The following is a 71786-nucleotide window of genomic DNA, read 5'->3' as shown; positions in this document are numbered from 1 at the left end:
ATTGTCGGTGGCTTTGATCATCACTGGTTTAATTGTGTTTCTGGTTTCTGACGATGGGTTATTAAACAGCCAAACAAACAGCTGAAGGAAGAAATATTTTTGATCAAACTTCAGCATGAAACCTTTTCACAGACACTAACCTTTATTTTGCTTGTTTCTGAAGAGAAAACCCAGAGCTGATGCATGTTATGTCCCATGCTGTTATACAAAGCAGACAATCTGCTATCAGTTCCTGCAAATCCATAAGATTACGCTCTCTGCTGCAGCCAAGATATAAGTGATAACAGTGACTTAGCTCTTTTGAAGACATGATGATGGCATTTGTTCAGAACAGACTGTCTTTTATGTTTACATGGAGTCATTTACAGAAATGAATATTTATGATTCATCATTTTGTCTAGTACTGTTGCATGTTTTATTGATGAAGCTGGTAATGATGTGTTGAGATGATGAACTGCAGTGAAAGATCTTTTTCTTTTATTGCTTATATAAGTAAGTGCAACACAGAAAAGTTTAAATGCCAAAATGAGTCCAAAACATAAAACCATAAGGATTCTGTTGCATTGCTGTCAAGTTATTTAAAGTTTGTTTATTCAGACAGATTGCTTTGATTAAATGTTTGGATGTTTTGTCTTTTATTTAAACTTGTTAGGGTTGCTTAAAAAAACCCCATCATGCTCATGCTGATGACAACCAAGTTTTGCAAAACAAGTTTTGAACACAAATTTGTTGATGGAAATAAAAAAACAAGCAATAATGAAAGTAGCATTCCTTGAAAGAATGCTTACCGCCCCTGGCTTCCATGCCAAAGTTTTAACCCTCCTGAAGCCCTTGTAACTTCAGGTCCATTTGACCCGAAGGCCACAGGAGGGTTAAACAATGATTTTACACAATCTGTTAATGCTCAAGTTATGTGATGGGGATGACTCTCAGCTTTGACCACATCCAAATTTAGTTCAATATCTGGAAAACCGACCTGGTTATAGTGTTAAAACTGATTATCCATGGCCACTACCCTGAACTGACTTGAAATTGACTCTAAAGGTTAATCAGATGTAGAGATACCTCATTTTCTGAGTGTTTTATTAAAGTCAGTTCATTGGTTTTTTAAGCTATTTCGCTAAAGGACAAACAAACAAATACAGGCATGTGCAATTGCATGATCACCTGCCTTTCATGGCAGCAGCTGATAACAAGTTCCTCCACTAAACTGAGGTATCATATGAGCCCACTTCTGCCTTTACATTTTATTTAACACTGCCGTGGTGACATCTCAACCTAAAATACTAAAATTCAAGCATTTTGCCTTTTTTAAATATTTTGAATTACCTGCAGAGATTGTTGCATGTGGTTCTAGTTGAAAATCTGTTCATTTTATACATAACCTCGGCTGTTCATATCTGCATGACAAGCAAACAAAACAGAATGAATAAACTCACTGTAGGTAAGATTAATGTTTATGATGTCATTTTACACACAGACAGTATTTATCATTGTTGGGATAGTAACTAATGTCAAATACAGGGAGATGGGATGCAGACTTTTTTTTCATATTTTCAGAAAGCTGCTTGTTTGTGTTCATACATGGAATAGTTAACTTTTGTTTATTTTCTCAGGTCTGACAGCTTTATGAGTAAAACAAGTCTGTTAGCTCATGTAAACACTGGTAACAAAGAGAAATATTAGGTTTGCCTCTTTCCAAAGTAAAAAGAAAAAAACAAAAAAATCTACCCACTTCCATCTCTAAGCAGACTGAACAAACTAATCATGATGTGTTAATTGCGTAGCTTTAGAAGTTTGGCAGTCGGGCTTTTTCTCTCCCAGCGGGCAAACTGTTTCCCCTTTCTAAGCTTCGCTAACCGGCTGTTTCATCAGGAGGTTTGGGGCTCATTTTCCCTCTCAACATGCAGGGGATGAACTTCTAAATGCACTGCACTTTGTGGGTTACGTATTGACCACTCTGCAGGCACACAGACATTGTGCAGATTGTTACGAGCAGGATGAACTCAGCCACATTAGGCCCAGAGGGGAAAACACATGTCAGCCTCCACCTGCGCTACATGCAACAAGCTACACTTTGTTACACAATACTCAAGTGAGTTTTTAACACCATTTAAAGTTGTGCATGCTTCCACTTATCCAGACGGTTGTGGCATAAAAGCAAGACTCACTTACAGTTTGAGCAATAGTGCTTTTGTTATGTTGTACTTTCAAGCATATGGCTTTTTCCTGGTAGCACAAACAAGTGTTATTTAATTTTCTAATGCATTTTGTGAAAAAAATAATAAACTTTAGCTTGTAATTTGTTTTCTTTTTCTTTAGTTAGTTTTGCAGATATGTGGAAAACTTAGGTTTAAGTTGTCATTATCATGTGCTTAGTTTATAAAAGTAAGGGGAGCAGAGTTTTGTTTTGGATCTATAAAGATTCAGTTTTTGTGATTTAGATTAGTTTATATTTTTTTATTTCACTTTTGTTATATTTGTATCTGTTTTTGTTGTTTGTTTTTGTCACTTGGTTTTGCTTCCTGTATTTTTAATACATTTAGTTTATTGAGGCTATAAAAAGTGCCAAGTAACACTGTGACTGACAGTGTGACAGAGAGGTAGGAGGGTGTGTAGACCAGACTGTCTCAAAAAAACATGAGACACAACACCCAAAAGATGAACACTTTGGCTTCAGTTTTAGGCAATGAAATATAACGGAGTCGCTTCATCTGTTTTTTTTATGTTGATGGCTGCAACTTTATTTATGCTGCTTGTATTAATTAACTAATTTCAGTCAAAGCTAGAAACAAATAAGCTTATTTCCAACAAAAACAGAGCAAAAACGTATACATTTTTTTGAAATGCTCTGATGTAAACTTTAGTGTCACGATTTGAGTTTTTGAGTAATTTTTCTGTTGGTAAACCTTCTGTTTAGTTTGTTGTTTTCTAGTTTTTATGTTCTCATAGGAAGCCTGTTTTCATGTTGTACCTGTTGTGTTCTTGTTGTCTTAATGATTCTGTCTTCTTGTTATGTCTGATAAGTTTTTCTCGTGTGTTCCCTGAGCCACTATTCACCTGCCCTCAGCTCAGTAATTCTCCAGTCAGCTTGCCATGCCCACCTACACCTGTCCCGAGTTACTATTCAGTCACCTGTGTCCACTTCCTCGTCAGCCTCTGTCTGTATAATCTGTTCTTTAGCGTCCATTAATCACTGGTTCATTTCATTCAGTTAGTTTCTGCTTAGTGTTTATCCCTGTCTTTTTGTGTCTCTGTTACATCTGTTCATGTCATGGTCTAGCCCTGCTCTTTGTGTCTTCCTCCTTGTATTCCTCAGCAAGTTTTTATTTTGTTTGCTGCCACTTCAGCTTTTTCTTATGTTAATAAATCAGGTTTTGTTCGACTCGAGATGAGTCTGCATCCTGGGTTCATTTCGCAAAAAAACCTAACAATTAAAGTTAACATTTGAGGTTGATTTTCAATACGATCGTTCAGAAGGAAGAAAACACTGCAAGCTGTTCAGCTTGCCGAAGAGTTCGAACCAAGAATGAGAGAAAGTCGAGGCCACCTGTTTCTCCCTCACTGCTGCTGCACTCTTGGCATAATGCTGGCTTGTTCGTGGCAGATTAACACCAGGACATATGAGGGGGCAGTGCCAGCTCTGAATTTTAAAACACGAGGGGGGCTGCTGTTACCACGGTGTGCCACAGTCCGTGCCATCCTGTGCATTTAAATCACATGATCCCTTTTGTGTAAACGGTGATTTCCCACTTTGTCGAGAGAAGTGCTTTGTCACGACTCTCAGCCAGCGTGGGCACACAGATTCCCAGCTGGCTGGGTAAGAAATTCTTACACTGCATTAGTGGCGTGTTATGTTCAGGCAACAGCATGCCTACACTGTGCCGTTCTGCTCGAACCGCGATGTAGCACCATGGATCTGTCACAGGGCTGTTTCACAGTCTGGCCTCTGCCCAAACCAGTCACACAACATGAAAATCTGTAGTCCATTCCTTATTTTGAGTTACATTAATTATACAGTGACTTTCTGGGACACATTAGGGCTTTGCTGACTTCTAAAACTCCACAGAGTTCAAAAACCGTCCAGAAACTGCAGGCTGTCCGTGGTCCCTCAGGATACCGCAGTGGTTTCACACAGCAAGGATAAACCACTTTTTCAAAACAAAAGCATCATTTAAATATGTCGCTACTTTATTTTGATTTTATGTCAGGAGAAAAACTGCTCTTTTGAAACGTTTTACAGTGCCATCAGTTTTGCGTAGAGTTCAGTGGTTGTTTTCAAATACCACCAGCAGTAGCAACTAGCTGGAGCAGGTTTGGTGATGACAGTGATGCAAAGATTTATTAAATAATGTTCCTAATTTGCAATAAACATTTTGAGATTGGAGTTGTTTAAAGATGGGAGCAATCCTCTTTGGTCTTGGCCCCATTCTGATTAGCCATCAGCTTGTCAGTCTGGTCAAAATTAAACTTTATTTCTCTAAACTGAAGCTGTTCAAAGATATTACCTGTTCATAATAATTCCACAAAAGCCCAATTTGAAAGATCTAACTTTGAGCTGATGAAGTTATTTGGAAATTGCACAAATGAGGAATTGTTGTGAGCAGCATTAATGCTTTTCCAAGTGTCTTTGAAATGCTCCTCAGTTGCCCCAAAAAATGTGATAGAGACATGTCTGAAGTATAGAAAAGTTATGTGGTATGGAGAACAGTCATCCCCCCTCATGACTCCCCGAGGCCTTTTCAGGGGCCCTCACTTTATTCTTTTAATATTTGATAATGAGAGAACTTTTGAGCCTCTTTTAAAAATCCTCCCTGTAGCAGTTCTCTTTTAGACTACATATTACTTCAGCTGTCAGACTGGTAATACGTTCCATCATACAAAGTGTTGAACGCAACTGGGTTAAATGATTTATTAGAATTGTTTTTTAGAAATTGCAGGTTTGATTGCTTGGTAAAGATTTAGAATATTTGATGTTCCACTCGGACCATTATTTCTGTGTCTCTGTGGTTCCCCGAGGGCTGCTTTCCAAGTTAAACCCTTGCTGTGATATACTGTAAGGCTGTGGTTAAAGCCACAAATGGCAACATTACAGAAGATCTTAACTGGAACTCAAAGCAGTATTTTGCCATGAACTCAGATGAGAAATCCTAAATAATGAGTCCTGAGAGCACCATTTTGCTTCGCGTTCAGGCAACACACACGCGTCCTGCCCAGCTAGCAGCAGAGTGGCAGGTTTGCTTTTTATGGGCTCTGCTTTTGGGCCGTGTGAGGGAGGAAGGCGTGTAAAAAAACACCCGGTTAGAGGAATCAAAGGAAAGAGACGGCGTCCCGGGGACACAGAGCCCTTCTGATGGGACTCTCACAAACGGGAGGGTCCAGGTTTGTCCCTCGTTGAAGGAGCCCTGTCTCTGAGCCACTGTGCTTCCTCAGCATCACCTATCAGATGAGTCAATCAGTGGGGGGAGATAAAGCAACCACTCAAGTTGCAGGGCTTTTGAACACGGCAGGAGGAGAACTCCCCCGGGCCTCTTATCTCATTAAACTTGAAGAGGTTATTAATCCTTAAAAAGCAAAGATGACGATATGGACGACACCGGACAGACAGTTATATGAATGTTATTAGTGTGGTGAGAGCAATGTTTCATCTCAGGAGACAATAAGGAAAGAAATGGAATTCCTACAGAATAATTTATCACTCGCCAGAAGATAAATGGCAGGTGATAATGTTTTTGCCTCTGTCTGTGCTCATATCTTATTAACCAATGCACGGATTTTAACAAATCCCTCAGAAAGTAATCAGTGGATGTACATCTACAGTTGATTAATTTATGAAATCAGCCTGATTTAAAATGGCCACCACAGCTGACTGACCATAGCCAACACAAAAATGGATAAAAGTCAATCAATTTTAGAGATATTGACCTAGAATTTGATGTGGTGGTAGCGAAGAGTCATCCTCAACACATAATCTGAGCACTGCACATTGTTCAAGATCTTTGTTGAAAACTTTGGCATCAACCCTGTCTGTCTGTTAGCAAAATATCTCACAAATCACTGAACAGTTATTAATGAAACTCTCAGAAGATCATCATTGTATATTCGCCTACAGCTGATTACTTTTGGAGTCACACAATTCAAGATGGCCACCACAGCCAACGGACTTTATAAAACACAAAAATGGCTACAATTCTGTTGATTTCAAAGATACTGAGCTGAAATTTGATGTGGTAGTAGCCAAGAGTCATTCACAACACACACATAAAGCATTAACAGGTCACACAAAGCGTTACTTTTTAGGTCTGACCAAAATGGTTTTAACTGTATGATCTTAGTTGAAAACTGTGGCGTAAAAGGCAATCAGACGATATGCACTTCTTCAAGCAATGCTAGACCTTAAATTAAAAACCAAGACTGTTTGCAGAGCAGTGTTTACATGAATGCACGGTCAAGACAAACCCTATCACTGCGTTGTTGATATGATTTAATGCTAAATGACAGGCATGTATGACTTCAAAGAAAGAAATCTGGCTGCGCAAACGTCACAAACTAGAAAAGACAACAAAAACACATCTACTGCATGTCCATCTGACATTGTGCATTTTTTTATTATTTTCTTTCTTTCACACAAGCTGACAAAAACGTCCTCCCATTTACTGGCCGCGCCGCACAGCCCCACACCTCGAGTGTGGTTAGCACATGGAAAGAAAAACACCACACGCTGCAGCTAAAAGCCAGATTCATACAGATCTTGACAGGCACGAAAGAGGGCTGGAAAATTTCCTAAATGTTCTCTGTCATCCTCAACTCTGGTGGGCAACATTTAGAAAAGTTCACCTGACAAATCACTTCCTCGTTTGGCTGAAATTAGGAGGTTGGTGCGCATTTATACGTGTCAAACTCTTACATAAAATAATGATCATTTAAACTAAACTGACTGAAAAAGCTATGGTACATTAAAGGAAAAAATGTATTTAGATTCGGGTAAAAATGTTACTCCGACATACAGCTGGAGGGAAACTACGTCATGCTGCATCTTATCAATTACTTCTGATGTCAGGTGGACCAAAAACATAAAATCAAACATAATTTATCAAACATTTTTTAGCCCCTCTAAATAGAATTGCCAATTTTTTTCTGATTTAACACTCCAGAAATACTCATGTCCACCTTCAGAACTGTAACACTGTAAATGAAGTGATTTTAAACTGCTGACAAACCAAAGTAAGTCAAAATAGAAGAATTCATGGAGCTATGTGTCAGGATTTGAGCTTTTTTATTCAGTTTATTGTTTTTATTGTCTTCGTGTTTCAGTTTGAGTTTATTTTGTTTAGTTATCTTTGTTAGTCTGGTCTTTGTTCAGTTCTCCTTGTGTCTTTGTTTCCTGTCATTATTCACCTGTCCTCAGTCAGTCACTTGTTTTCCTGCCACGCCCATCTCCACCTGCTCCTCATTATAACTCACCTGTGCCCACTTCACCTAATTACCCTTCTGTCTTTAAAACCCAGTCATCTCCTCCACTTACTCGCTGCTTCGTTTGTCTTTTTCCCCTGATGTCTGGTTCTGCTCGTCTCCAGCCCATGTCCGTTCAGTTTTTGGATTTAGTTTGTTTTGTATTTAGTTTTCTTCTTGCTGCCTCGTCAGCCTTTGTTTTTGATTCTTTTATTTTAATGAATTAGTTTTCCCTTTTTTTTATCATGAGTCTGCGCTCTGGGTTTGCCTCCTTCTCCACCCACCATGACACTATGTAGTCATCAGAAATGTGACAGGCGGCTGTGGTGCCACGTTTATACCCGTCCACCTGAAGTGTTTTACTGCAGGACATTGGGTTATAATTATGAACATATTAACAAAGAGTGTATCGCAAATGGCTGGAGAAACTTCAACTGTAGATGATTAAAGCTCAGCGAGTCCATCAGCAGGTGTCTGCGACTCACCACCTGACTTAAAGAAGCAGCTGAAGTGTTTCCTCAGCTGGTCAGAGAAAAACTAGGGATCTATGGTTTTGCAGGGTCAGGAGGACCACAGCTGTGTGAGGTTAACATGTTCTGCTGAATCGGTCGACCAGCTTAGAATTACATCAGAACCTACAGATTTATATCGTTCTGCTGTACCTGATGGACTTTAGGCTGGATCAGAGATGAGGGGAACATAATTTTGCACATTTTGAAGGGATGCCATTTCAAAACAGCAAAGCTAAAACCATAAAGAAACCCAACTTGGTTTAGAAAGTCTGGGTTTTTTTTGGCTGCACTGTGAAGGTGAGCACACCTTCTCTGATCATATCTGATTGACAAAACAAAAATAATCTAGAAAGTTGTGCAAGACAATGTCACTGTAGTTTTAAGGTAATTTCAAACAGTAATATGACTTTTTTTCTTTTAAGAAAAGATACTGTTTCAGGTAAAGCTGTAATCATTGCCCCATATGTTGTTCAGGACTGAAAACTGTTGGGGAAGAAAGTATGTAGGTGTGCTGCTTTCTATCTTTGCTGCTGGAGACAGGTGATCTGTTACTTTTTGGACCATATTTCTGGACATTATCAGTTGCTGTGGTCAGGTGAGAGGAAGCAGAGCCTTTTGGTGACCTGCTCACAAAGCTCTGCTGACAAACTGCAGAGATTCTTTAGATGAGATGCACTTAGGTTTTAGAGTTCATTGGCTCTGAGGATTGGGGATATTCACCTAAATTATGTATAGAGCGCACTTTATCTTCAATACCCAGCAATTAATCACATCAGACTCATCATGCTGAATTAATTTATCTTCTTCTTGTTATTTTAGCTTATAAAAGTCCAACTAAAATTATATTGAATCATGAAACTAACTGTGACAAACCTTTATGACCTGTTACTGATGTCACACAGAGCAGGATTTTGTGCAGCCATTTGTAAGAATCTTAAGCTTATATTTTTAACTTTTTGACATTAACAAGCCAAGATATTAAAATTTAAAAATGGTTGGGTTTTTTGACTTTTTTTTTCTGTGAGAGAAATGTCCCTTGTGTGATCAAAAAGTGTTTATTTCCTTGTTTCTTCTGACTGTAGAGCAGAGTGGGTTCATATAATGAATCATAAAAGTATGTTTTCATCAGTTATGCAGTGTTGTCTTTAAAAAGTTCAGAAACTTAGGTAGAGCGTTCGTCAGCAGCTGACCAAAAACATAATAAAAATACATAACTTTTTTTTCCCCCAAAGTTCTCACATGCATATGAAAGAGGTGAATCAGAGAAGGAGAGGATGAGTCACAAAATGTCAAAGATTTGTCATTTAAAAGTGACAGACTTATTGTCCTGGTGTACCATCTTTCCAAACAAGTAGGAGCTTTGTGTCAAATGCAAACAAAAAACAACGATCAGTCAAAGCAAATGTTTCTAAACTTCTTCTGTAATTAAACAATAAAATAAAAATAAGAAATGCTTCAAAAATTATTCAAACCAAGATTTTCTTTGGAAAGTTTATTCTAATTTTACGTTTGATAAATTTCCAGAACTGTTGGGACAGAATGACAATAGAGTAAAGAAGCTGTGAAAAAGCTGCGGTGGAACATTTTTTTAACTAACAAGGTTTATTGAGGTTAGAGACATGACTGTTTAAAAAAAAACAGAAAAACTGAACATACTGGGCTTTTAGAAGTAAAGACGCTGAGAAGCTCACCCGTCTGTGCTGACAAAGGGGTAAAAATTCTAATTTAATGTTTTTAAATGCAAATATGAAAAAGGAAAACGATGGCAGATTTTATAAGTCATGCTGAACAAAAGACATGATTGAGTGAATTTAGAGAAAACTAAACACAAGGAACAAAATCAGACATGATTTTGTAGAAAAAGTCACGATACTGGGTGATAAAATGACTTTTGCCACTATTCTACAGTTGTGAGACAACTCATGAGGAAGAATTAAATGCTCAAATTATTTCAAAATGGATTGAGGCAAAGTGAGTTTGTTTCATTTTTTTTATTATGGACACTGTTTCTACCAGAGTATAAACGGTAGAATAATGGTACACATTGAGAAATCTCTGTCTGAATTGTAGCCATTTTTGTTTTTTTTGTTAAGACTGCTTTGCTGTGGCAGCCATCTTAAAGTAGACTGACTCCACCCAGTGATCACTTTTCGGAAGCTTCATTAAAATCCAATCTGTGTTTCGTGAAATATTTTGCTAACAGCACAGCATCCAATTTGCACAGTGTTTTATAAAGAAGCTTTAAACTGAAGGTGGTTTGATTCTGAGTACTTTTTGGAGCTATATAACATTTAGTCAAGTTCCACACATTGTTTTATGATTTTTTTTAGGGCAATGTGGTTTTGCAAAGCTTCATTACCATGCATTCCTGTATGTGTGAATGCATAAAAATACCCATTTTATAGCACTGTAGGTGATAAAACTCAGGTCTCACTAAGATTTTTTTTTTTTCATTTGGAGTGAGTGAGTTGGCTTACGTCCTCCTTACTTCCTTACAAACTGCTTGTTTGCTTTTACAACTGGCTCTGTGGGCAGCTGGGGAGGGGCAGCGCAGATGGATTTGGGCTTCGTTATTTTTTTTTTCTCCCTTTTGTAACAGCTCATTTAAAATCACAAGAGCCTGAACCCTGAGACAGATGGAACCTACTTAAGAAAGAAGCAGAGTCTAATTCAAGTAAAATGCTTCCTAATGTGAGGTAACTTTACACCTTTGCGAAGAGGCTTGAGGTGTAATCATGAAAGTTTCAAGAACTGTTGAGCATTTTAGGATTTAATGTGTTTTTGTCTGCAGCTTAAAGTCCATTAAAGTCGTCCATGAGCAGTTGTGAGGTTACCAAGTGCAGATCTCCAAACCTAAACATCAGTGTTGCTTAAAAACTTGAGTTTGCAGAAACTTTAGATGATGAGTGAACTCTCCAAGTCTCATCTTTGAATGCGTAGGAAACTCCCATGAACTAATCGTACTGTGAAATTGCTTAAGCGCACTTTGAAAGTATTCATGCAAGTCATATATCACCCACTCACAGCTCACCTGATCCTGAGTGCTCTGGTACTTTCACATGAAGCCTGGCTTGTTCACATCAAAGCGATGGTTTAAAGTCCCCTAAGCTCGCCTTTAGAGGCTTACGTATATTTCTCCTGAAAACAAAACAGCTGGCTCGCAGCAACTGTTGTGGGAAAAGCAAGTACGTGTGATGATTTAAACAGTACCACTTGAGGTGTTTGTTTGTGTAATAAGAAGGGAGGGGGGAGAGAAAAAGTCAAAGAACGTCAGAGGTAAATTAACTTTATTTTAAAAAAAAAAGAAAAAAGATTTATCACGCAAGGCAACAAAGAAAAGAAATGCAAACTGCGAACAAACCACAGCATAAAAATACCCCTCCCCATCTCCCCTCCCCTCCACTGGCAGCAAAGGGCTTCTCATTATAACCAAATCAAAGGAGCAAGAGAACAAGACTCGCATTGTTCCGATGGGGTTTACTTACACTAAAAACAGTAAAACTGGACAATCTGACTGTACAGTAGAAGACAGACATGAATCCAAACACGAAACCTTACAACAGAATTTTGTTGGGTTTGTTTTTTTGGGGGTTTTTTTACACTTAGTTGACGGTACAAACAGGAAGGTTTAGGACTATGTAATACATTTGACTGATCACTTTAAGACAGACTATACATGTCGCAACGGGCACTTCTTTTAAGGGAAAAACGGGATCACAAAACAAGGTCCCATCTAGGGTTTTTTTTTCTTTTTCCTTAAGTAACATCAAACCTGCGTGTTGAGGTAAGCATGCCACCAGGGAATACAAAGGAAGCAATTCCCTTTAAAAAAAAAAAAAAAAAAGGAGTCCCTTAACCATATCCCCACTCACTTTGTAATTCGCCTTGACAGTAAATCAATTCTCAAGCCTGGCCCCTTGGACTCCTCCAACACTAGGTCCTCCTCTCTCAGCATTCCTGCACACATGAATCACTCCAACTCCTGGCTTGGAGAAGGCATTTCCTGCCCGACCCTCTCTCTTTCTCTCTGTCTGACTCCTCTGCTGAAAGCTCCATCGAGCTTTGATTCAGACCCAGAGGGTGAGAGGAGAGACGCTTAATGCTCTGGGTTTGCTCCGAGAGAGAGAGGGAGAGAGAGAGCGAGAGAGTGGGATGGATTCATGAGGTGCGTGTTGGAAGATGCCAGCACACCTAAGCAGGGATTTTAGTCCTTCAACATCCCTCACAAATTTCAGTATGAGCATCGGACCATAGTCAAGTGGTAATATCACTCCTAGCACAAATCACTGCCCTCTCTTCGAATTTAAGTATGTGTACTCCCTAAGACAGATGTTTGTTCCTCCGACTCTGAGACCAGTGAACAGTAAATATTGTCACAGATTTTCAAAAAAAAAGAAAGTAAAAACCTAATAAAATTAAGTACATATAGTGTTTTAATTTCCTTATCAAACAACAAAGATTGATCATTCTCAATCATGAGTTAGATACAGGAGCAAAAATGTACAAAGTGGGAACATGAGGAGGATCATCAAAGCTGTACACCTGCTAAAGCTTCCCTCTAGAAATCTTTTTTGATGCTAAAGTCACAGAATATGTACATACATGTCTTTTTTTTGTTTGTTTGTTTGTTTCAGTTCAGCAGACTCAAAGTAACCAAAGCAGCTCCTAAAAAGAATGACCTAAAGTTTTTTTTTTTGTTTTTTTTTTAATATATATTTACACAAAAGAAACATTTTTTTTACAGAGATCACTACACAAAGATCACAAACAGAGAGTCTGAAGAGATGAGTTGAGGGTGTTAGCTGGCCTAATGTGTGAGTTCTGTTGCTTGTGTGTGTGTGGCTGAGTGTGTGTGTGTAGATGTGAGCGTTTGAGATGTTTGACCCCCTCCTCAGATCATGGCTCTTATCACCAGTCTCCCTTTGACCTGGTGCAGATAGGTGCTCGGCTCAGACTCCAGGCGCTGATTGGTCGCAGCCTCGTCCTCGCTATCAGCCGGCTCTTCTTTCACCTTGATGACCCCATAGTGAGCGTCTGGGAGCTCGCCGCTCGAGCTGCTGCTGCTGCTGCTGCTGAGCGTGTGCTTCCGAATGACCCCTGCAGGGGGCAGCCTGTCCTCCTGCATGCTCTCCATCTCCTCCTTCTGCTGCTCCTCCTGCTCCTCCTCTGACTCTTGCAGGTGCGCGTTGGGCTGACGTAGCTGCTCAATGGACTTGGATAACAGCTGCAAAACACATCGGCACCACATTAATGACAATATCCTGCACATAATCTTCTTCAACATTATTACTGGACAGGAAAATAACCTGTTGATCAATTTAGGACACGCAGAACCTTTCTGTGTTGCTGACGCAAGGTTATCCAAATAAAAGGTTTCTGATGCATTAAAAAACTAGTAGCTGAAAAAAATGCATAAACATTAATTATATTATTATAGTAATATTGTTCCTGCCAGGTGGCTTTTGTAAATCATTTATGAAGTGATCCAATTTTTTTTGTCAGTATTGTTGACTGTGCCAGGTAAGCAGATTAGTGTTCGTACTTTGCGTAATAAATCACAGACCTCACTTGTGCAAGTATTGTCAAAGCTAAATAAAGTTGTTTCCAAGAAATTTAAGATTACATTTCAGAATAACAGGGGCTATTGTTCTCATGCATGGAAAATGTTATTTATAAGTTTGAAAAAGAGGATTTTTAAAAGCACATTTTCCATCAAAGTGCACCATTGTTCAGCTGGGACATGTGCAGTACTGTGCAAAATTCATTCTTCATTATTTACCATAAAAGGTGTCAACAATGTAACAATGTGTCTGTGTGAATATGTGTGTGATTTTGTTAGCAAAATATCTCATGAACTGCTGGACTGATTCTAGTGAAACTCTCAGAAAGTAACCATTGGATGCAAATCTACTACTGATTGCTAACAAATCATGCAACATCTTTCTTTAAAACTTTGGCATGCAAAGCATCAGGCGATACACATCCCTTTAAAGATCACTAGTTATAGTTTGTTATATTGTCTTTAACAAGTCAGGCTTTCTTGAAACCCATTTATTGCAGTTTAAAAGCATGGAACTCCACACTTTTCATTTGAATTAAAAATCAGACATAAGAAGGATCCTAAACTCAAAGAAATTAACCACTGATTTCCTTAAAGTGAAGTTTAAAGAAATTAGGAGTGGTTCAAAACCTTTGCACAGCACCGCATGTACCTAATATGCAGCAGTACTTTCACAGTTTTTTTATGAGCAACTTATCACAACATCATTGGTTATGCAATAATCAGTTAAAGTCATGGACGTGCCAAAGATTTTGTTTTAAAGTACAAGTTTCTATGATCAAAAACCATTTTTTCATTAAAGAAAAACCAGGAGAGAAAAATATTTGTTTCCCTGAAGCATAGAAAATTCAGCCTGACTAAAGAACTCCGTAGGGAGAGAAATATTTTATCATTTTGCTTTTTTCGCTAAACCCGAATAGAGTATTTGCCCACAAGAGGGCTCCAAAACAGGCTTGGTCCTGTCAGCTGGTAAACAACATTACCATCTACTGAATGTAGGCCTTATATAAAAATATCCTTTCAGCTATAAGAATTAGCCTCTATAGCATGGCATTAGTAAACACTGCTAAAATCCCTAAGCCCTTGTAGATTGTCATTAGTACCCCCCACACCACCCCCACCCCTACTTTTGGAAGCAATGGAAAAAAAAAGGAATCAAAGGGTGTTTAAAAACAACCGTAGAAAAGCCACTGCTTGGAAAATAATTAGGGCAATGTTTCAGAGCTCCCTCTCAATAAACACTTAAGGCTCATCCCTGATTAGTGGCCATTTATAACCTCCACTTAAAGAGGCTTTACTCACAATCTCATTGGCCTGAGTGATCAGAGCAAGGCCTGTTAAAATGTTTCCAAAGAACTTGTTGCTGTTATTTCCCAACTATTCAGCCTCACAAAGTCTCTCTCTCTTGATAATTACAGCTAATCATATTGCAAATGATGCAGAAACGGTCCAAAAAGAACATTGCACATCTGCACTGTACATCCTGCTCATGAATGCTTGTGGTGCTTTGTGCTTTTTATGACTTCTGGGTCTGACTCGCTCAGCGGTTCCCCTGGCCCTGTTAGGACCCAACGCTGGGACACATCCGTGTGTGAGCTCACAATGCTGCCTTTCAGCGAGTCCACCACTTCACACACGTCGCTCGCCAGAATAATGACAGCCTGTGCACAGCCAGGTCACCTCGGCCAGCTTACAGAAACACAAATATTGCCACAAAGGGAACAAAATGCATTCTGGGCACTTTTTTTTTTTTCATTTAAGCTAAGATGAATTAAATTTCACAGCGTTAGCATGTGAACAGCACTGATGCCTCTAGCTACGATAACAGAATTAGAGCAGGGGAAGGATTTCGTTCCTATTTGAAGTCAGGCAGAAGTTCTTTGGTTAGCAGAAATAACACCGGGATTTGAGGGGAGGGACAGACTGCAGGTCTGTAAACTTGAGCTGCCACAGATGCTTTTACAAAGGGGTATAAATAGAACTACATTTGTGTGCCTAAAACGATAACTTCCTGCAGTAAAATCCAATCTCGTGAGACCAAAAAAATGGAATACAGAATGTTGTGCAAAGCAATTTGAAAGTCAAAATCCTGCAAAGCCCAGCAATATACCTTATTTATGTGGACCTGCTGCTGGTACTGTTTCTGTTTCTCCAGGAAGTGCTGGTGTTGCTGCTGGATGACAAGTTGGGCCAGCGTGTTCTGGGGCAGAGGCGCCGATTGGGTTCTGTTCAAGGGTCTGTGTTTTGGTAGCTTAGGGCGACTGCTGATGGAACGATCCTTCATGGCCAGCGGAGAATGAGGGTGGGATGACATGGAGCCTTGACCTTTGAAGAGAAAAATAAACTCTTGTCAAGTTTTCAGAGAAAAAGGGTAAAACAGTTGCTTTCGCAGATAATAATAATAATTAAAAAAAAAGAACATGAGTCTATCTTACCAGAGGAGATCATCTTCTGCTGCCTTATTTGCTCCTTTTGAAGGAGGTGTTGGAGGAGAGCCTGATGACTGGGGCTCACCTTGGACTCCAGGCTGGTTGGAAGGGGCACAGGGCCCAGCAGGTGCCCAGGCAACCCATGTTTGATTTCTGTTGATCTGTCTTTCAACCCCATGGCAGCCTAAAAGACAAGAAAAACGGTGAGAATTACTACATCTTATAATGATTTCTTCAAAACACTAAAACTAAAAAAAATCCATTTTAATTACTGAATAAAACCATTCTCATAGCTTTAAAAAGTTAACATACAGTGACAGATACCATAAGTGGTTAAAAGCTGATGAAACAGGCTTCTGTGGAATGCGCCAGCGAGCTAAAAGATGATATATCACGTGCAATGTTATCAGGGCTTGCACTTGAGAGCACTTGGACTTTTTAAAAGCTGTGATAAATGAGGTAAAAGGGGGGAGGATAAGAACAAGGCTGACACAAGACACTGCAGAACAATATTTATCTAAGCCCAATAAAATCATTTGGGGCCACAGGTCAGTGACCTGTGCTCATACAGAGAATCCAGACAGCCACTGAGGGCAAGTTTTGCTGCTCACACACTGAGATGAAAACCCTACATCCACTGAATGACCACACTGTTGGGCATAGTGAGATTTTGTGTATGAAAGTCTGCAGAAGTTGTACTCACACTAATTGGTGTGGATGCAGTCGAAAGTCCGAGGGAGATGTTGGGTAAAGATGGCGACGTGTATAAGCTCAGCATGGACATGGAGCCCTCGGGTCGAAATAATCTTGGCTGGGAAGGCCATCTCTACATCAAACATGCAGGACAGAGCAGGAGAGACAGATTTAAGAGGGAGTGGCAGATTTAAGACTGTTTTTAAAGGCAGCATGATTAGTGGCATGAGTATAAATACATTGTGATGATAAAGGACAGGCTCTTTCCCTCTCGAAACAGAAAGGTACAAGCTTTTTTGATGGAAGCAAGATGTTCATAGAGTGGTAACTATGTGGTTAAAACGTAATTTAAAAAAAACACTGAAAATGTCCTAATCTACAGCTCCTTCCACAGCTCTTTGACTCCTAGTTGGCTTACTGCCTCCCCCCGGACCCCACCCTCAGGCTAACTCTCTCAGAGAACATCAGCACTGGGGCATACTTCCTGTACCCAGCAGAGCAGCGGAGCAGCATGTGGTTTTGGAACAGCCATGTTTATCCTTCCAACCCCTACCAGTACTCAGTGACCTGTACGGGGATATCCGGCCCATATTTGACCTGAGGGACCAGTTCCCTCTGAAAAAGGATACCTAATGTAACGGTACACAAACATGCCTTGCTTTTGGAACAGGCATGGGGTCCACGAGCAGCCCCGCAGTCAACCAATGACTTTCATGAGAGTCTCAGCTTGGGCTGACACAATAGCAATCCTGTGTGTTTATGTTGTTAGCATGTGGGTGTCTTTGGCTACCAGTGCCTGGGATATCAATTAAAATCCACATTTCTTCTGTCTCCCTAAGCATCAACCCTCAGCCCGGTGTCAGGGCGTCTCTCCCTTCTCTGTGTCACTGGAGGTCCCTGGGAGAGTAAACAGCAATGGTTAAGGCAAACACAGCTGCTCTGCTAAGAATGTTCGGAGATGTGTCATATCAGCCACATTCTGTAACGGCCTGCTTTGTGAGCTCAGTCTAAAGGGAGTTCTGGTCAGCAACTCAGCCATGAACCCATTGAGAAACGCCTCAGAACAAGCAGCCAGGCAAATAACAGAAATACAACCTTGTAGTCAAGCTACAGATTTGTTTTTCTTGCTTAAAATACATCTCTTAGCATCTGATATAATCTTTGCAGCTGTGTCTTTCAACATTTGGATGCTGGAGACTTTAATTTTAGATATAGGCCCGATTTTATAATGGTAAACAGTAATTATAAAGACATTTGGGTTGAGTTGTAGAAAGTCAGTTTTAGTAATGTGTAAAGCTGAGACCATGCTTGAGTGTTGGTCATGGTGCAATTGAGTTGTGATGTCAATATAGCTGGAACTGCACTCGCTGCAGTTCTCCTACACAGTAGGCGTCACTGCTGAGGGGAAAAATACCACTACACATCAGGCATGTCACCACAAGAAGAGCCATACACAAAGTGCATTCTTCATACACAAACACAACTAAACTGTTTGAAATTATCCACTTTACTTTTAGGTGTTTTTAAATGTTTATGTGAGTTTTGCAACAATGGTCTGCTTTCAGATTCTAACCCTGATGCTCTTTCTGTTTTAAACGGGCCACTCGCAACAAGTTACAAAAACCTAGATGCACACAACCAGCAGAAATAACACAAAACCCCCGGTTATTTTGGTGTCAGTTTCTGTGCGCTGCGTTCATTAGGCCAAGAACCGTAAGCATAAAGTTTGAACACCAGTCAAAAAATAACTTTTTTTATACCTTTTTTGGTTTGTTTTTAGTTTTGCTTGCAATTTATACACTTACCTCAGTTTTTGTAGTGGTGGGCAGAGAGGAGGGTCCATTTTCAGTCCCCAAGGCACTAGAGGCCCCAATGGGGGAGCTGGGGCCGGAGCCAGGGGCACTGTTGGTTGGAGCAGAATCTGTGGAACAACAAGGAGTTCGATCATTTATATGCTTACTTTTCTTTTTTCACAAGGCTAAAATGAAACTACACAAAAGAGATGACAGGAATGTAGCTGTGCAGTTACGCTGTTATATATGAAATATTCTGATGTGCACAAAAAGTGAAGAAAAGCTTTGATTTGTTAAAACTGATGTTACAGACCCATCAGCTCCAGAGCCCGCTTCTTGTATGGAGTCATAATGTTTCCCTCTCTTCTCTTCAGCATTGGGCTGCTTCTCCTTTCTGCCACTTTCTGCTTCAGTCGGGATCGTACCTTCAGGTTGGGCTCAGATGCTAAAAAAGTCAAGGGCATACATGTTTATGTAAGTTTCAGCTCAAACTATGTAGAAAACGTACAACTTCCCAATAACAATTTGTACAATCATATATAAATCCAATGAACATTTTAGGAATTAAACAATACATTTCTTTGGAGCCCCTCGGCTAAAATAAAAAAAAAAAAACAGAAAATGAAAGCAAACATAAAGTGTATTAAATAATATATTACTTAAAAAATTAACTGTTATGATACACTTTCAGTTGCATATAAATTTCAAGCTGGTTTCAGATGATATAAATGAATGAGGACTGGGCCCATTTCCACATCATCTGGACCAAATTAGGTCGAGCAGCGCACAGGCTCTAAGTGGAGCGGTCCGCTACCTGCCGCCCTGGTGACCACAGTCTGATACAGTAGCAACAGTTAAACTAACACAAAAACATGGCAGATGTTCCGGGCTTTCTCCACACCCACTCCCCCCTAATCCAAACCAGAGGTACCCAAATCCACGGCCTGAGTGTAATGTTGACGCACGGCCTGGTCTGAACCCGAGTTACACATGAAGTCCATCAACACTGACATAAGGATAATATATTCGTAAAAAGGCGTATTCATTAAAAAAAATTTCATCTGGCTTTCATGATAAACTTAAAATTTTTAGTAAATATTGGCATGTTGTCTCATTGTCAGTAACATAATCAGTTTTAAACCTCATTTTAATTTCACTCTGTATATTCTTGCATCCAAAACCACCTGTTTAGTTTTGTTACACAACAGTGATAACCCACGTCTCATAAAATTTTCCATCAGTTTTTAAAAAAACGATGACAATATGTAGTAATATGTATGTTTCACATCAGGACCAAATTTTGTTCAGGGAAAAACAGATCATAACATTAATTTCCTATGAAAGCGGACAACTAAATTTGATGAACTGAAATAGATTTGTGGCTTTAAATCAAAATCTAAGAGAATCTTAAAATATTTGAGTCTCTTGTGAAAAAGAAAAATCACCTTTGAATAAACACACAACCACACAAATTACAAAGTTACCTTTAACAGATCAATAGAAAAAATAATTTCACTAAGTAGGAAGCGATGAAAGTGCAATAAACATGCATGGCACATACGTCATTAAAAATGTTGAGAAAAGTCTGAGCGTCGGATTAAAACAGGAAATTCAGTTTGAATGATGTAACTATAAGTTATATGAATAAGACTGACTGGTGAAGTGTGTTCTAGTCTAGTCATTGTGACCTCCCTGTCTCATTTATAGCAAACGTCCTTTCAGTCTTTAACAGTCGCACAGTTCCCTTGACACGCTAAAATTTAAAAAAAGCTCTTTTTTTCACTAAAAGCCAGATCACAAAGCTCTATTGAAGTTACATAAGCCCTTGTTACACAATAGTAAACCAGTTTCAATTATTTAATTCCAATCAATAATTTAAAAGGCGTTTCACCATTTGTACATGTATACACAGGAAAGTGAGGCCATGACACGTGGGAACACTGTAGGGAAGAGAAGGATCAGTGATGGGGGCACAGCTAAAAAGAGTGGGCCAGATGCTGCTATTTCTGGCTTTTGTCAAAAGCAGCAGAACCTTCTTCCCTAATACGTGGCACAGACCTCTAATCCTGTGGGTGTGAGGTAGAATAAAAACGAGCGAGGGAGGAAGAAAACCAGGCAGGAGAGATAAATGGAGAAAAAAACGCTGTTGGGAGTCGTATGATTTTTTTTTTCCTCTCTTTTGCTTCACGCCCTGCTGCCTTGATTGCTTTCTATTTTTACACACTGCTGCCACCAAGCTACGCATCCCAATTGGTCGCCACGGGAACGCCAGACAGCAGCCCGGGAACAAACACTTTCTCACATGTCTCTATGGAACAAAAAAATGTATAAAAATAAGTGTGCAGTGCAACAGGCGGCAGAGCACCTGGGTCACTTCTGCTCTGACGTCTCATTTGTCATTAATGCACACCAAAGACGACAATGTGCTACAATCATCGGCGTTATGGGTTTTTGTTGTCTCTGGTTGATTAGAAATGTAACTCTGGCATCACAGTTAGTGTTTGTGTTCGTTAGAGCCTCGAGTTGGACAGATGGCTGTGTAAAAAGCTGAGGTGTGTTCTCTAGAAATCAGGACACCTGCTGGGTATTTTGCTGACATTATTGTTTAAACTAATGCTGAATAGTAGAAATTGTTTGTTTTCCCAAAAACAACCTTAAAAACAAAGTTACAGTCCAATACCTTTAAAATATTTTGAGTTGTAACAATTAGCATTTTTGTTATGATAATGTTCCTTGGTGGTGGTAGATATAATGTAGATATACAGAGAAAAAAATCTCCTCATTTCTTTGCCTTTTGATTGCCTTTTGATTGCTATAAACCAATCTACTGTGAAATTAATTCCTAGAGGACCAGAGCCAATCACTCCAGTTAAAGTTTTTTTTCTTTTTCATTTTGAATAATGACTGCTTTTTTTCTCATTTTCTGTCCTGTATTTCTACCTACCCATTTTCGAGTTTTTAAAAAAAGTCTTTGTTAAGCAGATGAACACCCATCTATGAGTCATTCAAGCATGAAAAAGTCACCTAACTCAAGGGATGAACCAGTTCTGTGTCCAGACATCGCAGACAACTTAGCAAACAGCCTATTTTGAATGGGCTCTTTAGATAGTATTAATGTTTTATTAACAACCTGATGCAAAAACAGTACCCAGTTTGTTCCTAATTCTTTTATTTGCATGCCAAAGAAAGCAGTTTGACAACCATAAAATAGTATTTTCCATGCCTGGAAGACAAATTAGCAGAAAACTTGGCATATCGTTGAGTGGATATGCCAATACAGGATTGAGGGAAATTGGAAAAATGAAAGAAGTGGTGTCAGCCCTAAAAAACTAACCACAGCAGATGAACAGTAGCTAAAAGTTGTGTCTTTAAGAAACAAGAAAAATAAATTTTAAAATCCAGCAAAGACCCGACACAGGACCTTAGAGATGTGTCACCTAATAGCCCCGTTGTGAATCTTTGTGTTGATTCAAACATTTAATATTACGGCTGTCGGTCTGTTATCATTGGCATTTTTAAAAAAAATTAGAACAGGTTGGTCTTTTTGCTGTTAGTATTAAAATGCCTTAAAACAATCACTAAGTTGTGTAGAAACAGTAAGTGAAGCTATAAGGTATTTGCGAGTGTCTTTGCAAGATCTCACTGTATAATATTTTTAACACCTTTACAGTTTTACCTTTGCAGTATTATTTTTGAAAATCTCTCCTGCACCTGCTGAATATACACTTTCAGTAACTGGGTCAAGACCAGAGTCTGTGTATGTAAGAGGAGGGTGGAGGGTGGGGGTGGTGGGGGGAGTTGGTTGCAGTTCTTACTGCTCAGCCACAACTATTCCTGCCGCAGACTATCACGTGCCTTCAGCCGAGTCTATTCTAATTCCCGGAATCGAAACACAGAGGATATAAACCAAGTAAACATGTTAATCATGGCAGAGTCTTTAAACTACTTTTAAGGTGATTGGGTTAAAGTAAAGTGCGTTGCAGATACTTTGTGTTTTTGAGGATTACGTGTCTATTAATAGGACCTCTAACTGAAAGATTAAACCACAGATTGCTTCATTAGCGTGTAACCAACAGCACTTATACACTTTCAGGACCTGATATTTATTCATGCCAACCAGTGCGCTCAACTGAATCTGGATTTCTATTAAAAACTAAAAACAAATCTTAGTTTCATGTTTTCAAGTTTCAAAAAACACTTACCGACCATCATTTAGGAGCTTTAATGTTTTAGATGCATCAAATAAGCCTCATTATGTGTCTCAAAGTCAAACAGGAAGGGATTGTGCTCAGGGCTCTGGCCAAATGAAGCAGCGGGGAGTCGGACTCGGAGCATTCAAGCCACCTCGACTTTGTTTTCAGAGAGCTATCTTTGCTTAAACAAACAGTCCTGTCGAGGTTCATCCTGCCTGTGCCAGTTCTGAGCCTGCAACACCTGCCAATCAGTTATCGGTGACAGCCAGCGGCTCGGGGAACAGAACCACCTTTGTGAGTCCCCCCCTCGCGTGCCGAACTCTCTGAGGACTTTAATAAAGATAGGCAGGAAGTGGGGGAGGAAGGCCTGGGCAGGAAATGACCACATATAGATTCAGAAATTCAAAGAGTGAGAAATAGTTTGATCGGTGCACAAGAATTCGGCAGACGATTGTGAAGCGTTTGTAAATATAGTTGAAAACAGGAAATACTATTTTTTTCTCATATATATATTTTTTCATTTTGAAACCTGTTTATGAGAGCTGAGCATTGCTATTTAAATCTGTAGTTTAACTTATTACGTTCCTTTTTTAATGCCATAAATGTACTTTGTAGAGCAGATGCTCCTCTCTGAAGGATGTGTTCTAAATATGGGAAGGATCAAAGCAAAGACAAAAAAAAACCCTCCCAAAGTTTTCTTTTACCTGTCTAAGCTTTGTTCTTGCCATGCTGTGACATTATTTTACAAGGCATAATTCTTCAGCTTGATCTCTAAATTGCGTATGCACACAAAACGACAGGCCTGCAGGTTACCGGCTCAACAAGTATCATATTGTTTTCCAATATAATTAATAGAGACAGAGAAGGGGAAGGAGCATAATATAATTTGGTGACCTCATGGCCAAACTATGAAGCTTTCTTTTACCTTGGCAAGTCTTTGTGCTCGTGCAAAGAAAGAGAAACAAGAATTAATCTTTTTTACACAGCCATCCCCAGAGGAATAAACAAACTTTAAACCAACAAACCTGAGCTGCTTTTTTTGTGGGGACCCTTTTTTCTAGTTTCAAAAGAGTTTTTAAAACCCATAACTAAAGAAAAACTAATCTACCTAAACTCTCTAATTTACTGTACCATGACACAGTTTAAAAAAAAGCAGTAGAACAAGATTTATTGTTATAGCATAGGGACAAATGTGAACAATTTTAAATAACTGCAAGGGGATTTTAGATTAAATGATACAAAATTATAAAAGAAGTGCATTTAGTTCCTATATTAAAATAAAACTATAGTATTCCTTGAAGGAATGCATATCACCCCCTGCCTTTCATGCCAGAGTTTTAAACTAAGATCCTCCTATTTTAGAGCCATTTTGGTCAAACCTTGAAAATGACATTATATGCAGTCTCGTGCAACATTTTGATATCTCGTATGATCTGTGTTGAGAATGACTTTGTTAAGAATCATGCAATGTTCTTAAAGAACTCTGAGGGGGAAGACTAATAAGTGACATTGTTCGCAGGTCATCCACTTCCTGGTGGTGAAAAGGACATTTAATGTATCATCGACCGAGTTTAGTGAATAAAACATGAGTAATGCGTGGAAAAAGTCACAACTCTTTTACAACTTTCACATCTGTGTGCCCGAAGAATTTTTGTATACCTGTGCACATACATGTTTTGGTATTTTATCTCCGTTCTGGTCATGTGTAAATTCACAAACCTGTCTTCCTCAAGGGGAAGTCGTCCTTGCTCTCTATGGGCGATGGCAGAGTGTACTGGCAGGTGGGCGATGTTCCTCCCAGAGGTGGAGAGCTTTGATCTAATGATGTGTGGTGAGAGGACCTGGTAACACAACGACGACGAGTCGAGGTTTTCAAAAGGAAAGGAATGGAGTGGAACAACGCCAGTATTTTTCATTCTTCTTGAAGAAAGCAACAGAAAACACTCACGTGTACCAGAGTTTCGGGTGGTGCATAAAAGAATGATTAGCTCCGTTGCTGATAGGATCCTTAGCGGACTTGTTCAGCAGAAACTCTTGGAGTTTCTGCTTCACCTCTGTGCTGGCCACCGCACCTGTGAAACCAAAAGGCAAGAACCAAAGGGATTGGGGTTACCCTAAAATGCAGTGACTCCTTTTCAACATGGAACATTTATAAAATACCTTTTAATATTACATGCAACTGAAAACTGGAACTCAAAACCGCTTTGAAAAAGCTAAATAAATTATTTTTCTTTTTAATCTCAGAAACTGTTTGCTCTTCTTTTCTAAGCGTGCGACTTATGTAGGAAGATCTCCCCCAAGTGGTGAAAAAGCAACACATCAGTTGCTGCACACTGCAGAGAACATCTCTCCCATCAGTTGGTACAATTGCAGGGAACAGCTTCATATTACCTGACTTGACAAAGTCATGAATCTTGTCTATTATTAGGTATAAGGTAAAAACAGAAATGAAATATTATATCTGACGCTATTTTCGTCGTGCTCCTGAAAGACGTTTCTCCTAAACTCAAGTGTCAGATGTCTCTGGACAGCTTTATGTCATGTCCTGGTTAAAAGTACCATCATCATAATATTTTTTTTTTATCAGAGGTCTAAAGAAAATTCAAGCTTTGCAGTTTACTCTCTCCCCAAGCATCCTTCAGGACAGTTTATTATTCAGAAATGTTTAGCTGGAGTCATGAAAAATCCTGTCCTTCTTATGAATGGCAGTAAAATTACCCCAATTTTTCTTATTGCTCATTCACTCTTTGCTGAGATGTTTGTGGAGGAAAGAAATGATGCAAAGTAGATTCATTTTCAACATTGCTGCTGGTTCCAAATGTGATGCACTTGAAAACGCCATTAATCCTGTATAACAAAGTGGTCTTAAAATGCAGCTTTTTGAAGCACAATAGAAACACTGCCTTCTTAAAGTATTTGCAGATAGTTGCTTTTATTTGTGCAGCTTCTGAGAGATCTTCAGTTAATATCACCCAAGAATGAAACAGCTTTAGAGTTCAAATTCTCACATGCTAAATATCTCCAACATTCATGAGACTGGGTACAACAAATGGTAAGAGAAATGAATAACTGTACTTGTTTTTAAGTTAGTATTTTGTGAGCAAATATGAGTTATTCTAATATACTGTTGGAATATAAATAAGTTTTTGCAGCTTAAATGCAAATATTTATCACAGCAAAGGTTGAAATAAACAAGTTGACACGACTTGAAAACTATTACTAATAATAATACCACTACTACTAATAATAATATTAGAATATGTGCATTCCCCAAAGGGAAAACTGGGTATTTTCTCAGCCAGTGGAACACTTAACTAAAACAAAGCTCTCCTGTTCAGTAGTTTTCACATATTTTGCTTAGGGCTCTCTGATATCCAAAAAAAAAAAGATTGAAAAGGTTGAACGTCATGCTTGTTTTTGCCTGAGGCCCTTAATTTTTCTAAAAAAATTCAGCTCCTGACAGTGAGGAGCTGACGATGATGACGGTGGCGAGCTCTTACTCTCTCGGGAGCGCTCCTTGGCCCTGAGGCTCAGGCTGGAGACGTGCTGCTCTCGTCGATGCCTCTCCTGCTCTTTCTCCTGCTGGTTCTGTTGTTGCTGCTGCTGTTCCAAACGGCGCTCCTTCTCTGCGAGTTCCTGCTGCTGCTTCATGGCCTGCAGCTCCTGCTGAAGCTGAGAAACACAACGGGCTCGCGTCAGCACGAAGGAAGCGCGCAGAATTCTAAAATCACACCAGCTTTCGAGAAACGTTCTTGTTTTTGCTGCAGTGAAAACCTCTGCATCTAACTTTGATTTAATATGATGCAATGCATTTTTCAGCCCTGCTGAGTTGTTTCTCTGTTTTCTTTTAAATCTGCACTATGCCATGCTGTGGCTGATGTCCGTACAGCTGTTTCAGTCCTGTGCTAACCTTGAGATGCTCCTGGAGCTGAGCCTGGTGCTGACGGGTCAACTTCTCGTGCTGCTTTTGGAACTCGCTGATCAGTAACTGCTTCTGGATTTGCTGCTGTTTCTGAATGAGGAGCAGCTCCTGCTGCAGCTGCCTCTCCCACAGCACGGGGTCCGAGCCTGACCCCAGCATCCTCAAATCTGTGCGCAGGTCTAAAGGGGATAAGGGCTCCGCAGCCAAGGGCACGTCTGGCTTAATATCCACTGTGACACAGAAACAGAAAAGAATAAAAAGAGAAGATTAGATCTGTCAGTCCTTCATCACACTTGTATGTAGCTCCGGACTTTAGCTGTAAATTGTTTAGGACAAAATATGGTAAAGGAACAGTTCAGATCTTATGTAGTAGGCCTGTTAGAAATGTTATGAACAATTAATATCTTACCTTCTTGATAACTTCCTGAACAGCCTCAGTTTTAAGAAATAGAGTTTAATTCAGACCAGATTACTGAGCTTAAGGTTAGATGGAGCAGGGGAAAAGACCAAAGTAGATTACAGTTGTCTCTATTATCAAAAAGATTCATAGCCGTTCATGCAAACACCATTTATAAATGTTTACACCACCTACTACTGCTTTAGCTCAGGCTAGACATTAGCTTGGTAATTTGGTCAGAATTAAAACAAAAACAGTTCAAAGAGCTATCTACAGCAGGTAATAGATAAATTGTTAATAGCCTTTCCTCATAATCTCACTTCAAAATATTAAAAGTATCACTTTAAGGGTTAACAACGACAGAATATGTGCACATTAAGAGTACGTCTTTCTCATGATCCTAGAAAGGGTGCAGTTCTTGCAGCATCTATAAACTAACACTATCACATTCGTCATTTTAGAGTCGGCTGGGAACCGCTGTCTGCGCCGCAGGACTCAGCGGACATGTGGCACGAAATGCTGAAGTGGTCATTTAAAGTATTTACATGAAATCTGCCTTCCCGCTCTTTGATAAATAAATAAAGAGAGTCCTTCTCCCTGTCCGTATGGCAGAACATTGTGCAGATGTTCTTTCCTCTCATAAGTAATTCAAGACACAGTAGGCCGTGAACCTGCATGTGTTTGTGTACCTGTGATCTTTCCATCTCTGCCCTTGAGCGCAGATGCCGCCTCTATTATAAGTAATTTCCTGATACAAAGTGAGAGGGTATCCCTTTGGTCTCCAAGCTCTATATATAAACTGTTCCTCAGAGAAAATCAATCGCCAGTTCCTAACATGGGACGAAAGGTTTATTCCATAAGGGACGATCCGTGATTATCACCTGCTGCCACATCATGAAATCGCCTGTGTGCACACTTATTCGTCTGCCTGTTAGCAAAATATTTCATGAACCACTGAATGAATTTTAATGAAACTCTTAAAATGTAATCATTGGATGTACATTTACAACTGGCCAGCTTTTGGAGTCAGCCCAAATCAAGATGGTTGTCACAGCTGATCGACCTTAGCAAACACAAAAATGACTATAATTCAGTCAATTTACTAGGTAGTGGTCTAAAATATGGTGTGGTAGTAGCTGAGAGTCATTCCCAACACATACTTGAAGTGCTAACAGATTGCGCAAGATCTTAAAATATTGGAATCAATGGCGGCAGATGTAATGCATTCCTTTAAGAAATGCTACTTTCATCATTTTCACATTTTTTAGTTACACTACTGCCCCCGACTGACTTTATCAGCCTGCTGCAGTGTGAGTCTGTTAAGAATGACATCTATCTATCAAGTTTAAAGAAGAAAGACGTTTCTCTCCTCAAACAAAAAAGTTGATTCCAACGTGGCACCCTGAGAAGAATATTCATTTGTTCAGGCTGTATACTAACTCTTTTATGTAAGGCTGGACAAATATTGCAGCCTACTTAAAATTCCAGAGGCTAAAGGAGGATTTATTGGGTCCTTTCATTGCCTTAATCTTCTCCAGGGGTCACATCTGAGAGAACAAATGTCAGCAATGTTCCCATACCACCTGTTAGCAACAAAAAAACACACTGACCTGTTCCAGATACATATGAATACATATATGAATAATTCTGTGATGTATGTCCTGTCATAAAGTTATAAACTGTAGTAAAATGACAATAAAAAAAAAGTTTAGCCTGCCAAAAAGAACTGAGCTCATGGCGAGAGCAGTGCAGCAGTGCCCTATGTTCACTGAGGCCCATTTGTTTATGCCATACAGCCTGCTTTCTTTTTTTTTTTGCCACCATTCCATGTGCATGCGGCGGCGATGATTAAAAATAGAAACATAAAAGCAAGTGGCGCAATCCTGGTCTGTGACAACCCCCACACCCTAGTATCCACCACCCTAACTTGCCGCTGCCATGGCAACGCTGGCGACGTAATTATGTCTCCCCTCATTCTGCGGATATCAAGTCTCCCTGCGTGTCATCTCCTGCCTACTGTGCCAATGTGACATGTTGACTATTATATCAGCTTTTCAGCTCTTATATAAGAAAAAGGAGTCCCTCCCCTCCCCAGTAGAGAGGGATTGAGAGAAGATGTTACAAAAGCCTCCGACACACCAACACTCGCTGCAAAAATCCGTGCTTCATAAGTGATAAGTTGTTCAAAAAGTAAAGGCAAACAGAGGGGACTCCAGTGCTGTCATTTTCCCTCTCTGTGTTCTAAAAACAACTTCAATCAAATGACAGAGGAGGGCAACAACGCGGCAGGCACAGCGAACAGGCACCTGTAGAACAGGCACTTCTCTCCTGACAGGGAATATTAATCTTAGCTTGGAAGTACTTGACAAAGGACCCTTTTTGTAACAAGTGCTGTTCCAGGAGCAGCCGTGAACCTGTGAACCAATGAAGGGCTCAGAAAGTCAGACAGCCTCAGTGCTACTTTTGTTTAATGGGTCCAAATATAGCTCCCCCCCCCACACACACACACACACACACACACATATAAAAAGAAAAATGCTGCCTGAGAGAATTCACCACTGTGATGTCTAATTAAACTCATTTTTCACTGAGACTGGCGTTAAGAATCTCCTCTTTGATCAACAAGCGAAGCCTCTATCAGACTATCTGAGACAGGCAGCTCGGTGCAAGAGGAGTGTGAGAGCTTCAGCTCTTTTGAAGTGGGGTTCTGTGAAAAGGTTAGGAATAAATAATATCTTACCTGTTGCAGATAGCTTCTTGAACTACCTCAGTTTAGAGAAATAGAGTTAAATCTTGACTGGATTGACACGCCAAAGGCTAAAAGTGGATAGCTTCTGTCTTAAAACGACTCCAACCTCAAATATTTTATGGTGGTACATTTGAAAGCTGTTTTATGAAACTTTCATCATTCACAATTTTACAGTACAGCATTTTTACTTATAATTTTATAATTATTTACAAGCACAATTAGCAGCAAAACCATCTCGCTGTCGCCCATCTTGCAACATGGTACCATTTGTCCTCGTAGAGTTACTATAGCTTCCTGTAGTAGAAACATGTCACAATGAAGCTGTGCATTTTCACATCTTTTTCATCTTTTCTTTGCTGACTCTGAAGAATATATGTCTGTAAATAATAGTTGAAGCTTTATTAATGCCTTTGAAACATTCATTTTCTGTATGAATTTCAGTGATGAACAAGTTAATCGTGTTAGCTTTTTTGTGACGTTTTCAGTATTAAGTGAGCATCTACGCTATTAGTTGGTTAGCAGCCTGTAACTATTTGGGACGACATAAATGCATAAAGAATGACTTTCACATTTCACTTGTGAGAAGTTTCAAAATGGCAGAAATTCACTTTAGTCTTGGCCCCTCCTTAGACTAGCTGTTAGCTTGTCAATCTTCACGCACTGTTATCTTGTTGTTATGTATTCTGTAACATGATTCTCTGTGTGTGTAATTAAACTGAATCTGGTCAGAATTAAACACTATTTCTCCAAACTGAGGCCATTCAAAGATCTACCTACGACAGGTAAGATATTAATTGTTCATAGCTTTTCCTTAGAACCCCACTTCAAAAATTCTGAACTCGCTCTTCAGGCTCTCTTTGATAACGCAGGGCTTTATGAAACGGCCCTTCAGCAAACCACAACAGCCTCATGTGCATGTTCTATTCTTGTCCGCTCGCCATTCACCGTGTCGACAAGAATAAAACTGAACTGAATAACAATGAGGGAACAGAATAAGGCCCTAAAGGTAAGCAGGCTCTGTTCTGGCAACAATAAAGCCTCTTTCTGCATTATATGTGATTTTCAGTTTTCTTCCTCGTGACTGACAACATTCTCTTTGTCTCCTCAAACACAAAAGAAGACATTACATTGCTTTTGTCTGCTTTGTTCACCAACACGGCACGTTAGACCTATGCTGTTTCAAACTAACAGTTGATTTATGAATGTGAACAGCGGCATGAAACTACCCCAAATGAAATCTGGTGTTCTTTTATCATAAAAATACTCCCCAGGCAGGGGAGAATGGGGAACTAGCAGTAACTAGGGCTAAATTTAAATGCTTTTCTGAGCAGGGTCTTAATATAGACAATGTGCAAAAGACTGTCACAGTTGTGAGGCCGCCTGCTCAATTTAACACAGGCTAAAATAAAAGCGCTGTGTCACATTTATGTAACTTTCGAGTGTTTTTTTTAAAATCATCACTCAAAAATGAAGCCTGCCTTTCTACCTCTTCTGGATCAGTGCTGCTGGTGATCCAAGAGGAATGCTTCATATCGGGTGAACGTGAGGTGCCTCTCGATTCGTGGAAAGTGCACTGAAGGGTCTGGAGGCACTGGTAAACAAGAGATTTATGAATGACAGGTCCCAAATTTGTTTTTAGCACAAGGGAGCAACAAGCACCCTGTACCATGCCCAGATTTCTCCCTGCGGAGGTCCTGCCGGGGGGGGGGTAGTGTGACTCATTGCCTGTGACCACACTCCCACTGCAGCGTCACACCGTCAGAGTCCCCAATGTGTTTATTTCTATAACTGATCTGCCTCTCATTAGCCCCGGTGGTTGAAGTGACAATCACAGCCATAATTTGAGATGTTTGATGGCCGTGTTTTTATTTTTTCTGCCTCAGGCCACATTAGCAGGCTTCCCATCCCAAAACGAGACACACATCACTGGAGATTTTATCCTACCACTGCACGTGAGCGGACTGAAATACATACCAGAACTTTACCAAAAGGATTCACACAGCATTACAGTTTTAGTACAATAGGATTACCACAAACAAATCTAAGCATTTCATTTTTTTTTTATTTGTCTCCTTATAAAATGCCAACTTCAATAAGAAGGGAATGGTTAACATTCTCAAAATGACATGGGTAATTAAAAAACATAGCATGCAGGGATTTTTACATCTTAAAGGTAGTTCAGATTTTTTTGAAGTGGGGTTTAGCGGGCAGATTATGAATATTTAATATCTTACCTGTTGAGGATATATTTTTGAATGAGAAATAGAGTTTAATTCTGATTAAAATGACGAGCTAACAGCTAATGTGAGTGAGGGCAACACTAAAGATGATTGCTGCTGTATTAAAATTACTCTAAAATTACTTCATAGTTCATGACTGGTATTTTATGAGCTTTTACACCTCTCTCAGTTTCACATTATATGGTTATTCTGGCAGAAATATTATGATAACCAGATAGTGGTTGTCCCAGGCTGCACCAGAAGTGCTACATCAAGCTGCTGCTGCTATTTGTGCTCGCAAGCAACCACAGAATTCTACATAAGTATTCATGTAACGCCAGCGTTCGCACAAACCACTTCAAAAACTCTGAAACTTGAGTTGTTTTGAGACATGACAAAACTTCCTTGGTCTTGTTCCGACTCAAACAACCTGTTAGCTCATCAGTTCAGCCAGAATTAAACTCTGAGAGCTATTTACAACAGGTAAGATATTAATTATTCACGACCTCGCCACAAGACCCCACTTCAAAAAGATCGGAACTTTAACTTTAACAAGTTTGGTGCCACCTTAAAGCAACTTTAGATGTCACTGAACAGTAAACTTTTGTAACAATGTCACTTCTTAACTACCAATAATTTAAATTCTTAGTTGAGAGCAAATGTTTTTTTTTCTGTTAGATGATAATTAAATTAAAAACATGAAACTCATACAATGAGATTACCGCTGTCACAGTTTATCTTAGCAAAAGAGCAACATTAATGCCAAATCTTTGGCACAATCCCACAAGGAGTTAAATACATGTAAATATCATGTCGTGGGCTGTTAGGTAACCAGTTTTATTAATAACTATAGCTTAATAATACAACCCCAAAATAGTACAGACATTTAAATGCTCATTTGTATTTGAGTATTTTAAGAACATCCTTTAAATATTACTATCATCTTGAGAGCATTTTAGATCTAATTTGTCAATTTTTATTAAAAAAATACATAACAAAAACACTGTTACACTTTAAACATGTGTGTTGTAAGTATTTGAGTTTCAAATAGAGTGTTGCTTATCTAAATTCCCCATCTGCTTGTATAAATAGAAACAGAGATACAGAAGATGTTTGAGGGCAAAAAATAAGCCGATGCTTGGGACTGCAATGTGGTGCTGGATCTCTCATTAAGTGCCTTGTTATTTTGAGCAGCTGGTATGTCTAAAGCAGGAAACGGGTCTTTATTTTTAAGACTCGGGCTCGTCCTTGCAGCTGAGCCAGAGCTGCGGTTTGGAGTCTGTCTGCTAACAAAAAGAGAAATGAGCTGAGCTATCACGGGGTCTTTCGCTGGCCGAAGCCAGGAGTCCAGTCGTCTCCTGTCCCGCTGTAACCTCTGACCTCTGACAAAACAATAAGTGGACCAAAACAAAAGCAAATCCAGTTATGAAAAGTTAATAAGTGGGAGGTTCTTCGTCAAAGACTTTTTCTTACAAAAAGTGCAACATTGACAACTATTCTATAAAAATCCTTAGCATGCACGCACAAGTTTTGAGAAACAAAAAAAAACAAACTAATTTAAATTTATTTTTAGTTGCCATTCTTTGCTTGTCCTTTGATAATCTTTGATAAGGCTCTCTATTCCTGAAATACACCGTTTCTAGGAAGTGCTGACACTAAAACCCCACACCCTTTGTGTTTTTCTGCACAATCCCTTCAGCCGTAAACACTTCAGATATACGTGGCGAGGCGGCCTGAATAGACACAGGACACAGACGAGTGGACCTAAAAGGTGCTGCATTGTTCCTGCCTGAAAGGTCCCGTTTTGATATTTGCATGATATTTTGCTCTCAGGGGAAACTCATTAGTCTCTCACTGTTTGAAAGCCCACCTGAGGATTGCTTTTTTTTTTTAGAACTTTGATGGTGCTGACACTAATCAAAGTAAAATTATGACTGAGCCCTTTCATTTGATGATCCACTTGGAACAGAAGAGAAGCATTAAAAATAAGTTGAAAGCTGTGCTATAGAGGAAGAAAAAAAAATCATAAAGAACCTAGAGCTGACACGGAAAATCCTCTCAGTTTTAAAGATTAAAACTAAATGCTAGCCTTATTCTGAACAAACAACTCATGTAACCTTTTAAACTGAATGAAAGCCTTTGTGGAGTAACATTTTCAGACAGATAATTTCAGTCACTATCAGGTGATTTATGCTAAAGTGGAAAGAACAAATTAAACAGGCAAATGAGAGAATTCTCTATTAATATCTGTTCCAAACCGCTGTTATATCAGGAGCATGCAAGATGGAATGATAACGCACAGACGCCTAATCTTAGCAGGCTAATGCCATAAGCTGAAAATAACTCACCTAAGAATAGCTGACCCACAGAATAAGCAAGGAGCCTGGATTCAGGCGCTCACTATACATCTTATTTGGTTCACAAGCTGCAAGACAAAAGACCCAGACCCCCTGCTCTTTAAATCACCTGATCTGTTGCCATCCATGTTTTCAGTTGTTTATATGAACTCTTTTGCCACCACCATCAGAGCAACAAAAAAAAAAAAAAAAAGCTCCCATCATTGGACTGTTTCTTTCATGTTGCACACATTTCAAAGGAAATCAAAACACTTGTAGGATTGTCATCACTTCCTTTGCGTTTACCCGGAGCACAGTGTTTACAGTTCGGTGCCATTTACCAAAAAGCTATTTTTGGACTTTTATCAATAGCCACACAAAGGGGAAAGAAGAGCACAAACAATGTGACTCATTTTTGAGTCAATACAGAGAATGGATGTTACTCATTCTGATGTCAGCCACGTATACAATTCAGTTCAGCTCTCAGATTCAAAATAGAGCAGTCAGTGTTTGCGGTAAATGTCCTGAGAGAGAAACCTTTCAGATGCCCCCCCACGCCCCCTCCCTCTTTTCAGTATTTTTTGCTACAGTTCTTCCTGTTCCCTGAAAAGTGCACGGTGACATGGAAGCTCGCAAAACACCACACCCCTCTCATGTTCACACACACACACAGAAAGAGCAAGTTCATTTTCTTATTTTAATCAGCTTAAAGTCCAATTTTTTTTACAAGAGACAATTTGCGAGGAGTTGAAGTGATTCAGGAAGAGGTGCTTGGTCCTACCTGGGTGCCGTGACGTCGCCTCGTTTCGCACAGAAATCAGAGCGCAAAGAGTTGAGTGTGAGAATAAACGAGACAGGGTGGAAATGTAAGAGATGATGGAAGAGCGTCAAAGACCCGGGAGAGGGGAAATAATAGAAGAAGAAAAAAGCAGGAAAAATAATAATAATAAAGAAAGGGATCCCCCCCCTCAGTAGGAGAAGCAGCAGCAGCGGAGCATGAGATCACCTGAGTTGTTCACGTTGTGCATCTTGCTCTGGTTGGGGAGCTGCTGGTGTCCAATGCGCCCCTCTGTTGTGGAGAAACTTGACTCGCCCTCGTAAATCGTCTGCAGCATACTCCACTCAGCGCTCGGGTCTCATCGCAAGCCCTGTGTTTCCTGTCACCAAAAGAGCCAGCCCTCAGCCACTCAGGGGAGGGAGAGACCACGACAACAGGCAGCGCTCTCGCTCTCTCTCTCTCTCTCCCTCTCGCTCTCTCCCTTCCTCTGCCTCCTCCTCTGACGAACTAAAAACTGCGCACACACACACTGTCTCTCCCTCTCTCTCTCTCCCTCTCTGCAGGGCTCCTCAGTCTGGTCCCAAACACTAAAGATGATAGCAGCTTCTCTCTCCAACTCTGTTAAAGCTCTCCTCGTCTCTGCCCCTCGCCCCGGCGCAGAGTCTGAGCGGCAGCGCAGAGGGAAGCTGGAGTTGCCAGGAAAGCCGCGCGCTCACTGAGCATCTCGCAGAGGCAGCAGCGCGAAGACGGGGAGGGAGCGAGCTTCATTTGCATGTGAATCAACAACTGCGGGGCCCACAGGTGACAGAAATAGAACAATGGCCAGCCCTGGCTAAAAATAGGTCAGGCGAGGCGCGGGGATTGGAGCAGCATTGATGCGTTTAAAAATACCACACCAAACACAGCTGTCTTCTTCAGCTCCTGCCAGAAGGCATGTCTCCTGACTCCCTCTCTGCAGATGGAGGCTTGAATCCTCTCTCTGTCTCTCTTCTTCTCCCTCCCTGATTTGTTGAACCAGTGTCTCTCGCTCTATTTATGTCTCCGTTTTGTTCTCCCAGGTAGCCTGCATGGATGGAATGCGCCCTTTCTGCTTCTAAAAAAGAGGCACACAAACTTTCAGTGCTTTTTTGTTTTTAGTTCTTACATGATTCACGAAGGAGAGACGCTGGTTCTCTGTGTTTGAGTATAAACTGCATTTTATCTAAAATAAAACCCAGCAATATGTGTTAAAGTGATAATTCAGATCTGATGAAGCTGTGTTCGGTGGAAAGATTACAAACAATTACTATCTGCTTACCTGTTTTAGATCAACCCCAGCTTAGAAAAAGTGCTTTTAATTTTGACCAATTTGAAGTGGGGCAAATACCACAGTAGATTGTGCGCTTTTCAGGCGTTGTAGAGGAAGTCTTTCATCATGAAAAAGTCTTAAGAAAGTCTGTGCATGTGAGCTTGAACTGGTGCTCTGTGGTCGTTCAGTGTGACAGGATCACCAGCAGCCAATTAAGAACTCCTTCAACCAAATATCAAACACTGTCAGAAATTTTCTGGGAAAGTCATGTCATGTGAGTGCTGCTGTGACCAACATCTTTTTCCCCACTCGTGAGCACATCCACAGCTGTCTCTGTCTCTCCCTCCCTCTTTTTAGCATCTAAATGTAATAATTAAAGCATTGATATCAGCTTAATTTCTTTCTTTTTCATTGTTGGACTGATATCTCCGGTAGATCTTGGTGACGTACTCGATTCTTCTGCAGCAAGAAGTCAAACAGTCCGGCACCTATTAAATCGTGCATCCTAAATGTGACAGGAGTTACTATCAAGATTTTATCATCACGAGCTCACGAAGTGTGACATGTAGGCTACAAGTCCTTTACGATTTTAAAAAGCGCACAGGTTAAGCTGGCCTTTAGAACATTTCTAAAGCTCAAAAGTTTGATAGCAGTCATATAAAAGCTATTTTATAAACCTTTGTGTTGACTTGGTCTCACATTACATAATTACATACATAATTACATTACATAAGTATTTAAAATAATTATGTGGTAATTAGCAAGTGCAAATAGCAGAGGCAGCAGCTAGCTACTTGCTGCAAAAAATCATAGTGTTTCTGCCAGAATAACACAGTAAAGCAAAATAGCATTTGCATGAAGCGCTCTGCAATTTTTGACTTTGGAGTTGTTTCAGAACAGCAACAATTCACTAGCTATGCTTGTACTCGCCATTTGCTAGTTTCCCTTTGCCTTTGCTCCTTGAAACTGAGGTTGTTCAAAGAGCTACCCACAACAGGTAAGATGTTTACTGTTCATAGCCTTCCCACAGAACTCCACCTCGAAAGATTTGAACTAGTCCTTAAAGATAAATGAGACACTGAGTGAGCATGATGTTTACTTGAGAGGAACAGTAAAACACTCAGTGTATTAGTCGGTTTTTGTTGGAGGTTCAGTGTGTAACCAGGGCAGGACTCAGGAAGCATGCTTTCAGCTCACCAAAGAAGCCAGCTGTAAGACGGCATTACAACATGATTGTAATTACGTAAACCCCTCACACTGGGTCAAGAGCACCTCTCCAGGACATAAAATGTGTTTATTTAGTATATTTAATTGAAGAAAATGTTAACATATACAAAACAAAGCCTAAATTCTGAATATGAATTATTATTATGCAAGTAGCCCTTCACCAGGGCTCATTTGATTGACATCACAAGATCAGGTTCCGCAGTTAAAACAATCTGATTCAATCCCATAAGTCAAATGTTGCATCTGACCACTGATGCAGGGCTGGGTTTGTGTCCAAAGCAGCCTGTGCCTTTAAATTTTTCATCTTCCTTCATTATTTGACCTGTCCCCCTGCCAGGGGCGTGGAGCCAGCGTCGTCTATTTTTAGGTCCTGAGCTCTGATGACTGGCCTACAAGAGACACGGAGAAGGAGTTTTACTGTGTTGTTTCAGCTGGACAAACGTTTAACCCCCTCGATCCTTTTATCACAGGCACAACCAACAAGCCAAGACGGAAATGCACAGCTTGGAGGCTCTCCCCAGGCACAAAACAAATCTGAGACTTATGTATGATTTGTGTTGTGTGACTGCTGTGATTATACAAACAGAGACTGAGTATACATTTATGTTTAGTGTATATGTTCCCATTTATTGCTGCTAAACATGGAAAAAAAAATCTTTCCTTTTAAACTTTAATTTATCAAAAGTTATGTTTTTGGAAAAAAAAATCAAATGAATCAGTAACAGAATACTGCAATAAAGCATTGTGAAGAAAAAACTGAACGAGCATTTAATACAGTGATAATAATTACTTTAGTAATACATTACAGGTAAAGAGCTCTGTCAAACTCCTGATTACTCCTGATTACATGAATTACTTTTGGCTTTCCACTTTAGATAAGATGGTGAGAGTGATAACAAGCCCTCAAGTCCACGGTAATGATTGCTAAAGACCCGGAGCTCCATCTGTCACGGTATCTGACAGAGCAGGCGGCTTTGACCCTGTGGGCTGCCCTCATCACGGACTGAGGCATAACTGTTAAAAGAAGAAGTGCCTTTGTCTCATAAAAAAACAGCAAAGAATATCTATCACTGATGACACATGTCTAGTTTTTGACAAAATGCTAAAATTAAAAGCAGTTTCACTGTGGTTTTTTTTCAATATTGTGCAATAAAATGCAGACTATTTTTGCCATTTATTTCTTATGATTCTCATGTGATTTAGATCATTTTTTTATCCCTCTATTTAGACTTGTGTTTTTACTATAATATGTATGGAAAGCATTCTTTGCTGAACTTTTGCAAGGAACAGAAGTTTAGCACCAACTTAAAGTATATTCTTGAAAAGCCTTAGACCCCTATGCCCTTACTACATGTTCCTAAAAAACAGCACTGAGGCATTTCTCTTAGCTGCGATTAACCTACACTTTTTATTTATAACTAACTTCCTGAGGCTGATGAGGGATTGTAGGATTGGAAATCGCACTGCCCAATAAGCAGGGTCCAGTAAACCTGCAATGTGGCAGGCCCATTATAGCTCCTACTGCGTCACTGGCGGCCTTTGTCTGCTTTAGTCCTATTAAAGCATTGAACGTCAGCATCCCTGCTGGAGAGCCACTCTGCTTTGCACTCCAAGGCCAGGGCTTCACTGTCTGTCACCTCCCTCATATCAAAGATAAACTCAGTGAGTGGGAGAGTGTCTGCATATGTATGTCTGTTTTCTAACCAGGGTGCAAACATGGAGAAAAATCCCAGAAATTTAAAAGGAGATGCTTCCCATTATAAGGCTTCTGCAGTGCTATTTTCAGAAACTTTGGTCATAAACTGAATAAATTGTTTTTTCCTGACAAATGAGCCTACACTCGTTACAGCAATTACTACAAACTCAACTCCCAAAGTTCTCCGGCTTAATCACCGTAGAACTGCTGCCTTGTGACACATTGTGCATGATGAAACCCAGCAGGGAGGGAAAGCAGAACTTAAGTGTTGCAACAGATATGAGAAGTGGACAAACGCCACACCTTCTATCTTACTTGATCTGGCTAGAAAGTGTTTTGTTCCTCTTAAAAGAGCACGACCCATGTGCATGTGTGTGTGTGGGAGGGGAATGAGTCAGGAGTGTTTTGTTGTTCCATGTTCTCTGAACTTCAGAGCTGCTCGTCTCTCTGCCTGTAATTATGCAGATTTCATCATGCCACCTTTGGGAGGACAGTGGCGGATGTGATCCTTGTTAGGAGCTGGTTTCTCCATTTGTTCCCAAGAGAGTGAGTGTGTACTAATGGTAGTTTCTCACATGACACCATGCATCTCAGCAGCACCTCCCTGTCCCCTGAGTTTGTCTCTCTAGTGCCCACCTCACAGCTCTGAGAGCATCCCAGGTACAGGAGGGGAAATTACCTTTCTGCTCCAATTACCTCAGCCTTCTTCCTTACATCAGCCCCTGATGAGTCATCGTCATTAACTGCAGTGAAGATCTTAGATCAATTTATAGAGTGAAGCCATACTCTGTACCTTACTAAAAGCTCCAGTTGAATTTTTGTCACTTCAAACAGCCCATTTTTTTCCTTTTACCTTGTGGTTAGGGCTCATAAAAGCACAAAGGCACCATAATTGTTGATTTAATGGTAAAATCCAATTAGGCTGTACATCTGGCTGAGTTATGTGAGCATGTTTCCCCCCACTAATGATTTAGGTGCTCTTGCTTTTATTGGGTTATTCTGTCTGGCATCCTGTGGAATTTCCTGTTGGACGTTCAGGGTGATATGGGTTGCACTTAACAGGTTAGATCAAATAACATGAAAAGCATTCAAATGCAGCCATGTTTAGAATTTAATCTAGAAACATTAAACAAAAAAAAAGAAGAAAAAAACACAGCTCAGACACAGCCAATGTTGCTTTATGTGATGGTAAAACAGTGAGATAAGTTTAATTTATGAAAATTAAAACAAAAACCTTTCAGAAAACCGCTGATTTATTGGGTTTGTTTTTGTTTTGTTTTTTAGATGAGAGAGATGAATTAAACACTAAAAAAAAAAGCTTTAAAGGCAAAAACAATTTCAAAGCATCCACTTATTGTGAGCTGACCTTGAGGTCAGTTTACTTTCTAACTTTGAATAGGTCCTCGATGAAATGCCTTTATCCACTGTTATAGACTTTCTAAAAATAAATGCGTCACACAAAGGCACACTGGAAACAGAGGGCAGCTCTCAGTAATTTTACTGATCAATGCACTCATCTCTGCAGGAAACCATTGATTCACTGTTTGCGGCAAATTGACCATGTCACTGTTGTACAACGTCCACTAGATTCGTTATGTTCCACTTCATCCTTGCTATCCTTCATTGTCTCTCAAAGCAACAAAAATCATTGCTGTAAGAAAATTCTCAACTCAAAAGGCTTAGAATTGATTCAAACCTCTTCAAAGGTCATTTTTAACAACAGCTGGCATTTTAGCGAGCTTTGGGACATGGACATTAAGCAGGGCTTTCTACCTGAAGCTGCAACAAGCAGAAGCTCTTAGACCAAAAATCACTAAAAAAGCCTGTAGGAATGGAACAAAGTATCAGTCGCAAGGCCCAAATAGCTACATGTGACTTTGATGGACTCCAGCCAAGCTGATCTTAGAAACTCTTTCAGGGATTGAAAACAAACAATGGTGGTCTGTTCAGAGTCGTTTTTCCAATTTATTCTCAAGCTCATTTAAAAGTAGATAATCACAGCATCATCTTAAAATGATTACAGCACATATACTGTATAGTTTTGTTATCACAACAGCTTTCCAGGAAAATAAATGTTATTAGGTTTCATTATCCATCCATCCACTTTCTTCTGCTTATCTAAGGATGGGTCATAAAGATTATAGGTCCAAGAGGGAAACTCAGACATCTATTGACCCAGCAGCACTCTCCAGCTCCTCCTGGGGGATCTCCAGGTGTTTCCAAGCCAGAGATGATACATAGTCCCTTCAGCAAGTTCTGGGTCTGCCCTGGATTCTCCTCTCAGAGGGACATGCCCAGAAACCCCCCAGAGAGATGCATCCGGGAGGCATCCTAATCAGATGACTGAACCACCTTAACTGACTACTTTCAATGCAGAGGAGAAGCAGCTATACTTCAATCTCTTCATTCTATAAGGTTGAGCCTTGCTAGCCTAAAGTGGAAGATCATCAGCAGATTGTATCCAAGATCTCATACTTTTCGTTGTGATCCATATCTCTTGACCATAGCTGAAAGCTAGAACATAGATGGACCAGTAAATTGAGAGCTTTGCCTTTTGGTTCAGCTTTATCGCAACAATGCTGCAGATGTAACTCTTATCCATCTATCTTCTGATCCATCTTGCCATTACTAGTTAACAAGACTCCAAGATGCTTGAACCCTTTCGCTTAAGAGACTGACCCCTAACCCAGAATGTGTGTCTGTGTGTGTGTGTGTGTGTGGTGGGGTGGGGGTGGGGGTTTCCAGTTGAGAATCATCAGCTCAGATTTAGAGAAGCTGACTGTAAGCTGATTGTTTCATAATCAGCTGTGAACTGCAGCTTGCTGAAAGTCTTGTCTTGAAGATGCAACACAACCACATCATCTGCAAAAAGCAAAGAAGGAACCCTGAGTTCTCCAAACCAGATATCCAGCTCTGGTTGTACAGGGACCAGATAACCCTTAAAATTATACTCAAGACCCCCNCTGCCCCCTACCTGCAACCCCCTCACCCCCCAATTCAATGCCTTAGGAATACCAAAAAAGCCTTCCCCAGGTCCACAAATCACATGTGGGCTGGGTAAACAAATTTCCATGACCCATTATTGATATTACTGTTTCAGTCACAAAACATGAGACTGTTTTCAACCAGTTCTAGACTTTCCTTCATGTGGATACATCTCACTGAAGAGACCCAAAGCATCAACTCAACAGCTTTACATGATGAAATGTGTAGTTGTTTAATAAAAGGCTACATATTGTTGGAATTTGTCAATGACATTAAAGACTCAAACTAAATTCATTCATAGATTTTAAAGAGCCACCTAGAAAAGTTCAACAGGAAATCAAGCTTACTACATGGGAAGGGGTGGGTTGACGCTTATTGTCCAAGCCACTTCCACCTACGCCATCACTTCTTTACTTGACCACAGAACAGTAACAGTGATCTCCTCCTGTGGTGCTTCAAAGGTCTCCGAAACAACAATACCTCTAAAAAATAGCTCTTCCTCTGATTATAAGGGAGCATAATGCATGCTGGGAAATGTCCCACAGTGTACCCAGCACCTCTGTTGCAATGATAATGTCTGGACTGCTCCACATGCACACAAGCTGCAGGGACTCTGGATGTATTTTTAAACTCTTTGCTGTGTTGACCTTGACTTTCTGTATTTTATGACAGCATCATATATTTTCCAACTGTAAACAGACAAATTTGCTATGACTAGCTTTCATCTTTCTGTGCAGTTGAAGATAAAAGCTTATGATTCACAATCTCTGAAATGCACTGGTCTATTCTTAACCTAGTCACAAAAGCCCCCATTTCCTGTCTATAAATGTTTCAGGGGGTCATCTCACCTCTCTGGTGGGAAAACATTTGTAGCGTTATAGCTGGTTTATAACTGAATTATGTGTTAGTAGTTTCAATCTGCTTTTACATTTTACTTTTATATTATTTATTCGCAAACTGGCACAACAGTCTTGTGTTGAGGTTTGTGTCATTAAACGGGTTAATGATGAAGACATTACAAATTCCCTATTCCTGCTCGAACTATCACTTCAGCTACTTGTGAGTTTTATCAGTTCAGTTGTGCCAGGAAAATGGAGCTGTAAATAAGGCAGTAGGACTTGTCCAAGTGGAGTAAAAATCCTGCTGGATCCTTCACCAACAGTGCACCCTACAGGATGATGAAGAACAGAAACATGAACAGCAGGAAGCAAGAACAGCTAGAGATGACAGGTATAATACTGCGAATCTTCCTTGGTACATACTGCAAGAAACAGAACAATCAATAATGTGACAACTCGTAGTCTTTGTAGTGATAATCTCACGATGAGAGGTTCTGAAAGCACAGAAGAAATACATACCAGAACACTCACGATGCAAATACTCAATCACAAAACTACAAATATGCATCCTCCGTGCACATGTACACAGTCATTCCCATCCTGCTGATAGTGACCCACCAAACCAATAAAAGGAACTCACTTTTAAATCCAGCTGAGTCAGTAACACAAATCTTAACAAGTCTTGGCTTTCTCTTTTATAAAACACGTGGAAAGAACCAACACAGAAACAAAAACTGTTACAACTCCATGGCCTCTTTGAATATGTGTGTGTGAAAACTTAGGGATGTTGTGATGTTTCCATCTGTTGAGCAAAGTGTGGAGATTCCCACAAATGTAAAACCAAAATAGACCTGATAAACATTAAAAAGTTAAAAAAAAGGGTTCAAGCATTCGTAGCACATTTATTCTTTCTTTGATCAGCTTTCTTGCAAAGTCATTGATGTTGTTTGTGGCTTTGCAATAGATCTAAGAGATATGAATGAAAACACCATTTGTGGATGAATGTTTCTTTCATGCAACCAATAGTAAATTTTTATGGGTTTTGTGGAAAAGTTAGTATCTCCCCTGTTGCAGAAAATGCTTTAAACAACCTCAGTTTGGAAAAACAGAGTTTAATACTAACCAAATTGATGAGCAAATGGCTAGTTTGAGCAGGGCCAAACTGCTATTTTAAAACAACTACAATCTCAAACATTTCACAGCTCTTCGTGCAAACACTATTTTTTAAACATTTACACCACTGCAGTCATTCAAGGATCAATCTGCAATATATAAGATATTAATTATGTATAACTTTTCCACAAAATCCCCTTTGAAAAGGTCTTAATTATTGATTTAAATAGTCATTATTTTATAGATGTCAAAGTCAAAACAGAGAATTTAAAGTTTGTTCTAAGCTTCTTCCCTAAAAGCGGAAGACTTTCTCAAATCTAAGAACAGATGGACTTGTAACCCTTTTGCACCTATTTGGCAGCTGAGACCTTAACGTGGGCTCTACTCTCAGATATACAGCCAGTGTATCCAATCTCTGTGTAATTCATGGATCCGTTTGTTCTGCACATTTCACGCTGAATGGGGAGAGGTTGCGGCCATGACCTGCTGCTGCCCCGTACTTTTCAGGATGGGCCGAGAGAAGAGGCAAGAACCCACAGATGAAAGGCAACAACAAAGGGTTTTGGCGTGACGCATAGCAGCGCAGTTAGGGTCTCTGAGGATGATGAGATGGCAAGGAGTGATAACTAAGGGGCTTGTGAAGTCTGAGGTTGGTCTGTTTCTGCCATCAAGGTAAAAGACCCTGCCTCATCACAGCTAAGTGACAGTCTGTCAGACAAGCTGGCCATATCAGCATCTCATCTATCACTTTCACTGATTTCATCTAGCAGATTTCACAGATTTGGCCTCCAAGCCACCTGTCAGTGGGCGTACTGACCAACAGCACAGAGAAAACAGCACATAAAAGACTATAAAAATGTGAAAAATAGCAAGCCCTAATAATAACTGACTTGATCTAAAGAATAAAAAATGTGTGCGCCTGGAAAAAAAAAAAGTAGTACACTGACAAAAATCATTAATCTATCTTAAGTACTCGAAGCTGGGGCTTTGAATCTTCTCATTTTTCATTCACATAAGAGACCTCTCAAAGACATGAATGATTCATCTTTCCAACTCCATTTGGACAGGGAGTGAAAACAAATGGAGGTGGGATCCCCCCAGAGGATCCAGGGGTCTACAGTGGATGAACAACAGTGAGAGAACCCACCAAGCTCTGTCTCTCAGATGCAACAGGAGCCAGATTCTCTCCCCTCTAGCCACAATTCTCCTCTTACTATCTAAAATATTCCTCACACATACATCACTGCCTACACATTATTCACCAACAGCCCAGCTCTCGCTGTTCACGAGGGCTGGATGGTTTGTTTGATCAAACACGAGTTAGGGCTGAAATTGAGTGCACTTGGTTCATCGTGATACAAAGCAACTGAATACATTCTGTCTGTACGTTTCAGCTGCCAAAATAATTGAACGGAAACAACAAACTCTTAGGTTTTTAAAGGAGGAAAAGGACCCCTAAGTTCAAATTGATTTGTAGCATCTGTGCTACATTCAGTTTGTCTGCACAGTGTCTGCTGTCCAGCAACACTCTCGCCTTCAGAGGAGCGCAGCCAAGAGCAGCAAAATAAATAAAGGTGTGAACAAGACTCTCCATTTCATTTTTATGACAACACGCAGAGATGAAGCCCAGAACCAGTCTTCACATGACTCTGTTTAGCCTCCGAACAGATACACACTCGGAAAAGCTTACTTTGAAACAGGGCTCCAGGCAACGTAATGTAAACATGAGGTTCTTTACATTGTCAAACAAAAAAAAAAATCAGTTTAGACATTTGCTAATGCAGGTGATTTGTGAGTTTAGAAGACTGTGGAACAATGTCATAAAGTAGGATTGTAGCTGCTAGACATGAAAAGAGGAACCTGTCTTATCACATGGTAAGTGCATTTATTGAGCCCTCACAGATAAAAGAGGAATTCTTGGAAATAATTGCATAAATATTACTAAGCTTCTCATTTGCTCTCCAATATGTTATTGTTTCAATAACCAAGGAAATTACTTTTGAACACTTTGAAAATGCGAAAGAAAAAATCCCCACAAAAATTAGTAAAAGTTTGTACAGCAGAAAGGTTTCACCAGATAAAAACAATTTGTCTTTTTCCTCATAAGAACCTTGTAGTAATTATAAAAACATCAATCTTTAGGCAAAAACGCTTTTGTGCATCCAACAGCTTTGACCAAACAATGTGACTGCAGAAAAGAGACTGTGCATCAACAACACTCCTCCTTCCACAAAAAAACCCTCACTGACCCAAACCTATATTTTCCAGCCTAAGAGAAATGCCAAGTCCAGACCTAGAAGTCATCTCTTTGAAGGAAATATAGCAGCCAAATATAGCCTCCACGCCTCCTGACACACATCAAGCTCTACAGGCTCTGCTAACAGTGGTTAAATTTGGAAGACTGCCATGCAGTCACTTACTATTAAACATCATAACTACACAAAGAAAATTATAACCAAGCAGTGGAGTGTACACTGTTGCCTGGTAACTTAATGTCATGTTGGGGATTCATCTTGTTTTGACACTGAAAACACTTACAGCCGGAGCCAATAATAGACCATGGACCCCATGAAGAATAGTTCAAGGGTGTCAACAAGCATGGCCAACATAAAGCAGAGAAACACAACATGAAAAATGTGTGTTTGAAGAAAAAAAATCCCCACCCCCAGACACACACACACACGTTTAATGTTTCTACTACTGAAACCACAGTGTCATATTGTGGATATTTAATTTATTATAATGAAACAATAATTTGAATGAGACTGTTTTATTATTATTATTATTATTATTATTATTATTATTATTATTATTAAGTACACTTCTATGTGCAGTTTGTCAAAGCTTGAGAAGTCTGTCAACATTTTAAACTTAAACTATTAATATTTAAGTAAAATGCCATCACACAGCTTTACAATTTAGCCCCATGGAAGTTTTTGCCTAGAGCCATGATGAACTTTTTTTTAACAAACCATAATTATCTGTGAAACATTTACTATTTTAATTTATTTATTCTACCATACAGGTTACAAAGGTTTTAAATGACTGTTATGAACTAAAACTGCAAACCTGTTTGATAAAAGTGTCACAGCTACTAAATCCACATGGTGAAAAGAACTGGCTGATGCAATGCTATTTTCTAATTATTGTATTTTTTTTATTCAATGCAAGGTTTTCATTTATTACTTATAAGCCAAGGAATAATCAACCAAAACTCACAACTATGAGACAAATAAAACAAATTTAAAAATTCCTGATTTAATAGAATTCTCTTGTCAAAATCTGCCTTGTTTTCTCTCATAGAATACAAAAATAAAATAAAATGAGTTTTTTTTTTTGCTTTCAGTAAATCAAACTCAATATTCAAGGGTCATGAGACTCATACAAGTCAGCTAAGGTAACATCTCTTTTGTAACTCATGTGAACTAAACATCATCTTATGTTAATTTAACAAAAATTAAATTAGTATTCCTTGAAAGATGTATGCTGCCCGCCTTTTTGCATGCCAAACAAACTGTTAGCTGTTAACACTCAAACTATGTGTTGGGGATGGGACTCAGCTACTACCACACCAAACTTAACTCAATCACATCTGACTGATTTATAGTTAGTTTAATCAGTTATAGTTTTTGTGTTAGCTAAGGTTGATGAGCAGTGTTGGCCATCTTGAATCAATCTGACTCTAAAAGTTAATTAGTTCTAGATGTATATCCAGTGATTATTTAAAATCTGTCCAGTGGTTCATGAGGTATTTTGCCAACAAACAGACAAACAAACAAACACACGCACGTGTACAGGTAATTACTTGACTGCTCACCACCATGAAAGGTGGGGAAAAATTTAAACTTTTTAACAAACGTAGCTTAATAAAAAAGAACAAATAAAAATAATTTGTGCTGAAGGTAAATGTTGTTGTGTCACAACATAAAATATAGACTTAACAGATCTGTTAGCTTAAAATAACTGCTTTTAGTAATAAAAGTCTTACCAGTAGCTGAGAGTTACTCTGCAGTGTCTACACAATATTCATTTTGATACAAATCGACCAGACGCCAGCTTTTGGACAGTAATATCAAATACACTATAGTTGGCATGCATTACACAGCAGGGATGTCATGCAACATGCTGCTTCTGGGAACACTTCTCGCCAAATGAATAGATGAGCATGATAACTTATCAAATCCAATGAATAATTCACGAATTCTTGCCAGAATTTGTTCTATCGAAAACATTTTGTCTCATTAACACATTCCCTGGTACTATGAAATTATGTGTGAGGCTAAGTGTAAGGTGCTGTTAAAATGACTTTCTCTCCATGACACAGCTCAGATGGTACCTGCCCCCTCAAGCCATCTGAGCAGTGTAGACATCTGTGAGCAGCAACCTGCCAAGAACAAGTCCAATGTAAAAATATCATAAATATTCTGAAATGGAAAGACAACTGAAGGGTCATTTGGACTCACCGTTGAAATGCTTTCACAATGTCGAGTATGAGCGGTGTTTTGTTTTTCTTGTCCAGGTGTCAAAAATGAAAATGCCACGCAAACACTGGAGGGTCTTGAATTCTTGTGTTTTCCCATTACTGCTCAGAAAAGACTGAGATGCTGTCGCCAAACGACACCTGCGGACTGAAAACTTGTTACAAAATTCCATTATTATAGAGCCGTTTCAAATGTAGCACCTCTGCTAAAAGGTTTCATTGGAGTGACAAGGTGTCCAGCGAAACAAGTAGCTGACAAACAAACAATATTGTCTGAAACTCTTTAAAATGGTAACTTTAGGTAATTATTTATATATAAAAAGTTCATGCAGCTACCATTCACACATGAGCTCTGGATATGAATACACACATTTGTTCATTTTTCTTTTTTAATCATTTTATTGCGGGACTTTACCTTGGCCATACTGAGTGGAATAATCATTAAAAACATAAATCTTTTGTTTTTGCATGTCTGTTATAAAATCATTCTTATAAACCCACTAAACAGATTTTATTGACACTCTCATAAATTAATCATCTGATGAGTTTCTGCTACTACCACATCTATTTTTTAGCTCAATGTCTGTAAGAATGATTGAGTTATAGCCATTTTTGTGTCTGCTAAGGTCAAACGACTTTGGCAGTTGTCTAAAATCAAGCTGAGTTCAAAAGTTAATTACATTTAGAGATTTTTATTGAAATCCATCCACTGGTTCAGGACATATTTCGCTAACAGACCAAAAAATTAACACACTCACACAGGCAGTCAGAGATCCGCTTGCTTCTCATAGCAGCGAACAATAAATATTTATCTTATTCTGAGCTATTTTCATATGTTTACATTAATATTTCTGGGTAAATTATCTTTTCTAAGTTCTTGTTTAAAAGTATGTAAATGTCTGTTTGAGCTACCATGAGTTGATGACAAGGGGATGACGCATCCAAGTTAATTGACAAGTTTTTTCAACAAGCACTTTTCACACTTCGGCTTCCTTGTGATGAGATCATACTTTCGCAAGCAGCTCTATTTATAGATGACAGCTTGCACCACAATACCCCTCATCTTGGAACTATTAGCTGTCTGTGAAACCAGCGATGATGAGGCCAATCAGGTTTTTTAGCAAAGACCATTTTTAGTCCTGCGGACGTGGGAGGGATGTCACGAGTCGTTATAGCAGACACAGTTCCGGTCCAGGTTTGGTTGGCGGAATCACAATGAACACGGAAGTAAACACCTGTTTGGTGTTTGTCCACAGAACCAATAGTTACTTCAATAAATAATGTAAAACAGTCCGCTGTACAAACCAAACCATTCTTGCACTTTGATAGTTATATTTAGAATAACATACAAGTCTGGAAAACATACCAGAGTTTGTCTGAATCAGATATAGTTTTTTTTTTTCATACTTGTCACATCAGATTTGTTGTAACATTAAATATATAAGGACTTTGGAGAGCTGGCCACAAACCATTGAGGACAAGGTTGAGGAGTGGTGTGGGATGTGGTGATAGTCTGATGGAGCTATAAATAGTCTCTCCTGGTCAACAGTTATAACGTCTCAGGATGGACTTAACTCTGTCTCCTCCACTGTTCTTGGATAATCTGTGTGACAGAGAGACGAGGGAGGCCTCTGGCCCTCAGCAGGTGCACCGGCACTTTCATCCGTCATCTCCCTTTGATGCTGGATGGCAGAGGGAAAAAAAAAAACACTGAAGCAAAGCCGTGATAACTTTTACAGGTGTTTTACCACTTTGTTTTAAAACCCTTTAGGTCTTATCTTAAAATTGTGTTACAATAACGTATATCTCAGTTTTCCCTAAAGCTAAGTTCCCTTTACATTATTAGTAAAAATGAAATAAAAATGGACGAGAGTACTTGCTTAACAAGAGAAATTGAATTTTCTGCAAAAATGCAGCGTGAACGCTGAGTGCTGAATGACTTTGCAGTAGAAGCTGAAACAGAGTTGTTAAAGCTAAAAGAAACAACACATGCTAAAAGGTAAATAAAACAAAACACTAGCTGAAAAGCTAAAAGTAGCAAAAGGCTGACTAAAAGCTAAAAGTAGCAGAATGGTTGGTAAAAACTAAAAGCATACAAAGATAAAAACAGAGTATGTATGCGCTGTGAGAAAATATTTGGAAATAAATTTAAATAATTTGAAAAGCTTAAAAGTTACAAAAGCCAAACATTATAGCCCCCCCATCTCCTGAATGAGCTGAATGTTCTGATATATGAATGGCTAAAATAGCATGAAGTATGCAAAAAAACATACAGAAAAATAATAATGTAAAAAAAGCAGGAAAACTATTGTGTGCAAGCTGAATCTGCACTCACACAATTGTTCATAAGTTCTTTTCTTTTTGTTGCATAACCTGAGCTTCCAAATGTGAGTTCTCTGACAGCTGCAGTGACGCACTCTCCACAAGGCCCTGAAAGACGATAAAACAGGAAACAGCGCCATCTGCTGGTCGGACTGCTGAAAGGCTCTGGGAGAAAGTCTGTCACAAAGTAAAACAAGATATATGAAATACAATTAGGAAACAAAATAAAAAATAAATAAGCAAATAGAATTATTTCTGTTGAGTGACTTTGTGAGTAATGCCTCTAATCAGAAAAGAACAGGACTGGTTTTCTAACTGTAAAAGCTCTAAAAATTGACAGATGTGAATTTAATGTTTACTTTTCCACGCTTCTTGGTTTTTGTGCATCCTCTGATAAAATTTTGGTAAAATAGGACGCAGCTTATGCCTCAAAACAGGAAAAGCTTGGCTGATCATGTCATCAGCTAAGATTAAATGCAGATTTGCCACTGTCATAAATCTACAGCTGTCTATGGACTCACATTTTTATTTGTCACTTCAAAGCATTCTTCAGTTCCTCGTCTTGGTTCACTGTTAGACCTAAATGCCTGCCCTTTTAAAAAAGAAACAATTTTTTATGAAACAGTTCAACAAACGCTGCATGTTTGAATCATTTCATTATAATCTTATTCTTATTAATAGTTTTTTTTTATGTCTATAGGAGACAAAGCATGACAGAACCTTGTTAATTATGTGATTTCTGGTTCTGCATCAACCCTCAGGACAGAATGGTGGGAAACAGCGAGCTGAAATTCTTCCCTTCTCTCCGCCGTCACACAGCAGCTGGGACTGACCCAGTTGGTGACACCACTTTCATCCCGGGATCCGGACAGTCCAGCTGCGTGCTATCTCTCATCCTGACATCCGAGCAGAGAAAGGCACAGCCAAACATCAGTGCATCTGTGACACTTTCCTTTATGCACATCTGTGTGGCTGTTCAGGACTTCACAGCTGTTATCTGCACGCTAAGGCCCATGTCATTTCACAGGATGTTCACATCAATAGGAATGTTCTGAGCTTTTCAGCCCTAAGAAATACAAAACTGTTGAATTGTCAGAGTACTTTGGTTTATTTTATTGTTATTTGCAAGGTTCACAAAGTTTACTGAAGAGCATTTGTCTTTTTTCTCTTCAAACCTCCCAAACACAACCAGGAACAGAATATAAACACATATTTAAATAATCCATTGTACTTCTGTTAGCATGAAAGTTGTATTATTGCATAATTATTGTCCATGTCTGTGTGTGTTCATGTGTCTGTCTTGTACCAAAATATCTTATAAGCCAGGGGACAAGTATGAATAAAACTTGCAGAAAGTAATCATTGGATCTACAACTGATTACTTTTTAGAGTCAACCTGACTCAAGAAGGCTGCCACAAAATTTGAAAATTTGAATAGTTACTTTCCCAGTAACTATTTGTAGTCAATTCTGCTTGTTAGCGAAATATCTTGTGAATCACTGGACAGATTTTAATTAAACTTTCAGAAAATAAGAAAGTACAACTCATTAATTTTTGGAAATAATTCAGTTCAAATTCAATATGGCTACCTCAGCTAATTGACATTAACCAACACAAAAATGGATATTAAGCTACAATTTGATGTGGTAGTAGCTGAGAGTCACTCACTCTGAGCGTGGTATCTCACAATATTGCATGAGATTGCACATATAACATTATTTTCAAGGTTTGGCCAAAATGGCCACAGGTTTGTCATTTCTCAACATAAGATGATCTTAGCCTAAAACTCTGGCATGAAAGGCAGCGGGCGATATGCATTTATTCGCGGAATGCTAGGCCTTTAAATTGGTATACGATCTCTTTCTCTCACTCTGACACCGGGTCAGAGTGCAGTTTTAAAGTGGGGTGAGAAAAGGAAAGGTATGTATGTAAGCATCTGTTTTCTTCATTTATGCCTTTACTAATTTAATTTGTGGGAACCCTGCTCCCTCACAGCCACCCTGGTGAGAAAATATTTCTGCTGGGGTTATTTGGGCCTTTGTGGGGCTTAGTGACAGATTCAGGAGGATTACCTCCAGCAAAGGTGACCAGTGTGTAACCAACATGATCCGCATAGCAGCCGTATTATTTTCCCATCTTTCTTTTTTTTTTTTTTACATCCAACACACTGAAATGTGAGACCACCCTGAAAAGCTGGTGAGCAAAATCCACATTCTTCTCCAAGAACCGTGCTATTAATCACTAAACTTCATTGCCTGGCATTCTGTGGTAATCACTTAGACCATTTATCTTTGCACCTTTTTCCAGATAGGGAGAGGGTGGATTCTAAAGGAATAACTTTAAATCCACACAGCTATTATAACTGCATCGTTATATTTCCATGTTAAGGGTATTCAAAGGCTTTATAATAAGTATTCATTGGGAATATTTAGACATAACAGAGGTACAAACATTTTAGTGGTGTAGCACATAAAGATTACCTTAATCTAAGCAATTTGAGTCTTTAAATGTAGCAAGCCTGTGTCTGTGACCAAATTACTGATTTACAGAGGCCGCTCCAAACAGACAGTTCTGTGTCCAAGTCAAAGCCTTTTGGCCTGTTTCCACAGTATCATTCGTGCCAGTCCTCTTTGTGGTGTTTTTCCCTGAACAGAGGAAATTGCTGTCTCCGATTATCAGCTCTTGTGGCTGCAGCATTCCCCAAATTGTTCAAATGTTCATGATTAGACACCCGTTACTTTCCTGATTATTAAATGCATAGGCTGTCTTCCTGAGAATGTATGTTATTTTATTTACAAACTTTTAGATTGCAAATTGCATACAACAAATAGGGTACATCTTAATCCGGTGCAGTGCAAATGGTTATCAGTATATATATTTTTAAATACATCAAGATAAATGATCCAAGATAAACACATCTCGGATCAGGTAATCACTGAACTGATGTACACCTGCAATTTTCAAAACTTACTTGTAATTGAGAAACAAGTCACTAGAGGGCCAAATTTCATCATATTTGATTGTTGAACCTGATACAAACGCCTTTTAAACCCTCCTAACAATGACATATTTAAGTGTATGTCATTGCTCAGTTATTTGTTAATTTGAGGACGCTCAGCTTTTTTTGCCTACTCAGTCTTTTACATGTTTATACCATTGGATTTGTTTTGATTATTTTAATTATTCAGTCTAAACTGACTCCCTGCATATTTGCATACAATCCAATAAAATATAACATTTTACATTTTTTGTGTAACTGTATAAGTGTAAATTCAGGGTGAAACACTTTGAGTAAAACATAAATACGCCGTTAATACAACTCAGTAAAGCCAACAAAGGGTTAAAAAATTAATTAAAGAGTATATTTCTGTGTACACTATAATATGAATTATTTAACACCGCTTTAAAGTATTTGAAAATGGTTATTACCGCAATATCTTAGAGCCTTCAGAAAAACGCACATTTCAACCTAGTGCGTTCGTCACCGAGTACCGTTAGTAACAACCAATCACAAGGCCGCATACTGAAGCTTTGCGCTGGCTCAGCCAATCGCGTCGCGTTTCTTTTAGAGGTGAAATGCGGTGGCGGTAATGTTATGGAGTTTCCGCTGTTCCTGTGCTCTCATGCCAGCATAGGAAGCTAGCCGAGGAGCTCGTCAGGCCTCCAGCAGACAAGATCAAACAGTGCCGTTCGGGAAGTGACCGACACCGCTTTATGAATCTGGATGAGAGCAGTTAGAATCCCAAAAATATGGTGGTTCTCAAAATTCGAGACCAGGTAAGCGGATTTTTAGCCCAGAAAAACTGGCACAAGTTTAAGATAATGTGGGCTGGCTCACGTTAGCTTAGCTTAACAACAGAATGTAATTCGAGTCTGTGCTGCTGGTCTCTGAAACGGAAGCATGTTTTAATGCATTTCCTGAAGCTGGAAATAAAAAAATAACTATACGAGTTAAGTAAGAGACAATTTAAGCACACCCCAGCGAGTTAGATTTTTAAAAATTGGTGTTATCGTCATAGAATTTCCAGCGGTTATTAAGTTAAAGCCAGCTAATTCAAGGTGTTTATCACCAGCAATTAGCCAGAGCCAGCCTTTAAACGCTTTGGCTACGAATTTGGGAAGTAACTAGTTAAAATTTTGTAACAAAACAACACTTAACTAGACTTGAGTGGTCTCTGAAAAGTGAATGTAAGGTTAATAATGGCCAGTGGATAAATATAATGGCGTGTGATGAATGTCAAAACAGCCAAAGCGATCTGTTGATTGTGACAACTGTACTTGTGAAATATTTACACTATGGTAACACAAAGCTGGTGTAGTTTGTGTTGCCTAAAATAGTGGATGACATTTAGGCAGTAAAACCGTATTAATATAGCTTTTATGCTTGCATTTCTATTGATTTAATGTCGCCCTATTCCAGCAGAAGTTATGATTGAATGGTCATAGAATATTTGGGATCTTTGTGCCACTTTAGTCATTTTTATCTTCATTTTTTAAATAGTTGTAGTGTGTAAGATATGTCCCTGGTTATCACAAGACTGTAGCTTGTTCACATGTAAATACATTATACTGCCAAAAGTATTCACTCGTCTCCCTTCACACATGAACTTGAGTAACATCTCATTCTTAATCCATGGGGTTTAATATGATGTTGGCCCACCCTTTAATGCTATAACAGCTTCTACTCTTCTGGGAAGGCTTTCCACAGGTTTAGGATTGTTTAGGGGAATTTTTGTCCATTCTTCCAGAAGCTCATTTGTGAGGTCAGACACTGATGTTGGATAAGAAGGCCTGACTCTCTTCTTCCACACCAAACTCGCTCATCCATGTCTTTATGGACCTTGCTTTGTGCACTGACGAGCAGCCATGTTGGAACAGGAAGGGGCCGTCCCCAAACTGTTCCCACAAAGTTTGGAGCATGAATTTGTCTGAAATGTCTTGTTATGCTGAAGGATTAAAACTTCCTTTCACTGGAGCCCAACTCCTGAAAAACAACCCCACATCATAATCCTCCCTCCACCAAACTTTATAATTGGCAGAATGCAGTCAGACAAGAACCGTTCTCCTGACGCAGCCAAACCCAGACTCGTGCATCAATTGCCAGACAAAGAAGCACAATTCGTCCCTCCAGAGGACATGTCTCCACTGCTGTAGAGTCCAGTGGAGACGGTCTTTACTCCACTGCATCCGACGCTTTGAAACACTTGATGATGGAAGGCTTGGATGCAGCTGCTCGGCCATAGAAACCCATTCCATGAAGTTCTCTACTTTCTGTTCCTGAGCTGATCTGAAGGCTACATGAAGTTTAGAGGTCTGTAGTTATTGACTCTGCAGAACGTTGGAGACCTCTGTGCTCTATGAGCCTCAGCGTCTGCTGAGCCCGCTCTGTGATTTTATGTGGCCTACCACTTTGTGGCAGAGTTGTTCCCGATCGTTTCCACTTTTTTATAAAACCACTAACAGCTGACTGTGGAATATTTAATCCCGACTGGACTTATTGGACAGGTGACATTCTATCACTGCACCACGCTGGAGTTCACTGAGCTCCTGAGAGCGACCCATTCTTTCACAGATGGTTGTAGAAGCAGTCTGCATGCCTAGGGGCTTTATTTTATACACCTGCGATCATGGAAAAGGTTGGAACACCCAAATTCAATGATTTGGATGGGTGAGTGAGTGCTTTTGGCGATATAATGTAGTTTAAATGTTAATAAAAGCCATTTAGTAAATGTTTACCAATTTGAAGTTCTGTTAAGAGAATGTTAAATATGCAGCAATCACTGTGAAATGCTTGTAATTTTAATGAGATGACCGAGGAAAGTAGACTTGTATTTTTGCTTTTTGCTATATTTAACACCTGACACCTACTCGTGAAAATCTGAATAGCTCTCTGTTGCAGTTTTGAGGGCTTGTTTTGCTCATGCGTGCTATTCTCGTCACATATATGTATGCGCTCGTGTCTTTTATTGTCTGCGTGCCTGAATGAGCGTGTGCCTGGGCTCCTGAGAGCTGGTGAAGTTGCCAAAGAGCTGTCTCCATGGTGATGGTATTAAGTAGCCTGGCTTCTATGTGGAGAGGAGGTGCACAGTCCAGTAGCGAGACAAGAGCATGAAAAACCTCCGCCGCTGCTTGTCCGTGGCCGGGGAACCGAAAAGAACTAAATGCAGATCCTGTCTTTTCTTTTTCATCGTGTCGGCAATACAAAAATCATTAGAGAGAGCAGCACAATTGCCTGCTTGTTACTCTGAATTAATCAGCAGCAACTCTGGCCTTTGTAGTACCCTGCAGAATCATAATAACTGAGTAAGAGGACTTGTGTTTTTAAAAAGCAGCTGCATGTTATTCGCTCCCTACATGGCAATGATACGATTTGATTAGGTTGAAAATAAGCTGCTTTGAGTGTGTACATCTTTTTTGTTGTTTTTATTTCTGTCTAGCGTTGCTATTTTATTGTTTTTAGTTTGTTTACTTTCAGTACAACCTGTCTGGCTGCTGTAGATGAAACTCCTCTCTTCAAGTGCGTGTTTTACTAAGGTTTATATATTTGGTTTTGAGCCACTGCTGCATATTTAGAAGTGGTGCAGACAAGGCTTAACATTTAGCTAGCTCTGTCAGACTTAATTTTAAAATGATGCGGCTCAACTTATTACATATCAGAAGTACACCACATTAGGTAATTGACTCGCAGGGCAGCCTGTTGGGATAAATGAGGGAGCAAGTCTAAGTGAATTAATGTAACTCGACATGCTGCATTGTTCAGACTCTGAGAGAAGAATTTAGCTCGTGTTTGCACAGCGATAGACTGTTCAAATACGAATTTGATCAGCTTTTTTGTTTCCTCTTAAACATTAAACTGTAATATCTTTTCAGCTGGTGAAACATGAAGTTAGATAAGACAGATAATGTTTTTTGTCAGATAATGCATGTTTTCATTGAGCTAACACTGCCTGCTGTCTCTTGCCACTTACTGTAAACAGGATCATCCTGCTTTGTCATAGTTTGCTTTGTTTTTATTATTTTTTTACTCTCTAGAGACATATGTTTGAGTTTTGTCTTACAGGAAGTGTTGGTGAAATACCTCTGGATTCTCAGAAATAGTAAATCTTTAATGTAGTTTTCAGTTTTCTTGTCTTAAAACCACACCTACTGAACTATCTTTAACATTTTTAGGGTGTAGTTATTTGAAAATATGAAAAAAATAGAAATACACATATATTTATATTATTTCTGCCTTATAAGAACTGCTTCTCTGCTTCCATGAACTCCTAAGGAGAGTGGGGACATTTAAACTATTTAAGCCAAGCCAGGACTCTCAAAATCTACAAGAGTCAGACTTCATAAAAATTTTAATTTAGTTTTTCTTTTTTTTTGATCTTGTGATCATGATGGATGTTTGGATCCAGATCAGCTGCATGCTTTTTTATTCTGTTTTTATTTTTAACACAATCATCATCAGACCTATTGGGCTCAAGGGTAAAGTCTATCTGGAGGCAAAGTGAAGATGAGCAGCACATTTAGAGGATAGGGAGGAAACCGGTCCGTTTATCTCTGTAGAACGAAATGTATTTTGTTTAGCTTGCCAACAGGCAGCAGCAGTATTAGAAAATGCGACTCAGAAGTTGTTACCATCAGATTTCTGAAAATCAACTGTGGAATGTAGAGCAGTGATCATTTTGTTGCAATGTATATTTAACTATATTTTACAAGCAAATCTCATACTTTTATATAATCACAATCCTTCCATTTCATCAGATTTTATTGTTTTTGATGAAAGTATTTAATTTCTGATCAATGAGCTGTGTGTTCATAATGATCCTTGACAAAAAGGTCCTGATGTTTTTTTTGTTTGTTTATTTTTAACCAGTATTGTTCACACAGTACATCAGAAACGCAGAATTATTACTTATCTTTTATTGGTACAAACTATAGTATTGGGGTTTAAACTTGTCAAGTCAGAAAAGTCCTAAAGTTGTGTGTAATTGTTATTTTTTTTCTTTTTCAGCCTCCTTTGCTGAAAGCTATTTTCAATGTGGACCCAGATGAAGTACGTTCGCTCATTTTCAAAAAGGAGGATGTGAATGCACAGGTAATCCCAGCTGTCTGCAGTGTCTGCATCTGTTTCCTCATATTGTTATTAAAGTTTAGTAACATCCCTGCAAAACTGAATTTAAAATCTCTCATGTGTATTTGTCCTTGACAGGGGTTGTGCAGCATGTACATACAAATATTGAATAAAAAACGAGCTTGTATTGTTTTTTTTTTTAAACAGACTCCACCGCACAATCTGACTGTGCTTAGTTTATTGCATTCCTCACCATTACTGTTCTGGTGGGGGTGTTTGTTTCATAATCTGGCTGGTTTACACTTGTTTGTGCTTCACTGGAATTTTTGTCTGGCTTTAGGTTTAACCCAATTTGTGCCGTGAAGCATGGCAGATTTTTTTATTGTTATTATTTTATAGTTATTTGCCTTATTACTGTATTACTATAAGGATACATATTGATTTTTAGTTTTAGAGCCAGCCCAGCCAAGTGTAGAGTAAGAATAAAGAAACCAAGCTGAGCTCTTTTGTTCCACATCAATCACAGCAGCGTCTTTGCTCGTTTATTACAGGACAACGAGAAGCGGACTCCTCTGCATGCTGCTGCCTATCTTGGAGATGCAGAAATTATAGAGCTATTGATTCTTTCAGGTATGGTTTCTAATCGGCTGTGAGGTATCATCAATCTGTCTTCACTTTCTCCCAGTGAGACAGACTGGTTTAATGCAACAGTGTAAAAATGATGAGGTGTCTTTAGAGATTATCAAAGAAATCATTTTGAACTTCCCTTTTATTTTGTTCTGAAAGAGCATACATGTTTTGATTACAGCTAAGGTTTGTTTAAAGCTGCAATGTTGAAAATATGACAGAAATAGCTATACTTGTTATTGTAACTCGGCAAGTCCAGATATTCATGCAGATGGAATTTCCTTTGAACTTTTGAAAATCATCTAAATTACCAAGTCATTCTCAGCTTTTATTACTTAGCTAATCATGGGACTCTGCTTGTGGTCCCTAACTAATGAGAGTGATCGTTGACATGCAAACATGTTTAATTGCAATTATACATTCAAAATGGGCAACTCAGCAGAATGCAGATGTTGCTGGATGGTGTGTACTTAGTATGGTGAATCTCTGACACAGATCCATCCCATCAAAATATGCTTTTTTTCTTTCTGGATGTTACTTTAGATGTCAAACTCCTGTGTTCTTTTGACTTTTGTAGGTGCGAGAGTAAATGCCAAAGATAACAAGTGGCTGACTCCCCTGCACCGGGCTGTGGCTTCCTGCAGCGAGGTAGGCAAATGCTCGTCTGGTTCTGAGTCAGTCACCCTTCTACACACTGTTTTACATATCTGAAGCCATTTTTTTTTCATTGTCCAGTCTCAGCACGACTCACTTCGCCCTAATTCAACCAAACTTGGCTCTATGCGGTCCTGGTGGTTTTCTATATTAACTGAGCGCCGCCTCAGTGTGGGCGGGTCGTCGTAGCACAGCCACTTGAAACTTACCAGCAACGGATAAATTGGTGAAATAAAATCACAGAACAGTCACCATTCTCTGTTACGGTTTGCTAAAAGTGCTACGGCTGTGTCGAGGCCACCTGTCGGAGCCCATAAATAGAGTCCATTTGGTCCAGCTCCCTCTAAATTCTGTCATCAGCCAACAAGCACAGAAACGGCTGCACCTCTTCATAGCACCACGGTGTTGGTTTATGTGTTGCCATTATAATGGATTTTAAAAAATAATAATAACGAAGACGAATGCGAGGTTTTAAAAATGGTGTTTGTTTTATGATGGAGACACTCCCCTGATTGATGCACCAATCAATGGCCTACAGTCTGCTGATGTCAGATCTTCAGCTCGACTCGGCTTGCTTGGTACCTCAGTCGAGGAGGTTCTACAAAGCCAGCTGAAAGTCGGTGGGTCCACCCAATGAAAGACTCTGCAAGTGATGCCGAATGTAAACACTTGCGTTGTGTTTTCTTACAGGAGGCCGTCCAAGTGTTGCTGAAACACTCTGCAGATGTAAACGCCAGAGACAAGAACTGGCAGACGCCACTTCACATCGCAGCAGCCAATAAAGCAGTTCGCTGCGCCGAAGCCCTCGTTCCTCTTCTTAGCAATGTGAATGTATCGGACCGAGCAGGCCGGACTGCACTGCACCACGCAGCCTTCAGTGGTCACCTGGAGGTAATATTAAACCCAAAGGATTTCCTGATAGAGCTGTAAGCTGTACACAAGGAGAGCTTTAATGTCTTTAGTATTGATTATTTGTGCTTAAACAAATAAAAATAGCACAACTTTAACATGCTAACCAGCTGCACAGACTGTTGGGTTCTTAAGTGTTACTTCTCTTTTCTAAAAGTACATAACAAATACAATTTTTAATAGCAATTTGTCAGATCAGGCTTGATTTTATGCACCTGTCTGCTTGGCTCTTGTTGTTACTTCCTTGTTCCCTCCATTCGCCCAGAGGAAGTGTTTCTGCTTGCATTATAAAATATGTAAACACAATGGGCCGTTCACAGTGTTCAGTAACAAGACGGCACAACAGCTAAATTTTGCCCAACTTGGAAACAAAACAATCAACATCCTCTCATGGCTCTGCTTTTTATCTACTCTGAACAGCTGTGCTAGAGCAGCCACACACAATACTCACAGCAAATTATTTATTTTATACTTACATCATACACATAATGTATCGTTTAAAGAAATAATGATATGAGTAAATTAGATATGTACAGTAGGATTCGCTGTGACAAATTCTTACACTATTTTTGACAGCAGAGTCTGAGCCTGTGTTATTTTAGTGCTGCAGAATTTTAATGTACTGATATTAATCAGCCTTCTTGTGTGGGCGTTGCACAAACCCAGTCTAGTCATGCAAAACATCGAGACAAACTAGAAGATAAGTTTGTTTTAAAAGAATACCATGTATTACAATTTTTAAAAAAAAATTAAAATGTATAAAATGTATTTCAAGCCCCAGCTGCAGACTGACGCTGTTCCACTCTAGGAATTTACACTGATGGTTCATGTTCAGTCATGTTCTTACAAGCTTTCACTGTAGTCGTATTTAATAGCAAAGAAGCGATCATAAAACTGGAAATGTCTTGTCTTATGTTTATACAAACGGAGCTGTTCTGAGAACCTTTGTAGTTCGAGTTTTACTTCCGAGAATTACAACAAATACGAAGGTGAAGAAAAGGAGGGGAGGCCTTGATGACTTGGTGCCACGTGTTACAGTTCACTGCTTTCTGCTATAATGATGCTTGTAACAACAGTTGGCATATTTTACTCAATAGAAAAGGTCACATAGTTTTAATAGCCTAATGTTCAAATATGTGGAATAAAAACTTGTTTGGAATATTGTTTGGGTTAATTTAAATAAGGGTTTTCATCAGTGGTGTCGAGGAAGTGAGCGGTTCATTAGCCCTAATACAAACACTGATTAAACAGTGATTATGCGGTTTTTAAATTAGTAATCAGAATGTGAAAAGAAGAGTTCAAAATATTTTATAGTTTAAATTGTGCTTTTTTTTTGTCTTTTGATCCTCTTAGATGGTGAGGCTTTTGCTTTCCAGGGGAGCCAACATTAATGCTTTCGACAAGAAGGATCGCCGTGCAATCCACTGGGCGGCCTACATGGGTAAGAAAAGAAACTTTAGGTTACCAGGATAACCCCGGTTCTCTGAAAACTGAGTCGGGTATCTCACTATAGGAAGTGCCTTCAGGTGCTGCCATTCATGGACGCTCCAATACCCCCACGTCTGTCGCTGACAGACCAATACATGCTTGGCACAGAGGCACTGTCCCCCCTTTATAAGCGGCCCTGCCCTACACTTGTCCTTCTCACGTGCACTCTGTCCTTAGTGTGGGGCCTTAACTCGGCATAAGCCCTTGAGGGTGGTGGTCAACCTTCATGCCTTAGACCAAGGTGCTGTTATGCTTCAGTGCATGCAGACCAGGAGTTGGCAATATCTCCCATAGTGAGATCCTGAGAGAAATTTAAAAGAGAACTTTTGTTTACCAGGGTAACCCCAAATCTCTGAAAACCGAGTGAGGTATCTCACCGCACTGCCCTGCTTGCATGATCACGTGGAAGAAATACACGTGAGAATGCCAAGTGTAAGGCAGGGGTGCTTACAAAGGGGGCACAGCGGCCCCGTGCCAGCCCGTATTGGTCTGTCAGCGACAGACGTGGTGTTATCAGAGCTTTCATGATTGGTCACGCCTGAAGGCGCTTCCCACAGTAAGATAGGTTTGAAAGAGAACTTCCTTTTTCTTTTTTTTGGAAACGTCTTTGTAGTTTAAGGCTTTTCTAGATGTTTGGCAAAAAGGCATTTAATTATTCTTTAAATGTAAAAGTGAACATTTGCATTCTGATGCAAGTTAATTTATAAAAAACCTTGGTCGTTTATTTCTTTTTTTACATTCAGGGCACATAGAAGTGGTGAAGTTGCTGGCGTCCCATGGAGCGGAAGTGGCCTGCAAAGATAAGAAATCTTACACTCCCCTACATGCGGCAGCCTCCAGTGGAATGATTAGTGTTGTCAAATACCTTCTGGATTTAGGAGTGGATGTAAGTTCCTCCCACAGATTTATCATGCTTTTTTTTATGACTCTACATTGTGTCAGGTAACAACAATAGTTCTATATTAGTACAAGTTTGTCTTGATGAAAATAATGTCTCATCGGTCAGATCAATGAGCCCAACGCATATCGCAACACGCCCCTACATGTGGCCTGCTACAACGGGCAGGATGTGGTCGTGAACGAGCTCATCGAATGTGGAGCTAACGTTAACCAGGTGAACGAGAAGGGCTTTGCGCCGCTCCATTTCACCGCCGCTTCACGCCATGGAGCGCTGTGCCTGGAGCTCCTGGTGTGCAACGGGGCTGATGTCAACATAAAGGTCAGCAGAACCAGAAAGTTGACTCACATTTTTGGAGAATGCAAGTTTTAATCTAAGACGGTGCTCAGTCACCAAATATTTCTGGTGACAGGTCAGTGTTCAAACTTGCTTTTGGGAACTTGTTGGTGGAGCACTTGAAATTGCTTCATAATTATGTCTAAACTTCATTGTTTTATAGTTTTGTCTTGTATTAGACAGACTCATTTCTCCAATTGTTTAGAGCCAAAGCTTTTGTGGTTGAAACAAAACAAGCTGGTGTGTAAATAAGCACTAGAAATGCTTCAGTGGAAAAAGACCCAATAAATTCTGATTCTTTAGACCACATGTGGGGTTTTTCAGAGCTACATAAAATCAGACTTTTAGTACTCTGAGCAAGAATGACATAGGCAACATTAAATAACCCTTACTGGGATACACAGCTTATGTAAAAACAATAACTTTACTGAAGTTTACTACCTGCAGCGGTCGTTGTATATAATGAAATTGACCTGAATAAAAGCTGAACAAAAGCTTGTTTTTACCATGAAGTTGCAAAACTCCTTAATGGCCCTGAGTGATAATTACAGATAATAGCCAGGGTTAAAAAAAAACTACAGAAAAAAAAAACTTTACTTTGCAAAACTGCAAAACTCTGGCTGCTTTGAAAACCAAAGTGATAGGTTACACTTGAACTTGTTTGCAAGGTGTTTTGTGATGTTTTGTAATATTTGTTGTCAACTATCATGAGTTACATTGAAGAAAGCATAGTAGCAACTTGTGATTTCAGTGTGTTTTTGTTTGATTTTAGAGTAAAGATGGTAAAACCCCTCTTCATATGACAGCAATCCATGGAAGGTTCTCCAGATCTCAAGCAATCATTGAGAATGGTGAGCTTTTCTAAAATCTGATTCATTCAGTCGTTTCATCTGTGTTGCTGCGCTGGGAAAGTAAAACATGGAGCTAAACGCTTGTTTCTTTTCGTTTTGTTTTCCCATGTGCTTGAAGGTGCCGAGATCGACTGTGAAGATAAAAACAGGAATACGCCACTACACATTGCAGCTCGATACGGACACGAGCTCCTCATTAACACACTCATCACCAACAAGGCTGACACCGCCAAGTAAGGAAGCCTTTCTGCAGTTTTTTTTTTTCCTGCAAACGTTCTAACTCGAGCATTGTGGATGAGCTGCACATTTAAGATTTTTAAACTGGATATTTAGAGTTAGAAATGAAGAAAAGCATGTCAAAGTAACGATTTTCTGCTCTGTAGTGCTCTGTAGTCTGTCACGGGTAAAACTAGCTGATGTTGCAGTTAATACGAGTGTCTTTTCATCAGACGAGGGATTCACGGCATGTTCCCGCTGCATTTGGCTGCTCTCAGCGGCTTCTCAGACTGCTGTCGGAAACTCCTGTCTTCAGGTGAGCGTATATTTAATTTTTATAAAGTTAACGTGCTTGACGTTTTTGACATTCACGTGTACAGTATCAGTTTGAGAGCTTGTTGGTAATTTATCACTTCAGGCTTTGATATTGATACTCCTGATGACTTTGGAAGGACCTGTTTACATGCTGCAGCTGCTGGGGGGTGAGTCCCGGCCAGCTGAATGTTATGTTTGAAATGAACTGTGAATATATGCCCGAAGAAGTGTTACAAAAAGAACCATGTTGTGATTAATTGTCTGCGTCTTCTTAGAAACCTGGAATGTCTCAATCTTCTTCTCAACACCGGGGCAGACTTCAACAGGAAGGACAGCTTTGGCAGGTTTGTTGTATTTACTGATGGGTTTGGCTCAAGAAGCTCGTTTAAACTGGGAACTAAAGCTTTGTTTGTTTTCTCCAGGACTCCTTTGCACTATGCTGCTGCCAATTGTAACTACCAGTGCCTGTTTGCTCTGGTGGGCTCGGGGGCCGGCGTCAATGACCTAGACGAGCGGGGCTGCACTCCTCTCCACTACGCCGCTGCCTCCGACACAGATGGAAAGTAAGTAATACTTGAACATTTCAAAGCTTTTTTTTGTAGTGGGTAGTCGGTGCACAGGAGGCATATCCATAAAAAATGCAGGTTTTTATGGATATGAGATCACTTATATTATCAATAATTCATAGTAGCTGTTCAGGGCTCTTAACTTCAGCTTCTGTGTTGTGTTTTCAGGTGCCTGGAATATTTACTGAGAAATGATGCGAATCCAGGGATTCGGGACAATCAGGGCTATAATGCTGTGCACTACGCCTCAGCATACGGACATCGTCTTTGTCTAGAGCTGGTGAGCTATAGACTCCTGTGAAAATACAGAATAGACATTCTGTTAATGTAGTTTTTCATTTTTTTTTTTTTATTCATGTTTTGACAGATTGCAAGTGAAACACCCTTAGATGTGGTAAGTAAATGCTGTTTGAATCTTTTATGAAAATAGAAACTGACCACAGTGTTGTGTAAATCTATAGCACTGAGCTTTAAGACTGAGATATTTTATGTGTGCAGCTGATGGAAACCTCAGGGACAGACATCCTGAATGACTCCGATGTCCGAGCTCCCGTCAGCCCCCTGCACCTTGCTGTGAGTAAAGTGTAATACTTGTTTTTAGACTCTGTGGCGGTAGCTCAGTGGTCAGTGTTGGGGTCTCGTCATCCTGAGGTTGCGGGTTTGAGGCCACGTTGCATCGGGAACGGCATCCGGCATAAAATAATTGCCAAATCTACTGTGCAAGTTTGCTCGCTGTGGCGACCCATGCAGGAGTGAGCAGCCAAAAAGAAAAAATACTCTGTTGGTACATTTGTACCAATAGGCTCACTGTTTTTTTTTACTATTTCTGTTAGGAAGCCACAAAATCAGCAACAAACCAACAGATTTTGATTGCAAAGTCAGTTTCACACTTCGGTCAGGTCTACTTTTTTAAAAAAAATTTTAGTGGTGTAGTACACATCTGTACATGCCATGAGTCCAGCTGGGTTTTGTCCTGAATCTGGCAGTCATTGGGAACCAATATTTTAAGTTTCATTTATGTTTATGTTGAAATGCTTGAAACTACAGAAGTGAGGGATGAGTAAACCATCATTTACTGGTGGAAAGATCACTTGTGTAGAGGCATTTATATCGATGTAATCAGTTTTAACTTAGTTCTGCTGGATTCACTCTTTAGGCATATCATGGCCACCATCAAGCCATGGAGGTCCTGGTTCAGTCTTTGCTGGACTTGGATGTTAGAAACAGCCATGGGCGTACGCCCCTCGACTTGGCTGCCTTCAAGGGCCACGTGGAGTGTGTGGACGTCCTAATCAACCAGGGAGCCTCCATCTTGGTGAAAGATTTCACCTTGAAACGAACTCCCATACACGCTGCAGGTATGGATTTAGAAAAACTCAACTTGATTGGGTGTATAATTTTGGACTCAAAAACAATATAATGAGTAATGCTATCATGCTAACCTTTCCTGCAGCCACAAATGGTCATTCAGAATGTTTGAGGCTGCTGATTGGAAACGCTGACCTCCAAAGTGCTGTAGACATTCAAGATGGCAACGGACAGTAAGTAAACCTTTTATTTTCTTTTATGGGTTGATTTTCTAAAATAAATGCTAATATCTTTTATCTCGTAGAACCCCTCTGATGCTGTCGGTCCTGAGTGGACACACAGATTGTGTGTATTCTCTCCTTAATAAAGGAGCCGGCGTTGAAGCCAAAGACAAGTGGGGCAGGACTGCCTTGCATAGAGGAGTAAGTAGATGTTATCACTTCTACAAACACATTACTTTTCCTTTAGTGTCTAATACTTTAATATACTGACACTCAGATATTTCTGCTGTTTCTGCTCAACTATAGACTTTCCAGTTCTTTTTTATTGTACTCGACATCAATTCTATTTATTGTGTTTATATTGGTATATTTGTTTTTTTAGTTCGCTTCCTTACAAGTCTCAGTTTTAATTTGAGTGAAACTGCTTTGCTCACATGTGAAATGATTGGAGTCTCTACAAAAAAAAAATTGAGTTATTATTGAAATACTCGAGGATTGATAGATAGCGAGATAGACATGGAGATAAAAAGACAAACAAAACAAAAGAAGTACAAGCAAAAATGTCAATACATGTTATTTTTTAGTGAATAATGTATTCACTTGTTTTTATATATAAACTTAAAGAAGAATCTGTGACCCAAACAGGAAGTTGAGTTGTACACGAGTTTGCACAAACTTTTTATGTAAACTTTGTAGAACTTATATCAGTAAATATTACATTTTCACTTTCAGTGAAATCTTAGAAAGTTTCCACCATAATGTGTTTATAGAAACCTAAGCTGAAGGATTTTGACTTTTGCACACTCCTACAGAAGGCAACGTGTCTCTCTGTCCATATTTTGTTAGCTTTGTAGCGTGTTAAAACATTTTAGAAGTTCACTGACACGTGGCATTTGCTGAGGGATGTGTAAACCTTTGCTTTCAGGATAGAGGCATCTTTATAAAACGTTTTCTGTCTGCAGGCGGTGACCGGTCATGAAGAATGTGTGGAGGCCTTGCTTCAGCACAGCGCCAACATCCTGGTGCGGGACTGTAAAGGGCGCACGCCGATTCACCTGGCGGCAGCGTGCGGGCACATCGGGGTACTCGGAGGCCTTTTGCACGCCACCCAATCGATGAAAACACTTCCCACCTTAACGGACAACCAAGGCTACACCCCACTGCACTGGGCCTGCTACAACGGTACAGAGAAGAAGGTTTACAGAGCCTCTAAGCAAAACAATCAATACATATATGGAAATGTGTTCGGATGTTTTATTCATGTAAGCTGTTAAATAAATTATGCTGCAAAATATATCGAATGAGTATAATGCACTTAAGAGGATATAGCCTGATAAAGGCATTTCTTTAAAGTAAGCTGATTTAGTTGATGCTCTTCTTCCCACAGGTCATGATACGTGTGTGGAGGTTTTGCTGGAACAAGAGATTTTTCACAAGGCAGAAGGCAATCCTTTCAGCCCCCTCCACTGTGCTGTGTAAGATCCTGAGCTGTCTTCCGTTTCAATCAATGTGCCAAAGAGTCCAGCATCTAATTGATTAGACACTTATGCTTTTTTTTTTTCTTTCTTTCTTTGTAGAATCCGTGACAATGAAGGTGCGGCAGAAATGTTGATAGACACTTTGGGCCCTGTCATTGTTAATGCCAAAGACAGCAAAAACAGGTATGCAATGTCAAAAAGGTCTTAAGAAGCCTTAAGACGCACAACTTATTCTGGGAATTTAAAGTTAACATTTTTAATAGCAATGCTTGAGTTAAAGTATGCTATTTGCTGATGATGTTTTGTGTGTGTGTGTAGGACCCCCCTGCACGCTGCAGCTTTCACTGACCATGTGGAGTGTCTCCAGCTGCTGCTGAGCCACAACGCTCAGGTCAACTGTGTCGACGCAGCGGGGAAAACCCCGCTCATGATGGCTGCAGAGAACGGCCAAACCAACGCTGTCGGTAGGAGCACCTCCGTACTTTTCACTAGCTCTGAAACATAATGATCAGGGCAATAATACATTAACAAACTGTGCAATGTCAAATTAACATATTTCTTTTCCTGGATAACGATACCTTTGCTCTGACACAGAGCTGCTGGTGAGCAGTGCAAAAGCAGATCTCACTTTACAAGATGCGTTGAAGAACACCGCACTCCATTTGGCCTGCAGTAAGGTTTGTACTACCATATGGTGGCGCTGTTGAGTCATTGTACAGCAGCTTATAATTAGTGTTTGAACAAATTATCTGTACATAGGGATCTAATGCATGTTTTAAGCTACTTATTATGGCTTCTTTACTCTTATTATACTGTATGTGTTTCCTACAGGGACATGAAACCAGTGCCTTGTTGATATTGGAGAAGATTACAGACAGAAACCTCATTAATGCTACAAATGCCGCCTTACAGACGTATGTGTCACATTAGTTTTTGTATTTTTTTGTTATTGAGATCGTATTCATAAAATCAAAAGCAGCAGACGAGTTTCCTGAACTTTGTTTCTTTTTTAGGCCTCTGCACGTGGCTGCACGAAATGGCCTGATTGTGGTGGTGCAGGAGCTGCTCGCCAAGGGAGCCAGTGTCCTTGCAGTCGATGAAAATGGTAAATATGCTGTAACTTTTTGTGTGTTTGGCCTCATAGAGTTGATTAGAAAAAGCCACAGAAGCAGTCATCTGATGGGGTAAACAGAAGTTAAGGCTACTAGCTAAAAATAAAAATCCTCACATTTTGTTTAATCTTACTTAATTTCTAAAATCTTTTCCTTGGTTGTGAATAATGCTTACAGGTGTGGTGATGTTTGATGTATAAACTAAATTTTAAAACCATTTTTAAACCTATATTAGCTTTTACATATTTGAATCTTTCTTGCAAAATTAGTAGATATGCAACCTAAGTTAAAAAAACAAACTCTAAATGCTCCCATTTGGATGCAACTTAGTTTCCTGCTTTATCATTTGTTTTACTCTAAAAATATATATTTTTTAAATTTACCCTTTTTTTTGGCGATCGTATATAACTCACAGCATGAGTCATGTTTTCCTATAAAAGAGCCCTGACTCCATAATATTACATAATGATTACATAATGTTAACAAAATGTTTTCTTGGAAAAAAAATCATTTGGCAACAGTGTGAGAGGAAAAAAAAAGCTTCCTTTGATCAGCAGGAAACCTCAGGCTGAGGTGGAGGCAGGAGGAGCAGCCATATGTCACAAGTGATTTAGGGAGGGACAACGAGTGAACATAATAACACTGAGCAGGGTGGCTGTACCAGCAAATGCAGATCTGGAGACAGCAATACCTGCATTAAAGATTTACAGATCAAGAAGAAAAAATAGAAACGAATAACTGGGGGAGGGAGACAAAATTGATGCCAAGTAGCATCAATGCAGCATCAATCCTAAAGCCTTAAATTGTGCAATCGTTTTCATTTCTTCAGGATACACACCCGCCTTGGCTTGTGCCCCCAACAAAGACGTTGCAGACTGCCTCGCCCTCATCCTGGCCACCATGATGCCTGTGTCTCCCTGCACCCAAGCACCCACCGTCCCTTTCAGTGCCATTAACCACTATACCACCAGCCCCTCCAAGAGCGTCACCTTCGACAGCCTGCCTTCTCTACGCGGCGAGCACAGCTCCTACTGCAGCTTCAACAACATCGGGCACCACGACGGCTTCTACAAAGACGAGGAGCTCAATGACTCGGATTCAGAGACGTACTGAAGGACGGGAGGGACAGAGGAATGCACAAACACATACACTGTGTCTTAAAAAAAAAAAAATCACTCGCCGCGAGCTTGGGTGGGCAGAGAAAGAAGTAAAGCCCCCACAGGAGCCTTAAGATCCCCCCCACTACCAGAAGAGAGCAAGGAGGGGAGCAGGTGCAGCAGGCTGTCCCACACTCATCTCGACCTCATTTAGCACAAGATGTCCTTCAGCAGATGCTGGACATCAGTAACCACTGCTTTATCAACGCTGACTTATCGAGTGTGGCAAACCGAATTTGTTGGGCAGACTGCAACTGTTTAGCAGCAATAACACGCTGAAGAGGTGTGATTGAACTCCACAGAGTTAAACCAGCAGGGACCAAAAAAAAAAAAACATGGATGCATTTTTAACTCTGTTTTAACTGAGTAAAGTGACCTGAGACTGAGATATTTTCAGGGGGGTTATTATTTAGCAAGAAAAAGCCGTTTTCATTGATTAATATCCGCACACTACATCCATCAGAATGCACATGTGCATCAAGTTTGTAAGTCATGCAGGGGGGGAAGAAAATCATTTATTTTTTGATCAAAATTTTAATATACCAGTTTTAATGTCTTAAAACTTCTCTAGAAATCCGATCCGCTAATCTAATTTCAAAACCTTT

The 71786-nt window shown here is 39.6% G+C and overlaps 2 protein-coding genes and 1 long non-coding RNA gene across 5 annotated transcripts; 1 reads left to right on the top strand and 2 right to left on the bottom strand.

Moving 5' to 3' along the window:
* Nucleotides 1–12610: 12610 nt before the first annotated feature.
* hdac9b (histone deacetylase 9b) lies at nucleotides 12611–35745 on the bottom strand. 3 transcript variants are annotated; one of them, XM_017426569.3, is made up of 11 exons: nucleotides 35262–35745; nucleotides 26543–26784; nucleotides 26133–26304; nucleotides 24581–24704; nucleotides 24352–24473; nucleotides 18753–18884; nucleotides 18452–18567; nucleotides 16657–16779; nucleotides 15960–16137; nucleotides 15635–15849; nucleotides 12611–13188 (listed from the first exon to the last, which is right to left on the bottom strand). In XM_017426569.3, the coding sequence occupies exons 1-11, from the start codon at nucleotides 35368–35370 to the stop codon at nucleotides 12856–12858; spliced, it is 1866 nt and encodes a 621-aa protein (XP_017282058.1). In that variant the 5' UTR covers nucleotides 35371–35745; the 3' UTR covers nucleotides 12611–12855. The 3 variants fall into 3 exon arrangements, with proteins under 3 accessions (XP_017282058.1, XP_017282057.1, XP_024863899.1); XM_017426568.3 differs by having other exon boundaries at nucleotides 24581–24713; nucleotides 35262–35744; XM_025008131.2 differs by lacking the exon at nucleotides 35262–35745 and adding an exon at nucleotides 35037–35254.
* A 13325-nt stretch (nucleotides 35746–49070) lies between these two features.
* LOC108242028 lies at nucleotides 49071–54477 on the bottom strand. The gene is made up of 5 exons (XR_001808835.3): nucleotides 54413–54477; nucleotides 51704–51879; nucleotides 51505–51575; nucleotides 50997–51160; nucleotides 49071–50343 (listed from the first exon to the last, which is right to left on the bottom strand). It is a non-coding gene; the product is annotated as an uncharacterized LOC108242028 (long non-coding RNA).
* A 113-nt stretch (nucleotides 54478–54590) lies between these two features.
* On the top strand, nucleotides 54591–71137 carry ankrd28b (ankyrin repeat domain 28b). The gene is made up of 28 exons (XM_017426599.3): nucleotides 54591–54760; nucleotides 58986–59069; nucleotides 59597–59675; nucleotides 60250–60320; nucleotides 61017–61217; nucleotides 62589–62676; nucleotides 63467–63609; nucleotides 63730–63942; nucleotides 64730–64808; nucleotides 64927–65041; nucleotides 65258–65340; nucleotides 65443–65506; nucleotides 65615–65683; nucleotides 65762–65902; nucleotides 66074–66185; nucleotides 66273–66299; nucleotides 66404–66478; nucleotides 67062–67263; nucleotides 67359–67446; nucleotides 67518–67635; nucleotides 68397–68616; nucleotides 68822–68909; nucleotides 69012–69095; nucleotides 69231–69376; nucleotides 69507–69589; nucleotides 69744–69826; nucleotides 69926–70017; nucleotides 70854–71137. The coding sequence occupies exons 1-28, from the start codon at nucleotides 54734–54736 to the stop codon at nucleotides 71135–71137; spliced, it is 3159 nt and encodes a 1052-aa protein (XP_017282088.1). The 5' UTR covers nucleotides 54591–54733.
* Nucleotides 71138–71786: the final 649 nt, after the last annotated feature.

This window comes from Kryptolebias marmoratus, linkage group LG16 (assembly GCF_001649575.2).
Source record: "Kryptolebias marmoratus isolate JLee-2015 linkage group LG16, ASM164957v2, whole genome shotgun sequence".
Classification (NCBI taxonomy): domain Eukaryota; kingdom Metazoa; phylum Chordata; class Actinopteri; order Cyprinodontiformes; family Rivulidae; genus Kryptolebias; species Kryptolebias marmoratus.
Note: the sequence above shows the minus strand (reverse complement) of the source record. Positions and strands in the feature narration are given on the sequence as shown.

What these genes read in the sequence shown, in the direction of transcription:
- hdac9b (XM_017426568.3), bottom strand. Translation starts at nt 35,370, where the DNA reads ATGCTGCAGACGATTTACGAGGGCGAGTCAAGTTTCTCCACAACAGAG. An exon ending in CCACCACTACAAAAACTGAG is followed by an intron (nt 16,780 to 18,451) that starts GTAAGTGTATAA and finishes TGTTTGATGTAG; the next exon opens with AGATGGCCTTCCCAGCCAAG. An exon ending in AGCAGGTCCACATAAATAAG is followed by an intron (nt 13,189 to 15,634) that starts GTATATTGCTGG and finishes TGTGTTTTGCAG; the next exon opens with CTGTTATCCAAGTCCATTGA.
- ankrd28b (XM_017426599.3), top strand. Translation starts at nt 54,734, where the DNA reads ATGGTGGTTCTCAAAATTCGAGACCAG. An exon ending in ATCGTCTTTGTCTAGAGCTG is followed by an intron (nt 66,186 to 66,272) that starts GTGAGCTATAGA and finishes ATGTTTTGACAG; the next exon opens with ATTGCAAGTGAAACACCCTT. An exon ending in TCCATTTGGCCTGCAGTAAG is followed by an intron (nt 69,590 to 69,743) that starts GTTTGTACTACC and finishes TGTTTCCTACAG; the next exon opens with GGACATGAAACCAGTGCCTT.